Source organism: Marmota monax, unplaced genomic scaffold (genome assembly GCF_021218885.2).
Source record: "Marmota monax isolate L192 unplaced genomic scaffold, Marmota_monax_Labrador192_F-V1.1 WCK01_AAM20220418_F8-fsc00068, whole genome shotgun sequence".
Lineage (NCBI taxonomy): Eukaryota > Metazoa > Chordata > Mammalia > Rodentia > Sciuridae > Marmota > Marmota monax.
Genome location: NW_026692352.1, coordinates 938876 through 1002150, shown reverse-complemented (window position 1 = coordinate 1002150; position 63275 = coordinate 938876). Strand labels below are relative to the sequence as shown.

At 36.6% G+C, this 63275-nt stretch overlaps 5 protein-coding genes across 5 annotated transcripts; 1 reads left to right on the top strand and 4 right to left on the bottom strand.

The window, feature by feature from the left end:
* Positions 1-5270: 5270 nt before the first annotated feature.
* Positions 5271-13173, top strand: LOC124091134 (olfactory receptor 52A1-like). Its single transcript, XM_046442104.1, has 3 exons — positions 5271-6196; positions 12162-12264; positions 13141-13173. Exons 1-3 carry the CDS (start codon positions 5271-5273, stop codon positions 13171-13173), a joined length of 1062 nt encoding a protein of 353 aa, XP_046298060.1.
* Positions 13174-13242: 69 nt separating this feature from the next.
* Positions 13243-14196, bottom strand: LOC124091133 (olfactory receptor 51G2-like). The gene has a single exon (XM_046442103.1). The coding sequence runs from the start codon at positions 14194-14196 to the stop codon at positions 13243-13245; it is 954 nt and encodes a 317-aa protein (XP_046298059.1).
* A 26739-nt stretch (positions 14197-40935) lies between these two features.
* LOC124091132 (olfactory receptor 52A5-like) lies at positions 40936-41886 on the bottom strand. Its single transcript, XM_046442102.1, has one exon. It carries the CDS (start codon positions 41884-41886, stop codon positions 40936-40938), a length of 951 nt encoding a protein of 316 aa, XP_046298058.1.
* An 11604-nt stretch (positions 41887-53490) lies between these two features.
* Positions 53491-54429, bottom strand: LOC124091131 (olfactory receptor 52A1-like). The gene has a single exon (XM_046442100.1). The coding sequence runs from the start codon at positions 54427-54429 to the stop codon at positions 53491-53493; it is 939 nt and encodes a 312-aa protein (XP_046298056.1).
* A 6877-nt stretch (positions 54430-61306) lies between these two features.
* LOC124091228 (olfactory receptor 52Z1P-like) lies at positions 61307-62266 on the bottom strand. The gene has a single exon (XM_046442197.1). The coding sequence runs from the start codon at positions 62264-62266 to the stop codon at positions 61307-61309; it is 960 nt and encodes a 319-aa protein (XP_046298153.1).
* Between the last annotated feature and the right edge of the window lie 1009 nt (positions 62267-63275).

Below are 63275 nucleotides of genomic sequence, written 5' to 3'. Positions count from 1 at the left end.
GATCTGTTTTAAACAGATGACAGAGAAAGAAAATTCTAAAGATTGGTTCATGAATTTGTTAGCTTAATTTGTGCATGAAAACTTAAAAAAGCATGCTTTCTCTTTGATTAGTAATGACCTTGGATATTTAAAATCTTCCCAATGGCATAATGTCCAGCATTGCAACTGGTCATGAATTTAGTGAGAAATTAAGGGACCACTGGTTATAGTATGCAGTGGCTTGTGGGAAGCAGCAAATATTTGACAAGCAAGTTAGAGACTTAGAAAGAGAAAAATTGGACAATAAAGAAGGCATTTGATTGTATGGATATGAAAGGTTTATGGGAGTGAAAGCTAAGTGTGAATACTTTCTTATTGCTTTTTTGCCAACCAGAGGACATTCTATGAAAGAGAAGACAATGGGAAGAAGGATAAACCACTGTAGATAAACATAATTAAAATTTGACGGTCTCTGAATACTGATATTAAACACACTGATGTTTGTATAATATACCTATAAATGGTGTAGCCATGATGGCAAAGGTGGAGATCACAAATGGTCCTGGCAGCTCTACTTTGACATGCTGGTCCAGCTACACCTGTGTATGAATGCCAGCTTGACCCTGACCTGGTATAATTCCTTAGGGAGGCAAACAGGCTACTTAGTGGTAATTATTTGACTACACTGGGCTGCCTCTAGCTGAATGGGTCATTGATCCATTCTGACAGTTACAGATTGGGATGTTTACCTTTTCTGCTACAATGATGTATTCAGTGACTGTATGTGAGGTCATAAGACTTAGTCCCTTTGTCCCAACTTGGGATACATTGCATTCAACTTCAGAACACTCTAGTGGTTGCAAAACAACTCATCTCCCTAGGTTTTTTTTTTCCATTTGTTACTGATATTAATTCAAGCCTTGATTTTAAATTAATCTTCTCCACAAATCTTCCTATCAAAGTTTGGTTCCCATACAACCCAATCCATAAGGAGCACAAGTAACAACAACAAAAATAGCAAAATTACTACAAAATGCAAAATCGTAAAATGTTAATTAGTACAACAAACATATACATTTAGAGATGAGTAGAAAATTGAGTCAGGTAATAAGGAAAAAGCAAAGAATACGAAGAGCACATTCAGATCAATTTTTTCTTTAGATGAATTAGATGATCAAAGAGAAAAAGAAGATAATTAGCAAGGAAGCAAACATTTCTTGGTATTTAGATCTAAATAGTTCGTGTTAGATTGTATTTCATAAACATTGTATCTCTTAGCAAAATGAATGACTTAAGTAGAATTCATTATAATGTCACTGTTATTCTGTCAAGAACATGAAGTTCTGATGTTGAATCATGCTCTTCTATGTAACAAAACACTGTGGAATAAAGGAATATCTTTCTGATGTTCCACTTAAAAGAATAAATTATGGACATTCAACTTATCACCATTTTCACAATATTTTAAAATGAAATTTTCCTCATTTAATAAAAAGAGAGAAAACAGGCTTAATAGATTTTACTCTGCTAAAGACTTATGATGTCAGATTGGTCTGTGCTTCAAAATGAATACCTATGTATGTACTTGGGGGAAACAGATTAAGTTTGATGCCCCTTTATAAATGAGCAGTAGATTAGTTGAAATTATTGAAATATATAGGCATTGATCCATGTGTGAAGGTATTACCAAACTTTACATGTAAACTGATTTTTTTAACCCACTCTAAAGCTAAATGAAGTCCTAAATGACTTTTTTCAAAGAATACAGTCATGAACTGAGATTTAGATAAGACATGCTGAAACTTTGTACCTGGAATAAAGAAGGAGAAGATCTGAACTGGAAATAATGTCATAGGAATTATGATAATGGTAATAATTACATTATTTTTTACATATATATTTTCTAGTTATAGATGGACACAATACCTTTATTTTGTTTATCTATTTTTATGTGGTGCTGAGAATCAAACCCAGTGCCTCACACATGCAAGGCAAGCACTCTACTGCTGAACCACAACCCCAGCCCCTAATTACATTATTTTGAGCAGATGTAATCACTAGCAAATTCTAGAAGTTTTAGAGTGAAAGGACTCAGAATAGAATTTTGGGCTTACCAGACATTTAAATAAAATTAGTAGAAAAAAGAGAAAGGAACCAACTATTATAGATTATTTGTTGATTATTGAAGAAGTTGAGAATTAGCACAGATGCCAATATGCTTTTAGAGTCAATTCTGCTCAGCCTAACAAATATCATTCATTTCCATTTATTCACAGAGGAATTCTGGAAAGAGCAGAGCAGATGACTTATATCTTCATCCTTCTCTCTTATGCTCCCTGAAATCCATTGTAAATGTTATGCACCATTAACTTTCTTGTTCATTTGCCAATGTCTCCAATTAACTCAAGTACCTCTTAGTTGGCTACATACAGGAAAGTATAGAACCTAGTGAGAAATTGTCAAGGAGAATGATATATACCATTTGCATACATCTCTTAAATTTCTCAGTTTTCATGATAAATAGCATGCCAACTTGTAGTCCCTAAGACTAATGATTTGAAGATTGCACCATTTTTTTTGTTTGCATCCACAGCACTTTGCATGATTTCTTCACACATAGGAGGTATATCAAAACTGCTTTTTGAAAGAAGAGAAGGAAGGAAAGTAGCAAGTAAAAGGGAGAGAAGGGGAAGTACGAATAAAAAAATTAGTGACTTGTGCAATAACTTGCTCAGAGTTCTACATGGAAGAATGTCTATTATAATTAGTCATTATGGTAATGTCATTGAGTTAGCAAAAAAATGATTTCAATAACGTGAAATTGGAAAGAATGAGACTGCAGAAGGCCAACAGATAAATACATGATAAAGAGGTAATTAAATATGAACACACTTTTATTTCCAGAAAGAATGAGAAAAACTTTGCTTTAATAAAAGGAAATATCACAAGGATGTGTAAAGATAGAGTGGAATTGGCATAGGAATATTTCAGCATTTAAGAGGACTTTAGATGTTTTTTAAAGTAAGGACAGAAAGTAAGAAAAGGAAATTTGTATAAAGGAATAAAACTTTTAAATATCAATTTCTTTGCACTTATCCTATTGGGAATAAAATTTTTTAAAAAAGAAGAAAGTGAAGTGATTTCTGCAAGTGTAGAAATAATTGCAGGTATATTGAGTGTGCATGAACCCAAGAGGACTGACTTAAAATCCACTAGCTCTCTTAAGGTTTCAACTAGGGATGAGGAAATCCCTCAGGCCAAGATTATAACTCCACCATCTTCAACACACACTTGATAGAGAACATTATACTCAGTAGCCAGGAGCTTTATTCCACAATTCAATCTCAGGAAATTTATACCTCAGAATGCTAGAGAACTTGCTATAAGTTTTGTAGAAGGATGGACACACAGCATGGTCTCAGATAGATGTAGAGAAAGAGAAATGTATCTGTATTGCAGAGACAAAAGAAAAGTGTGAGAAACCATCCCAGAGATGTCCACAGTATCACATTGGCAGATAACAGTGGCATCAAATGGATTAGAATTCATGACATTAACTGTGTTCTGTTACACAGAGCACAAAACACAAAACTCAAGGACATGAGACTGGAATGCGGAGAAAAAAAAAAAAAGATGAGCAATGAGTGACAGTGACATGAAGAACTGACAGTACCTGCAGATACCTGGTAAGAGAACAGTCATCTCACAATAAGTAAGGAGCAAGGCTCACTATCCCCAAGCTACCCCACAATTTTTTCTTATCAGTGTTTGCAATTACAATAGCTCCATTTAACTAACTAGGTACTTACATGCTCCCTTCCCCACTATCTGTACTTGTCAGGAAGTGCTCACACATTGCCTCTTTATTTTTGAATAAGTCAGACACTGTGATTGCTCCAGGAGAATTCTTATTCCAATATATTATCTTTGCAGAAGAAAAAAGATGCTCAAATAGAAAAACTGACTTACAGAATGTTGTCATAGATTTAAGAATTGCAAACCTGTGCATATCACTGTATTGAGTTAACTGGCTAGTTTCTCCCAAATGCATGTTCTCTGATAACTCATTCTTTGACCAGAGAATCAGCACCATTAACCACACCTGCTTTCTGGCATATTTTGATATTGAGTATAGGAATAAGTGATTCGTGGGTCTGCTAGCATAATAAGCCCTTTTGGAAAGTCTAGGGGAAAAAGAAGAAAGAACCTAAGTCTATTTTTTTATGAAATCATAAATATTTTTCCAATATATAACTTGAGATTTTCTTGATTCAAAATGCATAATTTTTAAAGTGGTATTTTTGAGAATTTTTTTTTCTCAAGACAGGGTCTTGCTAAGTTGCCAAAGCTGGCTTTGTTTGCAATCCTCCTGTCTCACCCTCCAAAATTACTTGAATTATAGGCATGTGCCACAATGTAATGAGAACTTTCATATAAGATGTCAGAGGTCAAGTTTTGAGAAAATTCAGTCATCAGAATAAATAAGTCCTTAAATTCTCTTTAGTTATTCTATAGACCTCTTCTTAATCATTTCTGTTATCCTAAAGTCTGTCTTCCTTGTCTAGTACATTATTTGATTCCTTTTAAGAAATCTAGTTTTTTATCCCTTTAGTTTCTATTAATTTGTTATACCTGAGATCATGAGATGATACAAATTTTCCAGATGATGTGAAAACATTATAGATACATGAATATATTGTGCTTTTGAATTTTAAATATTTATATTTCTAGTATCTTCTACAGAGTTCTTTTTACATTAATATTCTGTCCAGAATCTTAGAATTTGCTAGACCAAAATTACTATTCCTCACCTGAAGGCAATGGGAATAGAGTACTAGAGGAATAGCTGAAAAGTGGGATAAGTAGGAACTCACCAAACTGTGATTAAATGCAAATTTACAATCAAAATAAGTAAATCTATATATTTTTCTTTTATTTCTTTTGTGTGTGTGTGTATTTGTGTGTCCAGAGATACGGCAAGGAAATAACAGGTCAGTAGTTTAAACCCATACAGAAGGGATTTTGCTGATCCTAGTGCAATGGACCTGCCACACATGTAACATCTCTTATCCTGGCACAGTACCCATGGATGTCCTTTCTGAAAACAGTGATCTGTCTGTATAGAGCTCTCTTTTCACTTCAATCATAGAAATGAGGTAGATAATATGATCTTAGAGTCCTATCAAAATTAAAGACTCAGTATGATGACTTTGGGTAAAAACAGTAATTTAGAGTGCAATAGCACTGACCGAGAAACTTCTTTTGTTTCCATCAGGAGGCTCAAGAGCACAATGTTCCTCTCCAACGTGACAGTCTTCATGCCCTCTGTCTTGACACTAATTGGGATCCCAGGCCTAGAGTCTGTGCAGAGCTGGATTGGGATCCCATTCTGTGCCATGTATATCCTGGCCATGATTGGAAATTCTTTGCTTCTGTTTATCATCAAATCAGAGCCCAGCCTCCATGAGCCCATGTACATTTTTATAGGCATGCTAGGAGTCACAGATATAGTACTTGTTAGCAGCATTATGCCCAAGATGCTTGGAATATTCTGGTTTCATGCAAAAGAAATCTATTTTGACTCCTGCTTGCTTCAAATGTGGTTCATCCATACATTTGAGTGTATCGAGTCAGGCATCCTTCTAGCCATGGCCCTGGACCGGTATGTGGCCATCTGTTATCCACTGAGATATGCCACCATCTTTACCCACAAGCTGGTTGCTCAACTAGGAACTGTTGTAGTACTCAGGGCTGCCATTCTTGCAGCACCTTGCCTACTATTGATAAAGTATCGGTTTCAGTTTTATCACACGACAGTCATCTCCCACACCTACTGTGAGCATATGGCCATTGTGAAACTAGCTGTAGAAAATATCAGGATCAACAAAATCTATGGTTTGTTTGTGGCCTTCACTGTTTCAGGGTTTGACCTCACATTCATCACTTTTTCCTACAGCCAGATATTTGTCACAGTTTTTCATTTGCCCCAGAAGGAGGCTAGGTTGAAAGCCTTCAATACCTGCATAGCTCACATCTGTGTCTTTCTCCAGCTGTACTTCCTGGCCTTCTTCTCTTTCTTCACACATAGGTTTGGTTCTCACATCCCCCCTTATATCCATATTCTCTTTTCTAGCATGTACCTGCTGGTCCCTCCATTTCTAAACCCACTGGTCTATGGTGTAAAGACTAAGCAGATCCGTGTTAGTGTGGTAAAAATGTGCTGTCCATAAATTCTACCTTGATTGACACCTGCATCCTTTCCTTTTTGTTCACTAGTAATAATCTCTCAAAACAAAACAACAAAATGCCATGTTATGGAGATACCTGAGTTTCCAAGTTAATTGGTTTATAAACAAATTGCTGTAATACAAGTCAATGGGATTGTGGATTCTACTTAACGAAAGAGAGTAAAATAAGTAAATAGAACCAAATAGAAATATTTTAAATATTTTTTTTAAATTTAGTTCCTCATTGAGTTCTTATAAGAATTATTCTCTGGAATGATTTATGAATTATGTATGTTGCCAAACTTAAATGCACCCATGGCTCATTTCCCTGGAGTGTACTGGCACAAATTAAAAGCAAGTTATTCACTCACTTTTTATTTAATGTCTAAATAATTTATAAATACAAAGGAAGTATATCTTAAATGTATCCTTTTTCAAAAACTGAACTTTTATAGATCTCATGTGATAAAGTATAAAATTTAAATATTTCCCTAAGGTTATTTGGACATTACAGGTGCAAAGACCACTAGTACTATGTGTTGCATTTTACTTTCTCCTTTCCACACATACACACACACATACATACATATGCATAATACATGCATATATATACATAATACATGCATATATATACATATGGTTTGTGTAATATATATATATATATATATATATATATATATATATATATAATATGTAATATAATATTAAATGTTCATCTGGAAAAGTCATTTTTAGTGGGCAATATATAAAAATAGGAAATAAAGTGGATATAGATGGTCCACAATACTTCTAAGCATATTTGGGGAAGTTTTGAAATAGAACTGGCTCTAACAATCATCCTGAAAACTGTGGAAATAGAAGACTGATATAAAAATACAATGTGAAACTACAATATATTTGATCTCTCACAATATATGCAGTCTAGATTCCAATTGCTGAAATAGTCCAAATTGTCTTAAAATTACCAGGAGTAATATCAAACTGAGACTTACAAATAAAAAAGAAAAAAAAAAGGTTATTGCAAGGATAAGAGGATAACCAGGACTTTCTATCAACTCATGAAATAGATCAAGACAATTATAAAATAAATTACTGGACATAAATTGAGAGGAAATAATCGTATTTTATAAACAATAATTGTCAAGAAAAATCCCAAAATTAATATCCAAAAATATTTGATCAGTTTCAAAACTGACTAAAACAACTTGCTTTTATTAATTTTCAATAATATTGATCACTATCAACATTTTTAATCTTCAACAATGTAATAGCTTAAATATGATTCTCCTATAATTGGCATTTAACAAAGACTAAGCTATTCATATTGTGGGATTTTTAAAAAATTTTTATGCCCTTTTAATGTAGTACTTTCTTGTTTCCTTTACTCATTTAAAAATTTGTGTCCCTTTTTTCTTCTTCATTTCTGAATCTGTTGCATAAAAATCTACTTATTGTTTTCAAGGGCCATTCCTCAAGATTGCACAATAAGCTTTCCATCAGGCTTCTGATCTTTCCTAGTAAGAGTGATTTCAAGAAAGGAAGATGGGTTAACACTGGTGGTTTTTTAACTAATAGAGACAAAAGTTGATTCTTTTAACTTTAATTATTGGTTTCCAGATGAGAGAGCAATACTCATTGACCCTCCTATGTGTCTGCTGCCTTTCACGTAAATTGTTCAATTTTGAAAGAATATCTTGCAACTTTGGTACATATCCACCCTTCTTTTATTTTTGTAATATTCTAAAACATACAAATCTAACCCAAAGTAGAAATTTTAAAAATTAGTCCTTCTTCTGCAGAGTGGGAAAGAGACATTTTGAGGGAATTCTGTTTAAGGAAAAGCTCTCTCTCTCCTGAAGGAATGGTGAAAAAAAATGTCAGAATATAAGTTTAAGAGACACATATTTTGCTGACATTGTATACTACAAAAGGTAGTATAGCTAAAAAAAACTAATAAAAAAATATATAATTCTAAAAAAACAAATGCTAACCATTTCTTATGTTTGCTTTTCACAGTGAAATTGACTAGAAATATGCAAGTTACTTGGAGGTTACTATAGGCTTGAAAAAGTGAGAAATATTGAAGATAATTAAAAATAATTTCCATACTATTGGAGAATTGCTTTTATAAAAAAACTTTGGGACCAAAATGAGCTTTAGGGATTTGGATTTTTCATTGAAGTTGTATGGATTCATGATTTTAATTGATGTGTAAACATAAGTCTAGTTCTATAGTTGCATATATGTGTTTATTTCTCTGTGTGTCTTTTAACTCTGTCCAATGATAGAAACCAAAAGTAGTGAGCAAACAGTGGCATGAGCAGCATTCCTTTCACATCTTAGGTTGTCAGTAAGTTTGTTTGCTAAAAGAGGTGAGGACTCCTTGGAAAAAGAACAGCTTCTGTGGCTTGGGCTAGGAAATACAAAGTAATTGGAAAATAAAGAAAGTAAGGAGGGGCTCAAAGTATGATTGAGATTTGTTGAAATATTAGGGGACAGACAGATAAAGATGGTGGGAATTAGTTTCTTGAAGAAACTAATTCTATAAAATGTGCTGACCCCCACATGCTTTTTTGCCAAAAAGCAATTTACCTGCAGCCCTGCCTGGCCTAAATGGACAGCATATGCCATATTCCTCAGGAAACTACCTGTTGTCTGCAAGGAAATGCAGGCAGGAAATAATGTTGGCAAGAGGAACCCAAGTTACTTTGAGGTGAGAGATTTTGTGACTCTTTTCATTAGATTCTGGAAGATAAGGAAAATTCCTCCTATCATAAAACCTGTAAAAATGCTTAAGAATCAAATTAGAACTGATATGCCTGGGTCAAGTGACATAGAGTTGCTATAGCAGTGGGGTTGGAAAATCTGATGTCACCCTGCTGTCAGTCAATGGTCAAGAGGTGGACCTTGGCGGGACTCTCTGGAAACTTCCCTGGAATCCCTCAAAAAACTGGAATGCCAGAGAGGCACATTGTCTCTCTCTTCTCTGAGAAGACCCACTTTCCTCCCTTGAGAGTGTCCCCTTTCCCTTTTCTTTCAATAAACATATTCTTGTTACTCTGAGCAATGTGTCTAAAATCTTCCTGACTTCATCACAAGAATCAGGGTTTTTTTAATGTTGACATTTTGTACATTTATTATTTGTAAGTGTTTAACAAATATTTTTCAGGCTGTTCCTTTAAAAAAAGCAACCAGTAGCAATACTCTGCACAAGTATAAGAAACATTAGAAAAATGCATGATTTCAAAATAGTTACAAGAAAATTTCAGTTTAGAGTCCACATCAAGATGTCCTGTTCATATGTGCCCCCAAGGGAAAAAAGCTACAGTATGTTAAACATACAACTGCTACACAATAGTCTGAAAACTCAGAAACTTGGACTATTGAGGCCAATCAACACCAGTCACCAAGACTTTGTTCACCTTAACAGGCACAATCAAGCATCACAAAAAAATAAAATAAAAACCAGGCTTTTTCATCCCAAATGAAATACAAATAAGAATCAGCGGCATAGTTGACCACCACTCCACCCCCACGCCCTGGCCCCTGGAGCCTCTGACTTTACAAAATACAAATCCAGTGGAATCAATTGTTCTGAAGTCTGGCTGGAGGTCACAATGTAGTCAAGGGGAACAGACACCAAATGTCACTTCACACTGGTGTTAGCAAAGACACATCCCATCCCCAATGCCTATCTTTTCCAGTCATTCCCTCCCTGCCATCAGTTACTACTCAGATAATTCCTATCAGGGTATTAATGCACTGATTAGGTTAGGACTCTCCTAACCCAATATTTAACCTCTAAGCATTTTTACATTGTCTCACACATGAGGTTTTTGGAGACATCACATATATAAACCATAACACTCTGCATTTTCACCTCTAATTTTCTATCTGAATGATTTGTCCACTCCTGAAAGTGGTATTTTAAGGTCTCTTATGGTTATTGTATTGAAGTTTCTCTCTCCCATTAGGTTTATTGGTTTGCTTCAAAATTGGGAGCATATAAGTGAAGAATTATTACATTATCTTGCTGAATTGATCTTTTTATCATTACATACTGACCTCCCTTGTCTCCTTTTTGAACTGCTTTTGATTGAAGTCTATTTTATCTGATGAACATAGAGCTTTTCTTGCTTTCTTTTGGATTCCAGTTGCATGGAATATTTTATTTCATGCCTTCACTTTCAATCTCTACATGACCTTAGAATTAAAGTGAGTTACTTTGAACAGTTTGCAATTTGGTCTTATTAATTTTTTGTTTCTTTGTATAGCCTCTTGGTCATTCTTTGTCTTTTAATTTGGAACATGAGTCCACTTATATTTAAGATAATTATCAATAGATATACTCATATAGCTGACATTTTGATAATTGTTTACTATTTTGTTGCAATTGCTTTCTTTTTTTCTCATTTTCTTAGTCTTTGTTATTAAATTATTTTATCAAGGCTATTTTGATTCCTTTATTATTTTTGGTCTGTTTCTGTAAGACTTTTGCGTTGTGGTTACCACGGGGCTTACAAAAATATCTTTTTATTATAATAAGTTATTCTGAAATGCTATTGACTTAACATGATCATAAAGACAAGAACAGAAACCAAAAAAACGAATGAGAGAAAATATACTAATACAAAAACTACACTTTTACTTCATTCTTCCCTATGTCTTGTATTTTTGATACCCCATTTTACATAACACAAACAAACACACAGTCTGATAGTTTAATTAATTGGACTGAGTTCATTTAAAAAAATATTGGCATTTTTCTCTTCACAGATAGATGTGGCTGTTTCTAGATTTGATGTATAATTGGATGTTTATACACAAATTTTTCCCCTTGTATCAGGAATTGTACCCAGCTGTGATTAACCACTGAGAAACATCTCCATTCTGTTAGTGGTGTTGTTTTAATTTTGAGACAAGTTCTCGCTAAGTTACTTAGGGCCAAGCTAGAGTTACTGATGCTGACTTTGAACTTGCAATCCTCCTGCCTCAACCTCCCAAGTTGCTGGGATTATAGGCATGTGCCACTATGCATGGCTCCACAGAGTTTTTTGAATACTTTTTACTGTTTAAATTCTTTAGTTGAATGACTGAGTGTCTAAGTGAAATAATGAAGTGTTCTTAACAATGCTTTCTACAAAAAAAAAAAAAAAATGCCAAGCATTTAGTTGGTGCTCTGTTGACACTACTATTGCATTTAGTGATCTTCTCTGCTATTATTATTATCATTATCATCATCATCATCATCAGGGCATAAAGATGATGAATTTATAATTAAAAGGATAACATTTGACATTGTGAAAAATAAAAAAAAATTGCATTGTATTTTTTATTAAAGGTAGGTGATTGGAATATAAAACTGAAGAATTTTAGGGGGTTACTGGATATCATACAGATTATACAGGAATGCAAAGAGTAAATTCAGAAGGCAAGAATGAATTCATGATATTATATTGCAAGGTAATATGATTAAGACTGTGTTCTAATTTATAAATTCGCATCCAAATGCAATAGAAGATTCTATCATACCATTAAAAATTCAAGGCAGAAACAGGAGGGCTTCTTGTATTAAAAGCATTAACTGTTTATCAGATAACTGGGCTCACATCTTGAGGATTGAAAAAGTGTATATGCAAATAAATTTATTATTTATTTCATATTAATTTATACATTCAGTAAATTTTGAACACCTCTTATACAATGAGTATAGTGCTAATTGATTTAGTTTCTCCTTGATAAAAAATATATATGAAAGCATATTACTTATTATTGAAACCTATACACAGATTAGGACCCATAAAGTGTACTTAAAGTTTTATTTTTCCTAGGTTTATTTTTTTCTTTGAATCATAGACACATGAACTAAGAAAATGCCATTCACATTGCAATTATTATTATATAACTCTATACAAAATCATATGCTAGATGATTTCAAAGATACAGGAAAGGTAGATTTTATGTATTAAAAAGGAATTCCAGACAAAACCCAGAAGACCTGCATTTTCTGTTTCCTGCTACCACAAACTTATTAGGCTTCAGTGAGCTACTTTTTTGGGTATCTAAATAAAGGGCTTACCCCATTTTTAAGATAAATTTTGTTTGATTTTTGGTTTTGTTTGTTTTGGTAATGAGGATTAAACTAAACGGATGCTAAGCCACATCCACAGCCTTTTGTTTGTTTGTTTTAAGACAAGGTGTTGCTAAGATGTTTAGGGCCTTGCTAAATTGATGAGAGTGACCTTGAATTTGCAGTTCTCCTGCCTCAGCCTCTTGAGTTCATGAGATTACAAGGGTGCACCACCATGCCCAGATTTAAGATACATTTTAAACAATGTGTTTTACTGGCTTTTCTTGATGCTACCTGTGAGTTTTCAACAATTACTACTTACAGGCTTTCTATAAGATTAAAATTATTTCCATGAATGAAATAAAAGTAAAAACATATGAAGCTTCTCTTTTATATTCCTGAAAAAAAACTAAACCTCATATCAGGAGAAACACATATGAACATCTGAAAGGTGATGCTGATGTACCACAAGGGCTGATAACTTCTACACAGATTATTATATCAAAGAAAGCTTTCACCCTCTTTCAGAAAGATAAAATAAGGACATTCACAAACACAATAATAATAAAACAAAAAGGTAGTATAGCACTCCATGGCAAATATTATAGAATATCAAGAACCAAAGATATTCGGGCTTGATATCATGAAGGAAAACTTCATGGATAAGCAGCCATGAATAAAGGTTAAAGACAGAGGAGGGAGAAAAGGCATGGAAATCTCTAACCTATTCCTCTGCACTGTATTCAATATAAAGGGGAATGGTGAAGCAGTGTTCAGTCAGGCTGTCTAGTCCCAGTGGGCACTGTCTTCTTCAGAGCCTCTTCATGATGCTTTGTTGTCTCTATTTCTATTTTTCTTTGGTAGAATTTGTTGACAACTGTGTTTACAAATTCTTAGAGCAGACCATTCACCACAGGTTTGTATTATTAGTACTGACACTGTCACTGCCTTGAGGACATGCCTACATCACAGTAGAACTGATTTTTGGGGGAGAATCAGGCGAAGGACTCCTTGGCGGATCTGTTTGGTCTTCACACTGTAGATGATTGGGTTGAGCACTGGCGGAACCATTAAGTAGATATGAGCCATGAAGATGTGGACAAGGGGAGAGGAATGTTTGGCAAAACGATGGACAATAGATAAGCCTATCATGGGCACATAGAGAATGAGCACAGCACAGATGTGGGATGCACACGTGTTAAGAGCCTTAAGCCTCCCCTCACGGGATGCAATCCTCAACACTGAATGAAGGATGAAGACATAAGAAACTAAAATACCCAGAGAGTCCATGCCCCACAGCATGGTAATCACAACCAACCCATATATGACATTAAACTTGGTGTCAGCACAGGCGAGGCGGATGATGTCCTGGTGCAGACAGTAGGAATGAGAAAGGACATGGGAGTGGCAGAAGGGAAAGAAGGCCAGACTGGCCAGGAGTGGAATTATTAGAATAGCACTTCTGAGCAGGGCTGCAATTCCAATCTTGGCAATAAGCTTTGGGGTGAGAATAGTAGCATATCGCAGGGGGTGACAGATAGCTACATACCGGTCAAGGGCCATGGCCAAGAGCACAGATGATTCAGTGAAGGAGAAAGTGTGAATCAAAAACATTTGGATGACACAGATATTGAACGGGATCTCCTTGGAAATGGACCACAACACCCGTAAGAGTGATATCATTGTAGGCAGGGACATGCCCAAGTCACTGAGGGAGAGCATGGCCAGGAAGTAATACATAGGCTCATGGAGCCTGGGGTCTGTCCGGACAATATGCAGGATGATGCAGTTGCCTGTTATTCCAACAAGGTAGAAGAGGCAGAAGGGGATGGAAATGCAGTGGTGGAATTCTTCATAGCCAGGGATCCCTGTGAGAAAGAATGTGGATGACAGTGTACTGGTGGAGTTTGAGGCTACCATAGGGCTGACTTTTAAACTAGAACCCAATTCCACAGACACTCCAATGGGTAAAGCATTGATAAGACCAGCATCTGCAACATGGAAAACTGAGGAAATAAAAAGAAAGAAAACAAAACCTCAGTGCTTACTTCTAATCACCCTTTAATCCATCCCTAAATTTCTGCTTCATTTCCTCCATTTCATTGCCAATATTCTTAGTTAAGTAAAATATTCATTTTATAAACACCAGGACTTTTACTTCTCCTTCCCAGATGCAAACTTCTTCAATATTCCCTTTAAACATAAGTGATCTCCTTCCAAAGACATTTTGCAGACATAGCAGCATACACACAAAATTCTACACCACATTTTTAATTTTATAATTTATTTAGGAGATTGCTTGGCCATGATGCTGGTCATACATTAGCCATATTTTAAAATGACTATTGCATTCATTCATATTAAATCCCTTTACCTTCCTAAACTTGGTATTTTCTTTCATAATGTTAGAACATCAGGCAAGGTACATTTAGAGAATTCAAGCTGTATTGTAATAGAATGATTCCTATTTTTATCTACCCACAATGATGAGATTGATGACATAGTCCTGCTCCCTCCAGACAACTGACAACAGTTTTGGTTTTGCCCTGTCATCCCCAAGAGTTAAGTAGGGCAATAAAGGCTTAATGTAAACAATATATGAATTTTAAAGAAAATTTTATAGTAAAGTGTACAATATCTAATTTAAATAAAGAACAGACTATCATGGTTTCCTATTGTTTCAGAGCTGGAACTTGTTTAGAAACTTATAATTAAAAGAAAAATCAACAGAAAAGAAAATAACAAAAAAATTTTATATATATCAGAAATAAATGAGACAATGAGTGTATCAACATCTGACTTCGATAATAAATCTTTTGTGAAGCCAAAGGATAAATATTTTCCCCACTTCTATGATAAGAAAAAAAATCTCTGAAATAAACAGAACTGCCTCTTAAGACTCTACTTGTGCATCATTTGCACACATCCATGCTCACCAAATACTGGCCTAAGAATTTACCTTCCAAGGGACACATTACTTCCAATTATAATCAATAAATCAACATCCTCCTGTCTTGTGAAGTATGTTTTGGCCCTTTGAGACTCTCAATTCCCTTTCAATCTCCTTAAGTCCCATGAAGATGAGCGCTAAATGCAGCAGATATTTGCCTGGAATGTTTAATAATGGCAGTTTTCTAGGAAATGAAAGATCCATAAACAAGAAATCAAACAAGTAAATTCCAGAAATGAATTCAGTCTTGCTGACTGTTCATATTGTAATCAAATTCTACCCACATATTGTATCCACTGGTACTTAGAGCCCTGCTATTCTCTTCTCTCTATCTGCCTTAAAACTTCCCCACATGCTGCTCTCATCTTGGGCTTGTGTGCCTGTCCCTCTTCCTATGCTCACACTCCTGATCCCCATCAGTGCCCTTCTTTCCAGATCTGATCCTTTCTTCTTGATTCCTTTCCAGTCTCTCAGCCAAAATCACATCTAAGAAATCTGTCTTTTCCATCTCTCTGCTCAGTCAGTTGAGGCCATTTTTCTGATCTTAAAACCTCTGTCTTTCACTGCCAAGAAGAAGGAAATATGAAGTTAAATTGAAGGCTGAAAGATATTTGAGTTGAAGACCAGTTTTATTCCTGCTTAGTTATCTCAGTGACTTTCTTGAGGCTTTAAGAACATAGGTCCCCAGTGTATCCCTCATTATCACTCAGCTGCTCTGGCTCTGCAGTCAACACCCACCTAGTTTATATTCTGGTTTCAATGCTTGCTTATTTTTTAATAGAGAACAAATAATTTTTATCTGCACAAAGTTGATTCCTGCTGGGCACAGTGATGCATGCCTGTAATCTCAGTGACTCAAGAGTCTGAGGCAGGAAGATTATGAATTCAAAGTTTGAGAAACTTAGCCAGGGTCTAAGCAAAACCTTAAGAAGACCCTGTCTCAAAATAAAATATAAAAAGAGCTGGGGATGTGGCCTAGTGGTTAAGTGTCCCTGGTTTCAAGCCTTGTTCCAAAAAAAAAAAAAAAATTGACTCCTTTGTAGATTCAAGATACAAGCAACCTAAGAAAGGAGATATTTCAGAATGATAAAATCAGGACACTTAGCATATCTGTTGCCTCCAACATTTATCATTTCTATTTGGTGAAACATTAAAACATATCAATTAAAACTATAATACAACATAAAAGGATGTATTTCTGGTAAAATACTTAGACTATATCCTTTACAGGGTAACCACAAAGTGCTGCTGCTGCTGCTGCTGACAACACTGGCAATGAGCAGCGGCAGCAGCAGCAGTCCTGTGGTACCTAATGGGAGGGTGGAAGAGATGCGTACATCTGCAGTGTCCTCTCACAGAGATGAGCAGCATGAATGAGCATCTTACAAAGTGATCAAGGTAGCCATGTGGTGAGAAGGTTAAGTTTCACCCAGTGAAGTCCCAACATAGCCAGAGATGTGAATCACTTCTTAATCTTTTTTCCCCTATTCCAAATTCCTGTAATAATTATCATGGGCCTACCTATGTGATTTTCATTCTAATCAATCAGTGCTAATTTTTTTGGGGGAGTGGGGGTGGGGGAGAAACAGTGTCCAGGTTAGAATAGCAATTTCCACCTAAATAAAGAATGAGTTTGTGGGCAATGAACGTCAACAGTTACATTCATATTCTGAAGTTCCCACAATTTATGTATTCACTGTACAACATCTATATTGAGCAATACTGGTCCTCCTGCTGTTCTACAACCCCTTACACTGTAGCACTGCTTCATTTCCACCATACGACTCCTACTGCTGCTGATGTTATATTTTCAAACTGATCCTCATGGCCTTGTGTTGTCTTCCTACCTTCCTCAGAAAAGGAGAATGAGTTTGGGGAGTTAGTTTATTAACTCAACAATCTAAAGGACTTATAAATTAGGGCTAACACTTCCAAGCTGTATTTAAAGTAAGATTAGAAAACACTGATACTTAAGACCAAAAGGGGCCTTGAAGATTATCTGGTGAAATTCCAGTTTCATTCTGAAATGCCTTCTCTGTTGTTTGAAAACAGAACTTCACCCTGTGTAAATAACACTTCCATGGACATTTAACATCTAGGATATTTTAAGGAAGCCCTTCTGAAAAGTCAGAGTCAGACTTGGACATTCCAGGCATGCATATGAACAATAAAGATATTTTGGTGACATGTCCTTCACGACGCTTATAATTGCTCCTTCCCTGACCTAGTTTCTGTGTCCTCACACTTTTGAAATCTGCCCTTCTCTTTCACTTCTCCTATTACCCTCTGAGTTTTCCTATTTCCTCCCACTTTTGTTTTCCCCAGGTCTCACATACTTGGTGGAGTAGTTCCTCTTGCTGTGAGTCAATATTCTATTTCTCAGAGCAAGCGGGATGAGTTAATAAAGCTTCCTTCTCTGGTCCTCAGAGACATGAGGCCCCAGGATAAACATAGGACGGTGGTTGCCACCTTGCCAGTAGTAAAAGTTTAGGACCTTCCCGAGATCCTCTCTCTACCATTTTCAGATTGCATCAGGACAGGACACTGCAATTTAGAAGTACAGAGAAAAGAATGTTTTGAAGATGATCAAATATCTTTAGCATCATTGTCTGAAACACATGATCTAATACACAAGAGATGAACTACTAGTTTACATACATAATATGAGAGGATAATAAAGAATTTTCAATATAGTACAGCTAATCAGAGGGACTATTAGGTATTTATACCATTAGGGGCATATGTACAGTTCTGTATAATAACAATACTGAGTAAAAATGAAGCTCAGATATTTGACTTGCCTTTCTCAAAATCATAAAATAATCAATAAAATCAATGTTATCACTCAATTTCCTGTTTCTCTAGTGTGCTACCTTTTTTCACTGTGCTATAGAGTTCTCAAGAAAATAGATTAAGCAAATTTAGCTGATTATAAATGGCAGGTTTGCCTAATGAATAAAATCTTCAGTTAATAATACTGACTTCCACATGCCTGTTGGCAGATTAAGTCATGTAGTAGAGTTGGCAGGTATACTACTGATAAAAATATCTAATCTAGAGTGGGAATTTAAATTATAATATCAGTTCCACTTAGTACAGGAACTAACTTAGTGTCTAAGCTTATTAATCTTCAGATGCTACTGTACTCAATGCATTAAACCAATAGTTGTTTTTTATTTTTATTTTTTTCCATGAACTCAGGACCTTAGGAGAAGTTACAGTTCTCATAAAGAAAATTTTGTTAATTATTAAGAAATTCAACATCCACTGATAGTCTATGAAAATGAGATATTAAACCTTATTAAACCTTAGAGAACCACGCACGCAGCGTTCTCTCGGGACACACTACACCAACAGGAAATCCCTCCTCCAGAATTTGCTAAGAGCCAAGTATATGATGCATGGCATTTTTGGTCGAAAGGTGACGCCAGCTAGCCATTGAGATGATATGATTATGTTAAGATTTGCATTCATATGGATATTGGATTCCTGCTGTTCACCTAGGCCAGCTACGGGACTCCTGGAGAGTTCCCATTGGTTGGGGAAGTACAGTAGGAGGGAGTTCCGGGGGAGGAGCGCTCGCTGTGGTTCCGAGAGGAGGCCGCGTGAGTGGATCGAAAATCTTCCCGAGCGCGTACCGGACATTGGCGGCAGTTTCAAAAAATAAAGTTTGTTCCTGCTTGAGTGGCTCGTGATTTTGTGCCCAGCCAGACTGCGGCAACTGGCGGCCCGTACGGGGAACACCTGAAGCTTGGAGGTGAGTAAAATTGCTCGCCCCTGAGGGAAGGCAACAAAATGGGTGACCATTTCAAAAAACAATGTGTTCTCGTTTTGATTTATCTTGTTTTTGTTTCAAGCTGCCTATCCCTAGAATTTTCTCAGGCAAACTGGGAAAAATGGTTGGCTCAAGGTTTGAAGTTGTTTGGCCCTGAGAAAGAGAAAATTGATACAACTATTCTTTGTTCGGTTTTTGTTTCATTCTGTTTCGGTTTTGTTTTATGCTATCTTATTGGGTTGCGTTACCTTTATAGTAGATTAGAAACTAGTAAAAAACAAACCGAAAGACTGTTAAGTAAATTGTTAGAGGTCCAGACTATGGTAGAAAACATGTTAGGTCAAGCGAAGGAGAAGGTCTCTCAAGCTAGTCAGACAGAGGAAGATTTGAAGAAAGAAAGCTTAGAGGAAAAACAACCATCAGGCGGGGAATTACAACAGGAGGCTGCTACTAACCCCGTTCTATCACCAGAGGGCGTAATTCAACCAACAGCTCCATCTACAGCTGAGCGGCCCTCAACTCCCGTAGTTGATGGACGGAATCCTGAGGCAGGACCCCAAAGATTAGCATGCCCTGTACTTGAGCAGGCAGGAGGGCAACGAATTCACCGTGCTTTAGATTTCAAAACAGTGAAGCAATTAAATGAGGCTGCAACAACCTATGGGCCGCAAGCACCCTTCACTGTGAGCATGGTCGAATCCATTACCAACTTAGACATGACGCCAGCAGATTGGGCTAACATGTGTCGATCTGTGCTAAATGGAGGACAATATTTGTTATGGAAGGTTGCCAATGAGGAATTTTGCATGGAGACAGCTAGGTGAAATGCAGCAGCCGGTTACCCTCAAAGAAATCTAGAGATGTTATTAGGAAAAGGACCTTATGAGGGTCAACGGCAACAAATTGAATATGATCCTGGCGTATACGCACAAATTGCTGCAGACGCAGTTAGGGCATGGAAAACTTTACAGGGGCATGGAAATTTACAAGGACAATTATCTAAGGTAATACAAGGAGCTAATGAACCTTACGCTGAATTTGTAGATAGGCTTATTCAGACAGCTTCTAGAGTATTTGGAGATACAGAACAGGCAATGCCATTTATAAAACAACTGGCTTATGACCAAGCAAATCGTTGCTGCAGAGAGGTCATCAGACCATGGAAACATGAAGATTTAAACACATATATTAAATTATGTAGAGACATTAATGAACAAGGGCAAGTCTTAGCAGCAGTACAACAGGCTTTAGATGCCAGGCCAAAAACATGCTATAATTGTGATCAAACAGGACATTTTAAAAGGAGTTGCCCCATAGGAGGAGGGTTTAACAAGGCTAGGTATCAAAGGAATAGAATACCGGGTATTTGCCCACGATGCCGTAGAGGGAAACATTGGGCTAATAAATGCCGTTCTCAAACCACCATGGAGGGTATTCCGTTATCAAAAACCAGACAAGGACCAAGTGTTTACCCACGATATCGTGGAGAAAGACATCAGGCTCCATTGCCAAAAAACGGACTGGAGGGCCCAATGCTCCGGGGCCCAAAACCACAAATATACGGGGCAATGGAGGAACCCAGCAGCACCATCAAGGTAGTGCCCAGGACGCATTATCCATTAAATCCCTCATCAGACAAACTAGAGGGAGCGCAGGGTTGGACATCTGCGCCTCTGCCAGAGCAGTACTAACTCCAGAGATGGGAGTTCAAATCATTCCCACAGGAGTAAAAGGACCTCTTCCCCAAAGAACAGTAGGCTTATTATTGGGACGCAGTTCTTCAACACTAAAAGGACTTATGATAAGTCCTGGGGTAATTGATCCCGATTATGAGGGTGAAATAAAAATTATAGCTAGTTCTCCAAGAGGTATATCAGTAATTTCACCAGGAGATAGAATAGCACAGTTATTAATAATACCCAGCCTACATGATAAATTTTCCAGTCGTACTGTAGAAAGAGGTTCCAAGGGATTAGGCTCCACAGGTGTAGATTGGGCTATGCTGTCTTTAAATCTAGATTCTCTCCCCATGCTAAAACTAAATATTCAAGGACATGACTTTAATGGGCTACTTGATACAGGTGCAGACCTTAGCATCATATCTCATCAAGAATGGCCGAAACATTGGCCATTACAACAAGCCACTCAAACGCTTCGAGGCCTAGGAGTGGCAACTAATCCCCATAGAAGTGCAATGGTATTAGATTGGAAGGATCCTGAAGGATGTGAAGGAACTATACAGCCCTATGTATTGGATCATCTTCCTATAAATTTATGGGGACGAGATGTCCTAGATCAATTAGGTTTGACATTAACAAATAACATCAATCCTAATGCGCCCACTACTAGGGCTAGACAAGGCTTTAGGAAAGAAGAAAGATTAAGAGAACAAGAACAAGGTATGACAGCACCAATTCAAATAGATCAAGAAACAAATAGACATGGATTGGGTTTTCAGAAAGGGCCACTGAGACAATCAAAATTATTTGGAAATCAGAAAGACCAGTGTGGGTTCCTCAGTGGCCCCTGACTAAACAAAAGATACAAATAGCCCATGACCTGGTCAAACAACAATTAGCGGAGGGACATATACAACCTTCCGTATCTCCCCATAATACTCCCATTTTTGTCATTAAAAAGAAATCTGGTAAATGGAGATTATTGCAAGATTTAAGAGCCATTAATAATGAGATGGTTATTATGGGACCTGCTCAATCAGGGATTCCCCAATTGTCTGCTTTACCAAAAACCTGGTATGTTTTAGCTATAGATATTAAAGATTGTTTTTTTTCAATTCCAATTCATCCCGAGGATAGTCCACATTTTGCATTTACTATCCCTGCACTAAATCATGAAGGTCCTGATCAGAGATATGAATGGAAAGTACTCCCTCAAGGGATGGCTAATAGTCCAACTATGTGTCAAATTTATGTTAACAAAGCAATCCAGCCACTTAGAAATCAAAATCCTGAATTACAAATATTTCACTATATGGATGATGTGTTATTGGCACATAAAGATAAAAACACATTGCTAGAATGTTATGCCACACTTACAAATTTATTAAAAAATTATAATCTAGTGATAGCAATAGATAAAGTACAATTAAATCTTCCAATTAATTATTTAGGGGTTTTATTATCCTCAACCATGGTCCATCCACCCAAAATTCAAATACGAGTAGATCAACTCAAATCACTTAACGACTTTCAAAAGTTATTAGGAGACATAAATTGGATAAGGCCTTATCTAGGCATACCAACAGGAGAGTTGGGACCTTTATTTGATATTCTAAAAGATCCATCAGATCCAAATTCACCCCGCATGTTGACGCCTGAAGCAAGAAAGGCATTAAAAATCATTGAAACATATATGGAAAATATGCATTTGGATAGAATTGATATAAGTTTGCCTTTATTATTTATTGTACTGCCAACAAAAAATATTCCTACAGGAGTATTCTGGCAAGAAGGTCCATTATTGTGGATACATTTATCTTATTCTCCTAACACTATTCTTACTAGATATCCTGAGGCTGTAGGACAATTAATACTCAAAGGAATAAAAGCAGCCAAGGGAGTGTTTGGGATTTCTCCCAATAAAATTATTACTCCATATACTATGGATCAAATTGATGAGTTAGCTAATGAGTTAAATACTTGGGCAATAATCATGTGTAAATCTAATGTTTCATTTGATAATCACTTACCATCTAATCCTTTGTTGTCTTTTTGGTCTAAACATCCTGTAGTTTTTCCAAAGATGACAAAAAAAAAACCCTATCATGAATGCTCCAAATATATTCACTGATGGGTCAAACAATAGTACAGCAGCAGTAGTTACCCCTGATAAAACTTTTACATTTTTAGTACCCAAACAATCAGCTCAAAAGGTAGAGCTTAATGCAGTATTACAAGCTTTTATGATGTTTAAAGATTCTGTATTTAATTTATTTTCTGATAGGCAGTATGTAGTTAATGCTATAGTATCCCTTGAAGATGCTGGTAGGATTTCCCCTTCTTCTACTGTTTTCTCTTTGTTTTCCACTATACAAAGTCTAATCTGGGACAGAAAAGATCCATTCTTTATAGGACATATCAGGGCACATACAGGATTGCCTGGAGCCCTTAGTTTGGGCAATGAGTTAGCAGATAAATCTACACATGACATACATAGTTTCTCCACAATAGAAGAAGCTATAAATTTTCATAAAAGGTTCCATGTCAATGCTAATACTTTACAAAAGCGTTTTAAAATAACTAAAGAACAAGCCCGACATATAATAAAACAATGTCAAAATTGTGTGACATTTTTACCACAAGTTAATCTTGGAGTCAATCCTAGAGGACTGATACCTAACCATATTTGGCAGATGGACGTCACACACTTGCCAGAATTTGGAAAATTAAAATATTTACATGTTACAGTTAATACTTCTTCCGGATTTCTGATGGGCTCCCTTCATGCCGGAGAAAAAACTAAAGATGTTATAGCTCATTGCTTACTGTGGACGTTCCAAAACAGTTAAAAACCGATAATGGTCCTGGTTATGCGTCCACCTCTTTTAAACAATTTTGCTCATCATTTGGCATTACTCACATAACAGGAATTCCATACAATCCACAAGGACAAGGCATAGTTGAAAGAGCTCATCAAACTATTAAAATGTACTTATTAAAACAAAAGGAGGGAATTGGAAAGGGGTATATATCCCCCAAAGATAAACTTAAAGTAACCCTTTTTACTCTAAACTTTTTAAATTTGGATTCATCAGGGCTTAGTGCTGCGGAAAGACATTTGTATCCAAAAAATGTACATAAGCCTAAGGTACTTTGGAAAGATATTCTAACAGGACAATGGAAAGGTCCTGACCCAGTGATAGTCTGGAGTCGGGGCTCTGTTTGTGTTTTTCCACAGGAAGAACAGCAGCCGATTTGGATTCCAGAGAGACTAACTAAAACAATTTCTACAGACCAAAAGGAAGATGATTCGACTCAAATCCATAACAGCTGATATCCAGATCTCCAGCTTGGCTATTCTTACATCTTGATTAACCAGGATGCTTTTTTCAATATCTATTTTATTATTGCTTTTTCCCACATCATAAAGTTCTATTTTATTTTTGAGCTCATACAGACCTAGGTTAATGTTTTTTCTGATCAGTTTTATTTTTTGACTGTGGAGTTTTTGAACATTGCAATGGAGATTTCACCTAGGTAAACCTACAAGGCCTTTACTATTGTCTTATGTGTTATATGTTACATGTGCACACTTCTGTTTTGTGTTGTATGTCTGTATGTGCGTATGTCCATATATCACATATGAGGAGCGCTCATGCACATGGATCCAAAAAATTTTTTTTATTATTCACGTGATTTTAATAGTTTAATTTAATTTGGGTAAACAGCTGTTGAGGATTGTTTTAATATATGAACAAATAGAAGGTTAACAGATCTGTTTGTTTACTTTCACCTTTTCTTTTCATTATATTTAATAATTCTGTTCAGGATAATGTAAATTGTTCTAAATATTGTTTTCTTAGTACCTGTTGAAATGTTACATATTTTTTTTAGCATCATTGTCAAAATTCCTATTTTCATCCCAGTGCCGGTGAAGACAAAGATAAAACCAAACTACAACTTCTTCGAGAGTTATCACAACAAACCGTGTAAACTGATACATCAATGATTTATAACTCAACAAGTAATGCTCAATCACTGATTCCATTTATTTTGTAAGGATATGGACATATTGATAGATTCCTCTGCTTTGAACTGCTTACAGAACTTGCCTGGACTATGTATCACTTGTATGCTCTGTGATCTATTTGTTGATGCAGCGAATTATGGTAGTGCTAGCGTATCTTTGCTGATGTGTCACCAGTGATGCAATTTTTCCTAGGAGCCGTTAATTGACTTGGTGTCATGACATTTCTGTATCCTCCTCCCTTCTACTAGTGATGGTCTAATTTTGGGGGCCAACAGAGGTGAGGTAAAGAACCTCACCCCCCCACCGGCACCAAGGGCCAAATTTGGGGGCCAACAGAGGTGAGGCAAAGAACCTCACCCCCCCACTGGTACATAGGCCTATCAACAAGTATGGCTATATGCTGGACCAGTAGTCAGTGACGGGTATGATCCAATTGCAGTGGTATCAACCTAAGACAGGAGGCTGACGCCTAAAAGTCAGTTTTCCGATGACGGGTAAGAACCATATGTTTAATTGGACAAACCTAACAGGCACGGTCCCTAGCCAGATTGCTTGTTACTTAAACAGAAAGGGGGAGATGCTAAGAGCCAAGTATATGATGCATGGCATTTTTGGTCGAAAGGTGACACCAGCTAGCCATTGAGATGATATGATTATGTTAAGATTTGCATTCATATGGATATTGGATTCCTGCTGTTCACCTAGGCCAGCTACGGACTCCTGGAGAGTTCCCATTGGTTGGGGAAGTACAGTAGGAGGGAGTTCCGGGGGAGGAGCGCTCGCTGCGGTTCCGAGAGGAGGCCGCGTGAGTGGATCGAAAATCTTCCCGAGCGCGTACCGGACATTGGCGGCAGTTTCAAAAAATAAAGTTTGTTCCTGCTTGAGTGGCTCGTTATTTTGTGCCCAGCCAGACTGCGGCAGGAATTCCCTCCTATCGCACTTCCCCAACCAATGGGAATCCTGTGAGTTCTGGGAGTCCCATGAGTCCCATGAGAGATCCAAAGTAGCAGGCCAAGGTGGACAGCAGGGGTCTAATCTCCAATTGAATGCAACTTAACATAATCATTATCATCTCAATGGCTTCCTGGGGTCACCTTTCAACCAAAAATGCAGTGTCTCATTCCTACTTGGCTATGGCTCTCAGCAAATAGAAGTGACCCAATATAAACCTCTAGACTAGCTAGCCTAGTTGGATGGGAAAAATTGCTCAGGGTCCCCTCTTGCAGTGCAGGAGTTCTGTTCCTGTTCCTTTTCTTCAATCTAAAGGACTTATAAATTGGGCTAACACTTCCAACCTGTATTTAAAGTAGGATTAGAAAGCAATGATACTTAGAACCTACTCTTACTTTCATTCATCCTGGTAATATCTTCTACTCTTACCTTCATTCATCCTAGTCTGTGAAATTCATTCTTTGAATTTGTGAGAGAAGAACCCTGACAGAAGAAATTGACAATGAGCTGCTAGAGTCTGCTGCAATACTGGAGGGCATGGGCCACCATTAAGAGCTGGGGTTGTGCTCACTGATAGAACGCTTGTCTAGCATGCGTGATGCACTGGGTTTGGTCCCCAGCACCACATAAAAAGAAACTAAATAAATAAAATAAAGGTATTGTGTCCACCTACAACTAAAAATATTTTTTTAAAAAATGCTGCAACACTTCTGGACTACAAAGGCCTGCGACTTTACATAGACTCCACCCACCAGCAGAAGCAGGTAATCAAGTTTCATCTCACAAATTCGGTTTCAGTAGTCATATTTGATATGACTTTGTTTTTCTAATTCCTTGAGATACAGTGATAACAAAATTTATATAAGTTCATATAATATGTAACATTATATTTATATGGGACATATATGTGACTATACACACACACACACACACACACACACACAGAGTGCCATCAACTTCCTTCTTGATACTACTTTTGCTTTGTCTCCATGCCTTTTAGTATGCTGTGTTTCCATTCTCATTTGTTTCAGGAATGTTTGTAATTCCTGTCTTAATTTCTTCCTTGATACACTGATACACTGGTTGTTCATGAGTAAGTTACTTCATTTTTATATATTTGTATAGTTTCCATTGTTTTTTTATTTCTTTCAATAGCTCCCCACCTTTCAAATTTTTGATGTCTCTATTTACATCTTTCTATATTGCCTATCTCATAATATATTATTGCAGTTTTAATTTTTTTTTACTCTTCATACTAAAAATATGAATGGTTTAAACATCATGTTTACTTTAGAGTATTTTGAATATGTTTGTGTAGTTACTCTTTTCAGTGAGTTTCCTATCATCTGATATATTATTTTTACTCTTCAACCTCCTTTTCTTCCAGTGTAAAGAACTCTATCATTTTTTAGAATAGGTCTGATGCTATTAAATTTTCTCAGCTTTGCTGGGTACAGTGTTTTTTCTTGGCAGGTATTATGCAAATCTCCCCCCACACACTACTGGCCTATAAGGTTTCTGCTAAGTGTGTTGTTAGGCTAATGGTGACACCCTCTGTGTTATTTCTTTACTTTTGCTGCCTTGAGAACTCTGTCTTTATTCCTAACTATGAAGAGATTGAATTTAATAGTAGGTCTTAGGTAGACTTGGTCTACTTTAATTTGATGGTCCTTTCGCTTTCCTGTGCCTGGATATACATATCCTGCTGCACCCCTCCCCTGACTCAGGCAATGACAAGGCCCTACAGAGGTGGATGGCGCAAGGTGTCCATCCTCTGGAGGAGCACAGTATGTTTCTGGGAATGGGCTGGTTTGTTTTTGTATTCCTTTAATAAGTATAGTTGCGACTTCTCATATGACCATTAAGTATGAAGGAAAAAACATGACTTTCCCAATTAATGCAACTACTTCTAAAGAATAGATCTGTTTGCTCTAAATGCAATGATTCAGCTGTGGAACGTAAATTGTTAATGTCTAATGAAAAACTCCCTGTATTCCTGTCAAGGAAGTTTTTGAGAAATTAAATTAAAATCTAGAGAAGAAGAATTAATGTTAAGAAGACAGATTAGTGCTTAGTACTGGGCAACTTGTTCATGTTCCTGTGCACAATGGTTTGTGCTCTTACTCTTGTTTGATTAAAATTAATAACAAGTTAACCACTTGCTGTAACCATGGCACCGGTTCCAGTCAGTAAGTCAAGAAAGAATAGTCAAGTAATAGGCAAATAGTCTGGGACATTTCTAACTATTATTAAAAGCTAACTAAGCAGAAACAGCTCAAAGCAAAATGCGAACTGAAAGTAAAAATGCTTGCTTATGCCTAAGCCAAGAGACATTCTTTTTATCTAATTGTAGCTAGGTAATATTTTGTTTCTTTGAATAATGATTTCTGTTTTGTAACCACAAAGTACTGTGAGCCTGCCAAAATGAAAAGTATATATGATCAGCTTCACAAGTAAAGATTGGGATTCAGCACCTTCACTTGGTGTCTGTGTTGTTTTTCCACCCACCTTTCGCCAACTCCTCGCTATTCGTTCCTGAGACCCCCTGTTGGAGCTGGACTCCTACAATATCCCCCTGTAGAAATGTAAATACCTCTGGTATTATATCTTTGAATAAACTTTCTACCCCTTTGGTATATGCCATACCCTCTTGAACCACCATTAACTTGAATATTTTCTTTTTCAGTGCTGTTCCAAAGTTCCTATAAGCTTTCTTTATTCTTATCATTTCTTTTTCCCCCAACTGTATATTTTCAAATAGTCCATCATTAAATTCATTGATTCTATTATCTGTTTGGTTTGCTCTGCTATTTGATGCCTTCTTTCACAATTTTAATTTCTCTGAGTATCCTTTTCAGCTAAGGATTTATGTTTTATTTATAAAATTCTTTCTCTGTCTCAGTATATTGGACTGTTTCTGTGTTTTCTTGAAGTCTGTTTAGTTCTTGTTAAAACTGTGGATTTTAATTTAACATCTGAGAGTTTCAGTCCTCTCTATATGTTGCTATAGAGTCAGATTCTGTCACCTTATTTTGTTTTTTAAGGAGGTCATGGTTCCTTGCAAGTTCTTGGTATTTGTTGGTGTACCATTTTGTCTTTTCATTAAGGATTAGGTCTTAATTCAAATCTTTAGAATCTGGCATTTCTGGGGTCCATCTTTTCAAAAACTGTAAGCAGACCACTTGTTTCCTCTCTGGACATGTCTATTATTTCAGCACTGTATGGTCCCCTAAGTCCAGGTTTGCTAAGTGTTACTGTTTTCAGCACTAGAGGGCGTCCCAAGCCCAGTCCTGTCCCAAAACCTCCTTGTGGTGTTCCAAAAGATCTGGGGGAGTTTCTAAATCTGATGCTTCATCCCCACATCCCCTACCTAGTAGGAGAATATGCCACATTCCTCCTCCTGTGGTCAAGTGCCACAGGATTCTTTTGGGTTCTGGTCCCTATTGTGAAGAGACCAGCACACAGCAAATAGGCAGTGGCTTCACAGCTACCTTCTTTTACTCCGCCTAAGAGACAATTGTTTTATCTGTGTGGTGCAACCTTGTTTGGGGGAAAGAAGGAGTGGGTAGTCCCATGGGCACGGGCTACAATCACAGACCTGAGCCCAGAACCTACCAGGAATAGTGCAGCACTGAATGGACCAGCATGCACTCTGCTATGGCCTGTCTACTACTGCAGGGGACTCATGGCCCAAGACTGCTACAACCAGCCACAGCTGGTGCTGGCTGGGATATTAGTCTGTGTACCTGGGTCTGTGAGTCACCAACAGGCACACAGATGGGTCCAGAGGCACTGTCCTGGGGAGGGTGACTATTTTGATTCACACAGTGCTGGGTTTTACCAGCCCCATATTGAGTTCTAAGACAAGGACTTATGCTCACTTTCCTGTCCTAATCAACAGGAACTGGAGCTTTGACCCTTATTATCTGTCCAAGGTTGTAGGAGGGGTGATGGGCATAGTACCTTGGCCACCTACTAAGAGGGACAAGAGGCTCAGCTGGGCGGTAGAGTCTACAAGCCCTGTCCAGCACTGAGTTTCCCTTGTTGGGGACCGCACTGGGTTTCAAGTCCAAAATCTGGACTTAATCTCTGCTTCCTGCAACTCTCTGCACACTGGGCTCCTTGAGGTTGGAGGAGGGGTGACCCTGATAGCTCTTTTCTTCCTACCTTCTTCAGTGTGTGTTTCCAGGCACTGCAGTGTTCCACCTGAATTCCGAGGTGATGTGAAGTTTTTTGGTTCATGAGGGGCTGTCTAAATTGGGCAGATGATCACTGAAGCCTCTCACACACCTATCTAATGACCTAGCCCTTTTACATCTAGGTTTGTACCCTGAATAAAACACTGATCGAAAAACATTTATAAATGAATGTGAACAGCAGCTTTATTTATCCCATCCCCAAATTGGAAAGAACCCAATGCCCATGGACAAATAAATTGTAATGTATCCATATAGTGGAATATTATTTAGCAAGGGAGAATGAACAATTGATGAAAAACTTAAAAGTAATCTATCATAATCAAAATAAACAAAAAACACAATTAAATATTTTATCATTACATTTGCATCAAAATCTACAATGTGCAAAATTTATCTTTACTAATAGCAAGCAAATGGTTGCCTGCAGATGGTGATAAATGGAGGGAAGAATCACAGATGCACTTGAAATCTGGGTGATTGATGGCCTGATTGAGGTAATGGCTTTATAGACCTATGTGTCTGTCAAAACTGATCATTATATACTTTATGTACAGTTAATCACATGTTATTTTTATAATAAAGTGGTAAAAATATACAGTATCTACTACTTCTATGATTAAAATGTGATTCTGAATTTATTTTATGTCTTAAAATGAAAGATGATAGAATGAATGCATTAATAGGAACATATGAGGCAGATTTTTTAAAATACAGCACAGAAAGTACTAGCCTTTAGTGTTTGATAATTTGGGCTACATTGAAACAAATATATCTGTTCTTTAAAAACTGCATCAACGGTGCATTTCAGAAAAGATGACAATATTTTCAATATGTATAACACAAAATTATTGCACACAATATATAAAGGCTTCTTAAATATAATAACTAATGCAGATAATTTGATAATTCAGGTAGAAAATGGAAAAAAATTATTAAATTTATACAAAAGAATATGCAAGCAGTCCATATATGTGAAAATATGATGCAGTTTCATTAGTTTTCAGACAAATGTCAATTAAAAATCAGAGTTTCTGTGCTGGGGTTGTGGCTCAGCAGTAGAGTGCTAGCCTAGCACAGGCAAAGCCCTGGGTTCGATCCCCAATGCCATATAAAAATAAATAAATAAAAATATTGTGTCCGACTACAACTAAAAGATAAGTATTAAAAAAATCTCGGGATCCAACATGGCGGCGAGAGGGGAGGCAGCGCTTTCAGTACCTCCTCAACAACGGGATCAGAGAGACGCATGGATACGCTTAGATTCGACCTGCTGAGAAACTCCTAGCAAAATTCCACTAAAGAGAGACCGGCCGGGAATTGGAAGGATTTTTGGAGGTGACAGTCTGCGCTAGACTAGTGAATCTCTGCCACGCAGCGCAAAGGTCCAGACCCGCCAGCCGCTGCCCACGCGACTCGGCGACTGTCAGCTGCCTGCACACGGCCCCCGCGTCAGGGCGGATTGCCTCCGAGGCGCAGCGCAGCAGGAGCAGTGCAGGGACTCTAGGAAGAGGTCTCTCGCCAAGCCTTCATGAAATAGCAAACCGGGAGCTGAAACCAACCAGAGACAGACCAGTCCCACCCCTCCCTTCGGACACTCCGGCAAGGAGCCTGGGGCTCGCCATAGCAGAGTGGTGACATCACCAGAGTTCCGAAGACAGAATTCCTTCCCAGCGGAATCCACATTAGCAGGTGTGTGACTCCCACCCCCTCCAGATACAAGCAGCCAGGAAACCACCGGGGGCGTGTCTGTAGGGAAGCAGAGGGGATTCCAGATCCCCACCTCCCCTTAACACCAGCGGCGACACCCAAGATCTTAGCCGCCAGTTTCTGGGGACGTGCCCACCAAAGGGGTCCGGAAAAATTAAACTGTTGGTTCCCAGATCACCCCACCACAGCACTGGGGCTTAATTGAATGACAGAGAGGGTGTTCATCGTTCGGGATATAGGACACGCGGTGGGGCTGCAAGTGTAATCAGATCCTTGGGGAACCGCCTCTGGTGAACAGGACCTGGCTGGCTGGCTGGGAGGAGGAACACGGGGAGGGGCCGGATAAGTGAAAGGGCTCTGGACTAACAGGATTGAGAGACTCCCAGGAGCCACCGTACAGGGATTTCTGTCAGCACATAGAGGGCAGAAGCTCGGCTCAGAGGGCACAGCTCCGCCTATTGGAAGAGAAGAAAATGGGATTCAGCCATAGAACAGGGGATGCCAGCATGGCAGAGATCTGATGTCATCGGAGAGCGGCCGAGGAGAAAACTTCATCGGTGCCAGCGGCGACGGAAACAGTTGGTCCCCTGGTAGGGAGGGTGAGTCACAGATACCCGAGTCTCTCTCGCTTTGTCGTCGAGCCAGAGGGGAGGAGCGGGACCACCACCCGCGCCCGCAAGGTAGGCAGACCTGCGACCAACCTGCAGATCAGGCCCAGCAGTCTGCAGGCATGGTAGGAGGGGCAGGGCAGAGCCACCGCCCGCGCTGGCAAGGTAAGCAGACCTGCGACAGACCGGTGGATCAGGCCCAGGGGCCTGCCAGCGTGGTACACACTTCACCCCAACTGGAGTAGGGGCAGAGCAGAGCCTTCACCCGCGCCCAGATCAGGCCCAGCGGCCCGCCTGTGTGGTGGTCAAGTGACCCCAATTGGAGTGGGGGTGGAGCGGAACTGACACCCGTGCCCGCAAGGTGGGCAGACCTGCGACCAACCTGCAGATCAGGCCTAGCGGTCCCCGGGCGTGGTAGGAGGGGCAGGGAAGAGCCTTCGCCCCCACCTGCAAGGTAGGCAGACCTGCGACAGAACGGCGGATCAGGCCCAGGGGTCCGCGGGCGTGGTAGACACCTCACACCAATTGGAGGAGGGGCAGAGCAGAGCCCCCACCCGCACCTGCAAGAGAGACTTTTCAACTATACAAGAGCAATATAAATATATAGGGGGGGAAAAATTTTCAAAAACACAACAGTTTCACCAAGAAGAAAGAAACGCAAGCAGTATGAAAAGACAAGGAAAGAAAGGACTACAAGCAATGCAGTTCAGCTCAACTTTAGAAGAGGTAACAGCTGCAGCAGATGGAATGTCAGATAAAGAATTCAGGATATATATGCTTCAGATGATCTGGAGTATCAAGGAAGAAATTAGACAGCAAAATCAGACAATGAAAGATCACTTCGACAAGGAATTACACAAACAAATCCAGGAAGCAAAGGATAAACTATACAGGGAGATAGAGGTTATAAAAAACAAACAAACAGAAATCCTAGAAATTCAGGAAGCAATAAACCAACTTAAAAACTCAATTGAGAGTACTACCAGCAGAGTAGAACACTTAGAAGATAGAATATCAGACAATGAAGACAAAGTATTTCAACTTGAAAAGAACATAGACAGCTCAGCAAGACTGTTAAGAAACCATGAGCAGAACATCCAAGAAATATGGGATAACATTAAGAGACCAAACTTAAGAGTCATTGGGATACAGGAAGGTATAGAACACCATACCAAAGGAATGAGCAATTTATTCAATGAAATAATACGAGAAAACTTCCCAGACTTGAAGAATGAGACAGAATCCCAAATTCTAGAAGCCTACAGGACGCCGAATGTGCAAAATTATAAGAGATCCACACCTAGACACATTATAATGAAGATTCCCAACATACAGAATAAGGAGAGAATTTTAAAAGCTACAAGAGAAAGGAAGCAGATTACATTTAGGGGCAAGCCAATCAGGATAACAGCTGATCTTTCAACACAGACTCTGAAAGCTAGAAGATCCTGGAATAACATATTTCAAACACTGAAAGAAAATGGGTTCCAACCAAGAATTGTGTATTCAGCGAAATTAAGCTTCAGGATGGAAGATGAAATTAAAACCTTCCACGACAAACAAAAGTTAAAAGAATATGCAGCTAGAAAACCATCTCTTCAAAACATCCTCGGCAAAACATTACAGGAAGAGGAAATGGAAAATAACAATGAAAACCAACAGTGGGAGGTAGGACAGTAAAGGGGGGGGAATAATCAAAGAGGAAAACAAACCATGTTTAATAACATAAATAAACAAATATGGCTGGAACAACAACCCATATCTCAATAATAACCCTAAATGTTAATGGCTTAAACTCACCAATTAAGAGTCACAGGCTAGTAGAATGGATCACAAAACAAGACCCAACAATATGCTGCCTACAGGAGACGCATTTGATAGGAAAAGACATACATAGGCTGAAGGTGAAAGGTTGGGAAAAATCATATCACTCATATGGACTTCGGAAACAAGCAGGAGTGTCCATACTCATATCAAATAAAAAAGATTTCAAGCCAAAGTTAATCAAAAGGGATAAAGAGGGACACTACATACTGCTTAAGGGAACCATACACCAACAAGACATAACAATCATAAATATATATGCCCCAAACAATGGTGCAGCTATGTTCATCAAACAAACTCTTCTCAAGTTCAAGAGTTTAATAGACCACCATACTATAATCATGGGAGACTTCAACACACCTCTCTCGCCACTGGACAGATCTTCCAAACAAAAGTTGAATAAGGAAACTATAGAACTCAATAACACAATTAATAACCTAGACCTAATTGACATATTTAGAATATACCACCCAACATCAAGCAGTTACACTTTTTTCTCAGCAACACATGGATCCTTCTCAAAAATAGATCATATATTATGTCACAGGGCAACTCTTAGACAATATAAAGGAGTAGAGATAATACCATGCATCCTATCTGATCATAATGGAATGAAACTGAAAATCAACGATAAAAGAAGGAAGGAAAAAGCATACATCACTTGGAGAATGAACAATAGGTTACTGAATGATCAATGGGTTATAGAAGACATCAAGGAGGAAATTAGAAAATTCTTAGAGATTAATGAAAACACAGACACAACAGATCGGAATCTGTGGGACACATTGAAAGCAGTTCTAAGAGGAAAATTCATTGCTTGGAGTTCATTCCTTAAAAAAAGAAAAAAACCAACAAATAAATGATCTCATGCTTCATCTCAAAATCCTAGTAAAAGAAGAGCAAAACAACAGCAAAAGAAGTAGAAGGCAAGAAATAATTAAAATCAGAGCTGAAATTAATGAAATCGAAACAAAAGAAACAATTGAAAAAATTGACAAAACTAAAAGTTGGTTCTTTGAAAAAATAAACAAAATCGACAGACCCTTAGCCATGCTAGTGAAGAGAAGAAGAGAGAGAACTCAAATTACTAGCATACGGGATGAAAAAGGCAATATCACAACAGACACTTCAGAAATACAGAAGATAATCAAAAATTATTTTGAATCCTTATACTCCAATAAATTAGAAGAGAGTGAAGGCATCGATAAATTTCTTAAGTCATATGATCTGCCCAGATTGGGTCAGGAGGATATAGACAACCTAAACAGACCAATATCAATCGAGGAAATAGAAGAAACCATCAAAAGGCTACCAACTAAGAAAAGCCCAGGACCGGATGGGTATACAGCAGAATTTTACAAAACCTTTAAAGAGGAACTAATACCAATACTTTTCAAGCTACTTCAGGAAATAGAAAAAGAGGGAGAACTTCCAAATTCATTCTACGAGGCCAACATCACCCTGATACCTAAACCAGACAAAGACACTTCAAAGAAAGAAAACTACAGACCAATATCTCTAATGAACCTAGATGCAAAAATCCTCAATAAAATTCTGGCGAATCGGATACAAAAACATATCAAAAAAATTGTGCACCATGATCAAGTAGGATTCATCCCTGGGATGCAAGGCTGGTTCAATATACGGAAATCAATAAATGTTATTCACCACATCAATAGACTTAAAAATAAGAACCATATGATCATCTCGATAGATGCGGAAAAAGCATTCGACAAAGTACAGAATCCCTTTATGTTCAAAACTCTAGAAAAACTAGAGATAACAGCAACATACCTCAATATTGTAAAAGCAATCTATGCTAAGCCTCAGGCTAGCATCATTCTGAATGGAGAAATATTGAAGGCATTCCCTCTAAAATCTGGAACAAGACAGGGATGCCCTCTCTCACCACTTCTGTTCAACATAGTTCTCGAAACACTGGCCACAGCAATTAGACAGACGAAAGAAATTAAAGGCATAAAAATAGGAAAAGAAGAACTTAAATTATCACTATTTGCAGATGATATGATTCTATAACTAGCAGACCCAAAAGGCTCTACAAAGAAACTATTAGAGCTAATAAATGAATTCAGCAAAGTGGCAGGATATAAAATCAACACGCATAAATCAAAGGCATTCCTGTATATCAGCGACAAATCCTCTGAAATGGAAATGAGGACAACCACTCCATTCACAATATCTTCAAAAAAAATAAAATACTTGGGAATCAACCTAACAAAAGAGGTGAAAGACTTATACAATGAAAACTACAGAACCCTAAAGAGAGAAATAGAAGAAGATCTTAGAAGATGGAAAAATATACCCTGTTCATGGATAGGCAGAACTAACATCATCAAAATGGCGATATTACCAAAAGTTCTCTATAGGTTTAATGCAATGCCAATCAAAATCCCAAAGGCATTTCTTGTAGAAATAGAGAAAGCAATCATGAAATTCATATGGAAAAATAAAAGACCTAGAATAGCAAAAACAATGCTAAGCAAGAAGTGTGAATCAGGCGGTATAGCGATACCAGACTTCAAACTATACTACAGAGCAATAGTAACAAAAACAGCATGGTACTGGTACCAAAACAGGCGGGTGGACCAATGGTACAGAATAGAGGACACAGAAACCAATCCACAAAACTACAACTATCTTATATTTGATAAAGGGGCTAAAAGCATGCAATGGAGGAAGGATAGCATCTTCAACAAATGGTGCTGGGAAAACTGGAAATCCATATGCAACAAAATGAAACTGAATCCCTTTCTCTCGCCATGCACAAAAGTGAATTCAAAATGGATCAAGGAGGTTGACATCAAATCAGAGACACGCCGTCTGATAGAAGAAAAAGTTGGCTACGATCTACATACTGTGGGGTCGGGCTCCAAATTCCTCAATAGGACACCCATAGCACAAAAGTTAATAACTAGAATCAACAAATGGGACTTACTCAAACTAAAAAGTTTTTTCTCAGCTAAAGATACAATAAGAGAGGTAAATAGAGAGCCTACATCCTGGGAACAAATCTTTACTCCTCACACTTCAGATAGAGCCCTAATATCCAGAGTATACAAACAACTCCAAAAATTAGACAATAAGATAACAAACAACCCAATCAACAAATGGGCCAAGGACATGAACAGACACTTCTCAGAGGAGGACATACAATCAATCAACAAGTACATGAAAAAATGCTCACCATCTCTAGCAGTCAGAGAAATGCAAATCAAAACCACCCTAAGATACCATCTCACTCCAGTAAGATTGGCAGCCATTATGAAGTCAAACAACAACAAGTGCTGGAGAGGATGTGGGGAAAAGGGTACACTTGTAGATTGCTGGTGGGACTGCAAATTGGTGCAGCCAATTTGGAAAGCAGTATGGAGATTTCTTGGAAAGCTGGGAATGGAGCCACCATTTGACCCAGCTATTCCCCTTCTTGGTCTATTCCCTAAAGACCTAAAAAGAGCATGCTACAGGGACACTGCTACTTCGATGTTCATAGCAGCTCAATTTACAATAGCAAGACTGTGGAACCAACCCAGATGCCCTTCAATAGACAAATGGATTAAAAAATGTGGCATTTATACACAATGGAGTATTACTCTGCATTAAAAAATGACAAAATCATAGAATTTGCAGGGAAATGGATGGCACTAGAGCAGATTATGCTAAGTGAAGCTAGCCAATCCCTAAAAAACAAATGCCAAATGTCTTCTTTGATATAAGGAGAGTAACTAAGAACAGAGTAGGGACGAAGAGCATGAGAAGAAGATTAACATTAAACAGAGATGAGAGGTGGGAGGGAAAGGGAGAGAAAAGGGAAATTGCATGGAAATGGAAGGAGACCCTCAGGGTTATACAAAAGAACATACAAGAGGAAATGAGGGGAAAGGGAGAAATAATACAAGGGGGAGAAATGAAGGTCAGTAGAGGGGGTAGAGAGAGAAGAGGGGTGGGGAGGGGAGGGGAGGGGGGATAGTAGAGTATAGGAAAGGTAGCAGAACATGACAGTCACTAGTACGGCAATATGTAAATCAATGGATGTGTAATTGATGTGATTCTGCAATCTGTATATGGGCTAAAAATGGGAGTTCATAACCCACTTGAAGCAAAGTGTGAAAGATGATATATCAAGAACTATGTAATGTTTTGAACAACCAACAATAAAAAAAAAATCTGAGTTTCTACTATTTGTATAACACATGCCTAAAATCACAGGTCCATTCTCAAGCTTCGGGAAAGATGTTAAGCAACACAAAATTCTTAAACTTTGCAAGTGATTTTAGTTCATAGACACATCTCAGAAATGTTTAAAAACATCTACCAATGTTGATATTATGAATTGGTTATTTGATTCTTAGATGCATCAATCAGCATTCAAAGTGCACAAAGACACATAGATATGAATATATTACTCATAATTGACCTTTCTTAATGCACATCAACAGAGGAAAGGTCAACAAATTATGGTATTTTTCCCATGGCATATTATTCAGGAGGAAAGATGAGCAAAATAGAGTACAACCAACAACTTGGACAAAGTTTACAAGAAGACACACAAAATATATATTGTCCATTCATACAAAATTTAAACACAAGCAAAACTAAAATATAAGACATTGGAGTGTCTGCATAGGCTGTAAAGTATATAGAATAAAAGAAAAAAAAGGAAATAATTATATTAGACATAACAATGAAGTTTATCCCTTTTAGGGGAAGTGAGAGTTTGTGATAATAAGGGACAACTAAAGGACATGTTGATAGTGAATAATGATTTATTTCTTCACCTAGATTGTAATATCATGGTCATTTCCTTATGATACGTTTTCCCCTTTTATGTTTGTGAACTAAAATAAAAAAGAAAACAAAAACCACTTCCACCAGTGGTTTTATTTACCTACTTTTTTCTAATCACATAAATGCATATTGCAACTACTTATTCATAGTTAAAGTAGGGCTTTTACCACACTTGTATTTCCTTCTGTACTATCTTCTCTTACAAATTTACCTAAATCTAATCTATTTTATATAGAGAAAATAGTTGCTAAATTATTACAACCTAAAATATTTTCCCATAGTTAATTCTGATGTTATAAGAGTTTCATTTTTAAAATTATTTTTCCAATTTATACGTGTATTTTAAGATTTTTGTTGTCTTCCTTCATATTCCATACAAAACATTAAAACATGAATTCCTAGGGGTACATGACGGGTTTCATTTTTTCTGATGCAACAAGGTTGGATTATTACATTTTCTGTTGATTTCTTCCAAAAAGGCATTTTTTTCTAATTTGATTTATTTACTTTGATATATTTTATATTTGATATATTGAATTTCACTTTTTCATTTGTTCATGATTAACTGGTAGTTATCTTTATATTCTATTTGTTTTTGTTTCTTATTTGGAAATACTATATATGTACTCTCTCTATTCTTTAATTTTCATGTATAATAAGGTTTATGAAAGAATTTGTATATTTGGCACATATTTTTCTAGGAGAATGATTCCTCATCAATTATTCACTCTGTTATTGATCCCACAAATACTGTAATATCTAACTCTCCAATGCAGAATTAAAATGAATTATTTAGTTGTTAGTCTTTATTATCTCACTTAACATTTTTTCATCTTGTCTGCCTATAGACCAACATGATTCTTTTTAATTTTCAAAATGTTTCTATTAGTGTATTATAGTTGTGCATACTATTATAGTTCATTTGACATAATCATACATGCATGGAATATAATTTGCTCTACTTCAGTCCCTAGTACTTCCTCTTTTCCTCTCTTTCTCCCTCCCCCACTGCCCTTCTTCTACTCCACTAGTGTTCCTTTATTTACATTTTTAAATTGCTGCTTTACATTTATACATAAATGTAAGGTTTACTGTGATACATTCATATGTGTACATAGTATAATTTGCTCTGTTTCATTCCACCATACATTCTTTTTCTTTTCCCTCCTCCCTTTCCCTCAGCCTTCTTCCTCTACTCCACTGATCTCTTCCACTGATCTCCACCCCTCTCCTTTAATGTAACCTTCACATATAAGTGAAAACATTCAGCCCTTGACTTACAGAATCTGGATTATTTCACTTACCATGATGTTCCCCTGTTCCAACCATTTACCAGCAAATGCCATAAGTCCATTTTTTTTTTGTTACAGCTGAATAAAACCCATTTGTGTATGTATGCCACATTCTCTTTATCCATTCATCTGTTGATGGGTACCTGGGCTGGTTCTATAACTTGGCTACTGTGAATTATGATGCCATAAATATAATTGATTCCAAATTTGTTAAAACATAGATTCAAAAATAGGAAAGACAGTGGAATGAATCTGACATAAATTTCTTATGTACATGGATGAATACTCCACAATGAATCTTCACCTCATTTCCAACCACAAGACTGGTATCCTAATTAGATAACATGTATTCTATGTGTCTACAAATATGTCAAAATATATTCTACTGTTAATGTAGAACTGAAAAGAACAAATTTTTGAAATGTAAAAAAAAATAAAAACAAATACTAGGAAATGGAATATGGTCAGAATTATTAAGTGTGTTTTTGGTTACCAGTTGAAGAATGTTCATATGTCCTTCAAATTTATTTAGAATCAAGTGCTGTTTTCTGAAATCTTATTTTCTGTATAGCTCTAGATGGTGCCAAAGAGGAAGCTTTGAATTTAAATGGACAGGATAAAAACAGAAGAATGACTTTAAAAAATTGAAATATCAACACAACAGAGATTTTGTTCCTTATGTATTAGACAATCAACTGAATACCTGCTTAAATTATGAGCATCTGAGATATAAACCTTTTTTTTAGATATACTTATTTGAAGAAGACATGAATTTTTACTTCACTGAAGTTGTTACTAATAACCAAGCTAAAACTTCTATGCAGGGAGTAGTTAACAATCAAGACTTTTGGAAGGAGACAAACATTTTCCAGGCATGCCTACGGATTTCTTTGGTCTTAACTCCATAGACAATAGGGTTGAGAAAAGGTGGGACTAACAGGTAAAGATCTGACAAAAGGATATGAACATAGGGTGGTATGTGAGAACCAAACCTGTGTGTAAAGAAAGAGAAGAAGGCCAGGAGGTAAAACTGTAGGAAGACACAGATGTGAGCTATGCAGGTATTGAAGGCCTTGACTCGGGCCTCCTTCTGGGGCAACTGGAAGACAGTGACAAATATTCGAACATAGGACATGGTAATAAAGATTATGTCAAATCCTAGGATGGCAAAGGCAACAAATAGGCCATATATCTTGTTGACTCTGATGTCTTCAGCAGCCAGTTTCACGACGGCCATGTGCTCGCAATAAGAGTGGGAAATAACTGTAGTTTGGTAGAGTTTAAGTCTGCATTTGATAAGCAGCAGGGATGGTAATATAAGAAAAGTTGCCCTCAGTGTTACCCCAACTCCAAGATGAGTCAAGAGTTTTTGGGAGAAGACAGTAGCATGTCTCAAGGGGTTACAGATGGCCACATAGCGATCCAGGGCCATTGCCAGCAGGACGCCTGATTCAGTTCCCTGGAATGAGTGAATAAGACCCATTTGCAGCAGGCAGGCATCAAAAGAAATCTCTGGCCAATGAAACCAGAAGATGCCTAACATTTTGGGAAGAATACAGGTGCTAAGTGCCATGTCTGTGGCTGCCAACATGGCCAAAAATATGTACATGGGTATGTGGAGGCTGTTTTCTTTTTTGATGATAACCAAAATGAGGGAATTCCCAATCACCGCGATGACGTACATGGTGCAGAATGGAATCCCAATCCAGCACTGCACTGGCTCCAGGCCAGGAATCCCAACTAGTGTAAAAACAGAAGGCATGAAGAAGGAGCCATTGAATGTGAGCATGGTGACTTCTTGGTCAGAAGAGCCACGTGGTGCTGCTGCTGTTTCATCTTCTAATCCATCTCAAGACTGGATGAATGGAAAATGAGGAGGAAATAATTTATGTTAGAAAAATATACTGCCATTAGATTAGGATTAACCCTTTCATTCCAACAACTCCTCTCTAATTATTTTTCTATCTTCTTTTCCAAAGTCATTTAGAAATCAACCATCAGGATTCATGTTTCTGCATACCATGATCATATTGAATGAGAAAAATTAAATTTACTAGATTCTTCTAGTTAAATTAAATTTACTAAATTTCTGATCCATGACTACTGAACCAAGAGGATTCCCTTTATCTGTGTTTGCTACTAATCATGTATGGTTTTATTGTGACCTGCGAATTGGAATGTGCACAGAAATTATTTAATTATAAAGATACTTCAAGAACTAAGCTCTACCTTCACCTGATAAAGAATTCAGAGGTGACAAAATAGTACACAGTTTTCTCAAATTTAGAAGACAAATTTTCCAGGAACATTCTCCAGTTTTGCAGCTCTTTAGCTGGATTTCTCAGGTGAGTCTATTTATACTCTCTTCTGTCATAAATTCCCTCAGAATACATTCAAACTCATTTCTCAAAGTTCCAATATTCCCAAACCCAATCATTCATTTTGCACTTTGTTCTGTTTGTCCTCTGAGAAAGTCAACCCAACACTTTCAGAACTTCTTCTCACCTTCCATGACCTGCTATGAGCACATCAATTGTATTTAACATCAGTGCAAACCCATGTTCTCTGCTTCTCTTGCTCTCTTTCAGCAATAATCTTAGTTTTCTAAGAATTAACAGCTATTTCTCTTTAACCATTTGAAATAACTTGGAATGACTTATAAGAAAGTATTTTGTTTTCTTTACAACCTTGTAGATCTTCTATCCAACCAAACTACAATTTCCAAAAAGGTGGAAATTTTCGTCTCCACAGTGTTTTCCATAGGACTCTCTCCATCCTGTGCTGTCTCTGCCCTTCACTGGTCACCCCTATCCATGACACTGAAGACATCCAGAGCCTCCATCTTGGTTACCAAGGGATTTGCTTCAGCACAGAGGGGCTTTGTCCTACATCTTCTTAAGTTTAAGGACATTTTCCTCTCTGATGTTTGCTTGCAATCTGTGTTTATCTCTCCTTTAAAAATAATTTCACCTCAAAATACATTAAATGTTAAATAATTCACACAATGAATTTTTTTTCTTTTAGGAATTGCAACAGCCATTTTCTGAAACCATTTAAGTGAAACATAAAATTGATAGAGATAGTGAGGGTGGCCTGAAAACACACCTTCTCCATCATTTCACAGAGGTGTTTGTTGTCACTTTTTCCATTCCCCTGATAAACTGAAAGGGCCACTATAATCCACATGAGGTCAACTGGAGGAGCATTTGCTGCTTCCTTTTCTTTAAGGTTATCACGCTATGATTAAAGTTTCTATCTGCCTATCTGATATATGACCACACATCCCATAGAATATCATCATGTAGAAACCAAAAAACAAAAAAATTTGTGATTTATGTAAAAATTATACTTTCGATTTTTATCATGTTAGTTTGGGAAATTTAATATTGCCATATGACGGATAATTGACCTGGAGAATAACTGGAATTAAGATAGAAGCTGACTCTGACAAAGTGTATATAAAGCAATCAAAGGAAGGAGAGAAAAAGTATAAGAATGAAGCAAGATGTTGTGTCCGCGGAAACTAAAAAATAAATATTAAAAAAAAGAAATGAAGCAAGTAAACAAAATAGCAAGTAATTAAAACAGAAAAAAATATATGTTCAGTCTAAAGGACCATAGATTATGTTGAGAAAATAATTAACTTGCTTCTTGATAATGTTCCTTTTCCGAGTCTCATGGCATCTAACTGATAATCTTCAAGGGCAGATTTTCTCAATGTCAGCCTAACTACATTTTAGGCCAAATCATGTTCAGTTGTTGTGGGAATAGTCTTTGTAATTTTAATATTTAGCAGCATCCCTTTCTCCTGCCCATTGGATATCAGAATCAACAATCAAAACTACCTCAGGCATTGCCAAATGTCCCCTGGACTTTTGGGGAGGGATTTGCTAAAGAGGGGTGCTAACCTTTGTTCAAGAGTCTTAAACAAGGGAAGGGGAGGAGCCTTTTGTTGAATAAGGATTGATGAACTTATATAACTTAAATTGAGCAAAATAAAACTGGCTATCCAGAGGAGTAATTTTTCAGTAGATATTAACTAGGAAAATTAAAGAAGAGAATTCCAAGGAAAGAAAATAGGTGGTTCAAAATTGCAGACGTGATATATGCTAGCATTAGCATAAGCAGAACATTGTCTTATAAGCAGGAACTATAAGAATTGTGGCTAATGAGTAGGGAAGAAGACCAAGTGAGGTGACCAGTTTAAGCTAAATAAATCTTGCAGGTGGTAGGACGAATTTTTTGCCCATTAAAAGTCCAATGTGTTAGCAGCTTAATGAATAAACTGAAGAGCTTGAAAATACTGGATAGGAATAACTTAGTGAAAAGCTACCCCATCATGAAATTATGTAAAAATAGTGAAAGAATAACAAGGCAGAAAAATCTATGGGACTCACTGATATGATGCAGGAGAAATTTAGAAAGAAGAGACTGAGAATTACTCTCAGGCTGAAAATTACTGGACTGGATGGCAAAAGGCAACCGGGAGAAGCACTTTTTGTCCATAAATATGTATGTGCTTAAAAGAAGGAGGAAAGATTTCTTTAACCATTGAAAACTCTGACCCAAACAATACAGAAATTTAGATTTTCTCTGTATAACTACACCTTGAACCATTATTGTTACCTACAATTCCTGTTCTGACTCATGGTAATTAGCAACACATAGAAGTTTAAAGAAATTTAATGACCTAAGAACAAGCTTCCTAAAAGGGCTGTGATATCAAGGAACTCTTCCTTTTATCTCATGTGTGATGTTCGCCATTTGATCTCTGCCTCAAGATGTTCAGTGACAGAAAATCCCTTTATTTTTTCTGAGGTAGTCTCACATTACAGAACCTCAATTAATTAGCTCCAAACTGCTTCCCTTCTAATTAACAATAAAATTCCTAAATATATATTCCCATAATAGACATTTTCCATGGAACATAGCAGTGAATTGTACAAAATCTGAAGCCAATCTAGACAGTTCAAATTCTGAATCTTCCAGCGAATAGCTTTCATTTTCTTGAGCCAGTCTTGAAAGTAAGTTCCTCAATGTCACCATTGGTAAGATAAGACTAACGGACAGAAATGCATTAGAGGATGACTGTGGAAAGGGGATAATTTCAACCATTTAGAAAGAATTATGAAATGTACTGTTCTCTTTTATAATGCCAGATATTAACCCACAGAAATCTACTCTCTCCTCCCCATGAAACAATTCAGATGTTTGAAGATACAGTGAGAATTTCCTTTGAATCTCCTCCAGTCTAAGCATGAATGGTCTCTAGACCTTTTTAGCAGACAAGCTTTACATTCATATATTAATCTAGTTCTGGAGAGGTCCTACAACTTGTCAGACTTTATAGTTTGCCCCCCTATTTTTTATTAACTGCTTGAGAAATATTCTGGAAAGCATGAATTACTATGAGACGAAACCGTTCTAGAGTTGAAACCCTCCAAAACAAGACAGTGTTGCTTTTTTATCCTCCTGCCCTCATATGGGGTCATATGGGGTTTGTATTCTTTTAGAAACAAATCTGTCAGTTCCCCACTCACCTTACAGAATATCCAGCCCCCAGATTTACCAGGGACTATCCACGGAAGAATAAGCAGAACCCACAGAGCAGAATTTTTCGATGTTTCAGGCAGTGAAGAATCAGTGTTTTACACCATAGTGTGCCCCTGTGGGATTGGGTTTTTCTAATCCCTTGTGATCTGTAAATGAAAGAATAACATGGTTATGAACTTAGAAAATTCCTTGTCTCACAGGGGTTGTGTGTCTGTTTTGTTTTCCTCTCAAACTCAGGTATCACTTTGAAACTTGGAACCAAAATGACTGACCTTTTAAAACTTTATAAGGAAAGTCAGCTTTCAATGACACAAAATAAAACAAGGCACTTATTTACAAAAATAACGAGCTGTAAAGGAAAAGAGAAACAACATCTGACATTCAGATTAATCTGGGCAGACTTTTGCTGACTGAGAAACAAAAGGAATCTTTTAAATTCCAGTGTGACAAAGAGTGATTTTTCTTATAAGGCCCATGAAAGGGTCTGGCTTTAGAAAGTACACCACAGGGCCCCCAAAATTCTTTCAGATTCCAATTTTTTTTTACTTGAACATGGGTAACATAAATGTTTCCTGTATTCAACCAGCCCTTACCAAGTTGTTCTTGCTATGTCCATAATTTTGACCTAAAAAATGTATCTTCAATAATGTTATTGTCAATTATTATATCTATAATCTCAGACCTAATCTTGAAGCCTCTATTTACTTAGTTGAAAGAAGAATATGTACCTTAGAAAAAGAACTTTGGGAGTTGAACTCATAGAATCAAAGAGGAAAATGGCAGTTACCAGAGAGGCTGGATGGGTGGCCCCCACCCAGCCGAATCTTTTGGATGTAGGTTCAAAGAAAATTTCAGGTAAGCACAAAATTTCCAAGAGGTCTGTGGTACATCATTGTGAGTACAGTCAATAACAATATATTATACACTTGAAAAGTGCTAAGACTAGATTGTAAGTAATATTACTACAAAACAGTTGAGGTAATACACATGCTAGAAATCTCAGTGTAGCCATTACACATTGTATGCATAGATTAAAATACCACACTGTACACCATAAATTTACACACATTTTATGTGTCAATTAAGAAAAAAATAAAAGAATTTAAACCTTTAGCTTGAGGAAAAAGGGGAAGGAAAATTCCCATTCTCTGCATAGGACAGGAAATGGGCTACCAAGACTGGATTGCACGCAAATCTTTGAGAGACACAATGATGACATATGACAGACACAGCTTTCGTCTTGTGTCATTGCATCTGGTCTGATTCAACAGACCTTCTCTTTTGCATTTAAAGACATTTGACTATACCTTTTGAATACTCATCTGTATTTATTTATTTATTTATTTTGGTACTGGGGATTGAAACTAGGAGAACTTTACCACTGTGCTACATGCTCAGTGTATTTTTATTTTTTGAGACAGGATCTCACTAAGTTACCCATGCTGGACTAAAATAACAACCCTCCTGTATCAGCCTCATGAGCTGCTGAAATTACAAAATGCTCCACAATACTTAACTATTTTTCTTTCTTGATGGTGAAGTTTTTGAATAACGTATCATTTATTATATAGCCTGTCCATCATTTGTAATTCTTTAATGTTTCCTCATGAATATGGCTTAGGTTATATGAGATTTATTTTTAATTGAATACCACAGAATAATATATCATTTCTCTGTTCACTGAATCATTAATCATGTAATATTTACATGTTCTAAATTTAATGAACTTAGTTTCAATCACTTGGTTAATGAGTGTCATCTATTACTTTATTGTAATGCCATTATTCTTCCCTTTGTAATTCATGAAAATCTGTGAGGAGATACTTTGAAACTATTTAAATAGTTACTCCTCCTAAAATCTTTTTATTCTATCAATGAAATTCTCAATTCATCATACTTTATATTTTTATTTGTTGTCGTTAGAGTATAAGAAAAGATTTGTTCTTCAGTCATTTGATTATGTATTGCTTTATTCATCTGAGTGACATTTAGAATATGACTTTATATGATGGGCTATAATCAGTTACCATTATTATTCATTTTTGTAGCTCCAAATTTCCTAAATTTAATTTAGAGGAGCCTTCTCACAGAAGATAATGGATGCTTTTGTTACAGAGCTGAGGGCTTCTGGGAAACAGAGGAGTCTTGAAAGTCTCCTCTTCAAACACTGATTCTTAAAGAGATCTGGAGTTCCAAATGAGCTGGAAACATGAATGTCATGCTGCTGCTCTGCATCCTGGAGAAGACTGGGGACAGAGCCACTGGGGGTGGCCATGGTATTTACAGCATAGTCATTGGAAAGGAAAGACTAATGTGTAAATAGAAAGGACAGGCTGGGGGTGAGTCCAAGGCAAGAGGAAAGTGCTTCTGAGCTTCTGCCCCAAGCCCTCCCAGGAACAATGAACTAAAATTTGGAGAGTTCCTTGGAACCATGGAGATGGGTTGAGCTTTCTGCTCAATATTTGACAGGTGTACATAAGAAAGCAACTAACTTGGGGTTTACTGTGCATGAAAGGGTTGACAATTGTGATCAGCTGGTTCAGGGGATTTAGGCCATTGATATCTTCTCCCAAGAGCAAAAACTTTATGCCTCCAAAGTTGAATCTAGTGACAACTGGCACCTGTGAAAAGAGACCTCCATCCACACTTCAGCACAATCAATTCCATTGGATAATGTTTTGTAAAATCAGAGGTTTCAGAGGAGATGGTGTGGGTGTGGAGTGGGGGTCAACTATGCGGCTGATTTTTATTTGTATTTCATTTGGGATGAAAAAGGCTTGTTTTTATTTTATTTTTTTGCGAAGCTTGATTGCACTTTTTAAGGTAAACAAAGTCTTGGTGATTGATGTTGATTTGCCTCAACAGTCCAAATTTCTGAGTTTTCAGACTACTACACAGTAGTGTAGCAGTTGTGTGTTTAACAAACTATAGTTTTTTTTTTTTTTCTTTTGTTTTGTTTTGTTTTATTTCTTCCCCCTTGGGGGCACATATGAACAGGACATCTTGATGCAGACTCTAAACTGAAATTTTCTTGTAACTATTTTAAAATGATGTGTATTTCTAATGTTTCTTATACTTGTACAGAGTATTGCTGTTGGTTGCTTTTTATTAAGAAGGAAAAAAGTAGCCTGAAAAATATTTTTTAAAAGACTTACAAATAAGAAATATCCGAAATATCAACATAAAAAAATTCCTGATTCTTGTGATGAAGTCAGAAAGATTTTAGACACATTGCTCAGAGTAACAAGACTATGTTTATTGAAAGAAAAGGGACAAGGGACACTCTCAATGGAGGAAAGTGGATTTTCTCAGAGAGGAGAGAGACAATGTGCCTCTCTGGCACTCCAGGTTTTGGGGGGATCCCAGGGAAGTTTCCAGAGAGTCCCACCCAGGTCCACCTCTTGACTGTTGACTGACAGCAGGGTGACATCAGATTTTCCAACCCCCACTGCCATGGCAACTCTGTCACTTGGCCCAGGCAGATCAGGTCTAATTTGATTCTTAAGCATTTTTTGCAGGTTTTAAAAAGTAGAAGGAGTTCCTTATCTTCCAGAATCTGGTATGTGAAAAGGGTCAAATAAGTCTCTCACTTCAAAGTAACTTGGGTTCCTCTTGCCAACATTATTTCTAGCCTAAATTTCCTTGCAGAAAAAAGGTAGTTTTCTGAGAAATGTGACATATGCTGTCCAGGCAGGGCCATAAATAAATTGCTTTTTGGCAAAAAAAAAAGCAAAAAAGCATGTGGGGGTCAGCACAGTGAGCCCATTTTATAAAATTAATCTCTTGACCTCATGTTCCTACCATCCTTATCTGTCTGTCCCCTAATATTTAAACAGGTCCCCATCATACTTTGGGCACCCCTTACTTTCTGGCCAACTGCTTTATTTTCAAATTACTTTTTATTTTTCTAGCCCAAGCCAGAGAAGTAGTTCTTTTTCCAAGGAGTCCTCATCTCTTTTAGCAAACAAACTTACTGACAACCCAAGATGTGAAAGGAATGCTGCTCATGCCACTGTTTGTCACTACTTTTGGTTTCTATCATTGGAGAGAGTTAAATAACACACACAGAAATAAACACATACATGCAACTATAGAACTAGATCTATGTTTACACATCAATTAAAATAATTAGTCCTCCTCTCTTAGCAAACAAACTTACTAACAACCCAAGGTTGTGAAAGGAATGTTGTTCATCACCATTGTTTGTTCACTACTTTTGGTTCCTATCAGTGGACAGAAGTAGGAAACACATGCAGAAATAAACACATACATACAGCTATAGAACTAGATTTATGTTTTTATATCTATACAACTCCATTGAAAAAATTCAAATCCCTAAAGTTCGTTTTGGTCCCAAAGTTTTTTATAAAAGCAATTCTTCAATAGTATGGAAATTATTTTTAATTATCCTCAATATTTCTCATTTCTTTAAGCCTATAATAATCACCAAATAATTTGCATATTTCCAGTCAATATCCTGATGAAAAGCAAACATAACAAATGTTTAGCTTTTTTTAGAATTATATATTTTTATTGATTTTTTTTAGTTGTACTACCTTTTATAACTGTGTAATGTCATAAAAATATGCAGATCTTAAGCTTATATTCTGACATATTCTTTTCATTATTCCTTCAGGAGAAAGAGATTTTCCTTAAACAAAATGTCCCTTCAAAATGTCCCTTCCCTCCTCTGCAGAAAAAAGCAATAATTTTAAAAATTTCTACATTGGATTAGTTTTGTATGTCTTAGAACATTATATAAGTAAAGAAAGGTGGGGATACACGAAACTTACAAGGTATTCTTTCAAAACTGTCAATTTAGATGAAAGGCAGCAGAAACATAGGAGTGTCAAAGCTTTATTGCTCCCTCACCTGAAAGCCAACAATACAAGGGAAAAGAATCAATTCTGCTCCTACTAGTTAGAAAACCACCATGCGAATCCTTACTAGGAAACACCATTAGCCTGATGGAAGGCCTGTTGTGCAGTCTTGAAGAATGACTCTTGAAAATAATAAATAGAGTTTTATTCATCAGATTTATAAATGAAGAAGAAAAAAAGGGACACAGATTTTAAAATGAGTGAAGGGAAAGAAGACAGTATTGAATGAAAGAGGCATAAAAAGAAAAGAAAAAAAACCCCACAGTATGAATAGCTTGTTCTTTGTTAAATGCCAATTATATGAGAATCGTATTTCAGCTATTAGATTGTTGAAGGTTAGAAATATTGATAGTCATCAGCATTATTGAAAATCCATGCAAACACTTTTTTAAGTCAGTTTTGAAACTGATGAAATAAATTTGGGCTTCAATTTTAGGATTCCTATTGAAAAATATTGTTTATAAAATACATTCTTCCCTCTCAGTTTATGTCTAATAATTTATTTTATAATTGTCTTGATTCATTTCATGAATTGATATAAAAGTCGTGGTTACCCTCTTTTCCTTGCAGTAACCCTTTTTTCACTCTTGTTTTAAAAATTTTAAGTCAGTTTGAAACTAGTCCTGGCAATTTTAAGTCATTCTGAAACATTTCAATAATCGGAATCTAGACTAGATATTTTTTTGACAAACAAATGTTTTGTAGTTTCACTTGTACTTTTTATATAACTCTTATATTTCCTCATTTTTAAGGATGATTGTTAGAGCTAGTTCAATTTCAAAACTTCTCCAAATATGCTTAGAACTGGGGCTGGGGCTATAGTTATGTGGCAAAGCACTGTCTATCACGTGTGAGGCACTGTGTTCGATACTCAGCACCATATAAAAATAAAGAAAATAAAGATATACTGTCCATTTACAACTACAAAAAATAATTTTTTTGAGTATGCTTAGAACTATTGTGGACTATCCAAATCTGCTCTACTTCCTCTTTTTATGTATCACCCATTAGCTAAAATGGGTTTTCCAGATGAATATTTGAATCACTGATATAGTATAACTTCTAGCTGCATTTAAGCTAGCGAATGCACTGAATAAAAAGTGATTTGCATTCTTCTATTTAATAGATCTATATTACAGTAAATGCTCCATAATTATTTTTTAATTTCATGAAGAAAATTTTTTCTTTCTTGTTTTATAGATATTGAATAATATTCTCAAATTTGACTCTATGCCTACAAATCCTCAGCTACTTTTTACTTGAACTTTTACTTAAAAATTCTCTGAATCCTCATGACAACATTAATCCTAATGCTATATTAGTTCTATTTTTAAGAAATTATACTATCTAAAAAAAACTGCCCCTGTTGATAATCCAATCCAAGGAGCTCCAATAAATTTCAATTTTTATTCTCACAGATTTCCCAAAGATAGTTTTTGTATTTTGGAATGTAATCCTCAATAGCAACATATGTCCAATAAAATAGTCAAATGCATAAAACCAGCCACAGTGTCCATGAGCTCTATGACATACAGTACAATATTTCTTACACATACAATGATTTCAAACTGGCAGATCAATTTATGGACATCAGTATTTTCCATAATCTTTTCAACATAAAAGCATAATATTTTACATCTGCTGAGAGGGTATGCTGTCACATATGCAGTAGATACATACATGTATGAGTGTTATAGAGATAAAACTTCCACTGACACATTATGTCTGAAAAAAGACCAACAACTTTGCACAACATAAGTGGCTATTTTTTCTTAATCATATTTTCCAAGTCTCCCCACATTGTATCTTGCAAAGAAAAATTTGAAATGTCTGAAAAGTCTGTGCAGTTAACTTAAACTACAGTCTGTATTTGAAATCTTCAGTTATCTACCTGATTTAGTATACCTTCATTTTCTTGGCCATTAATTTGTCATTTCCTAAGAATCACAATACTTAACTAAAAACCACAACTCTATCTCCTCCCCTTCCTATCTTTCCCTCATTCCATCCCTTCCTACCCTTCTTTTCCTTCTTTCTCCCATAAATACCCAATTATAAACTCGGAAAATTTTAGCAATAAAATTAGAGAAATTAATTAAGTCAATAGCAGAGAAAATATTGATGTATATCCAGGTGCAGTGGTGCACACCTGTAATCCCAGAATTCTGGAGGATGAGGCAGGAGGATCACAAGTTTGAGGCCAGCCCCAGAGAGTTAGTAAGCAAGCAAATTAAGAAGATCTGTCAAAAAATAAAACATGACAAAGGCTCTATGGTAAAGCTTCCCTGGGTTAAATTTCCAGTACACCTCCAAATGTGTGTATACACACACACACACACACACAAACACAAACACAAACCACAAACATATATACATATATATCTATGGAGAGAAATAGAAAGAGAGAGGTGTAAAATGCAACACATCATTCCCATGGTCTTTGTGCCTGTAACGTCCATATGACCCTGGGAAAATATTTGAATTTTATACTTTATCTCATGAGATCTATAATTTTTTTTAAAAAAGTAAACATTTAAAATATACTTCCTCAATTTTTACATATTACTTGGAGAGTAAATAGAAGTGAATGAATAACTTGTTATTAATGAGTGCCTGCACACTCTAGAACAATAAGCCTTGTGTGCATTTAAATTTGGTGACAGATACATAATTCATTTCAATCATTCCAGAGAATAACTTTTAGGAGAAGAACTCAACCAGGGACAAAATTTTTAAAATATTTCAAATATCAACTATTTTGTTCTTTTTGCTTGTCTCACTCTCATTCCTTAAGTAGGATTCACAACCCAGGTTGACTTAGAGTACAGCAATCTTTTTAAATACCACCTAACTGGGAAAAACTCAAGTATCTCAATAACATGGCATTTTGTTGTTTTGTTTTGAGAGATTTTTACTAGTGAACAAAAAGGAAAGGATGCAGGTGTCAATCAAGGTAGATTTTATGGAAAGCACATTTTTACCACACTAACACGGATCTGCTTGGTCTTTACACCATAGACCAGTGGGTTTAGAAATGGAGGGACCAGCAGGTACATGCTAGAAAAGAGAATATGGATATAAGGGGGGATGTGAGAACCAAACCTATGTGTGAAGAAAGAGAAGAAGGCCAGGAAGTACAGCTGGAGAAAGACACAGATGTGAGCTATGCAGGTATTGAAGGCCTTCAACCTAGCCTCCTTCTGGGGCAAATGAAAAACTGTGACAAATATCTGGCTGTAGGAAAAAGTGATGAATGTGAGGTCAAACCCTGAAACAGTGAAGGCCACAAACAAACCATAGATTTTGTTGATCTTGATATTTCCTGCAGCTAGTTTCACAATGGCCATATGCTCACAGTAGGTGTGGGAGATGACTCTCGTGTGATAAAATTGAAACCGATACTTTATCAATACTAGGCATGGGGCTACAAGAATGGCAGCCCTGAGTACTACAACAATTCCTAGTTGAGCAACCAGCTTGTGAGTAAAGATGGTGGTATGTCTCAGTGGATAACAGATGGCCACATACCGGTCCAAGGCCATGGCTAGAAGGATGCCTGACTCGATACACTCAAATGTATGGATGAGCCACATTTGAAGCAAGCAGGAGTCAAAATAGATTTCTTGTGCATGAAACCAGAAGATTCCAAGCATCTTGGGCATAATGCTGCTAGCAAGTACAATATCTGTGACTCCTAGCATGCCTATAAAAATGTACATGGGCTCATGGAGGCTGGGCTCTGATTTGATGATAAACAGAAGCAAAGAATTTCCAATCATGGCCAGGATATACATGGCACAGAATGGTATCCCAATCCAGCTCTGCACAGTCTCTAGGCCTGGGATCCCAATTAGTGTCAAGACAGAGGGCATGAAGACTGTCACGTTGGAGAGGAACATTGTGCTCTTGAGCCTCCTGATGGAAACAAAAGAAGTTTCTTGGTCAGTGCTATTGCACTCTACTTTCTGCTTTTATCAAAATTCATCATTTTGATTCTCTCTGCTTATGATAGGACTCTAAGATCATATCATCCACCTATTACTGAAGAGAACTGACCTCTATAGAGACATATCACTGTTTTCAGTAAGGGCATTTATGGGTACTGTGCCAGAATAAGAGGTTAGAAGCCTGGCAGGACTATTGCTTTAGGATCAGCAAAATCACCTGGTTATGGGATTAAACTACTGAACTGTCTGTTATTTCCCTGACAGAACTCTGGACACCCCCCACCCAACATGCACGCACAAAGGAAAGAAAAAGAAAGAAAAAAATATAGATTTATTTATTTTGATTGGAAATGTACATTTAATCAGAGTTTGGTGAGTCCCTACTTATCCCAGTTTTCAGCTACTCCTCCAGAGCTCTATTCTCAATTGCCTTCAGGTGAGGAATAGTCATTTTGGTCTAGTAAATTCTAAGATTCTGGCCAGAATATTAGTGTAAAAGGAAGTCTGCAGAAGAGACTAGAAATAGAAATATTTAAAATTCAAAAGCACAATATATTAATATACTATAATGATTTTACATCATCTGGAAAATTTGTATTATCTCGTGATCTCAGTTAAAAGAAATTAATTGAAAATAAAGGGATAAAAAGTAGATTTCTTAAAAAAGGAATCAAATAATATCCTAGACAAGGAAGACAGACTTTGAGATAACAGAAATGATTCAGAAGAGGTCTATAGAATAACTGAAGAAAATTTAAGGACTTATTTAGTCTGATTACTGAATTTTCTCCAAACTTGACCCCTGACATCTTATATGAAAGTTCTCATTACATTGCGGCACATGCTTATAAGTCCAGCAATTTTGGAAGGTGATACAGGAGGATTGTAAGTTCAAAGCCAGCTTTGTCAACTTAGCAAGACCCTATCTCGAGAAAAAAAAAATTCTCAAAAATGCCACTTTAAAAATTATGCATGAATCAAGAAAATCTCAAGTTATATATTGAAAAAATACTTAGGATTTCATGAAAATAGATTTAGGTTCTTTCTTCTTTTTCCCCTAGACTTTCCAAAATGACTCACTATGCTAGCAGACCCATGAATCATCACTTATTCCTATGCTAAATATCACAATATGCCAGAAATTCATAAAGCATATGTGGTTAATGGTGCTGATTCTCTGGTCAAAAGTGAGTTCATCAGAGAACATGCATTTGGGAGAAACTAGACAGTTCAGTCAATACAGTGATTTCCACAGTTTTGCAATTCTTAAATCTATGACAACATTCTGTACAGTCAGCTTTTCAATTTGAACAACCTTTTTCTTCTCCAAGGATAATCATTTGGAATAGGAATTCTCCTGGAGCAATCACAGTGTCTCTGACTTATTCAAAAATAAAGAGGCAATGTGTGAGCATTTCCTGACAAGTACAGATAGGGGGGTGGTGGGCAAGGGAGCATGTAAGTACCTATTTGTTAAATGGAGCTATTGAAATTGGAAACACTGGTAACAAAATAGTATGAGATAGCTTGAGGATAGTGAGGCTTCCTCTCTACTTGTTGTGAGATGGCTGTACTCTTACCAGGTACCTGCAGAGTATTGTCAGTTCTTCATATTACTGTTACTCATTGCTCCTCATTTTTTCTCCTCCATGGATTCATCTCATTCCCTTGAGTTTTGTGTTTTGTGCTCTGCGTGACAGAAAACAGTTATTGTCATGAACTCTAAACCATTCGATGCCAGGGTCATCTGCCAGTATCATATTGTAGACATGTCTGGGATGGTTTCTCACATTTTTCTTTTGTCTCTGCAATACAGATACATTTCTCTCTCTCTACATCTGTCTGAGACCATGGCTGTGTGTCCATCCTCCTACAAAACTCATAGCAAGTTCTCTAGCATTCTGAGGCACAGTATAAATTTCTTGAGATTGAATTGTAGAAGAAAGCTCCTGGCTACTGAGTATACTGTTCTCTACCAAGTGTATGTTGAAGATGGTGGAGGTATAAACATGGCCTGAGGGATTTCCTCATCCCTAGTTGAAGCCTTGAGAGAGCTAGTGAATTTTAAGTCAGTCCTCTTGGGTTCATGCACACTCAGTATACCTGCAATTATTTCTACACTTGCAGAAATCACCTCAATTTCTTCTTTTATCATTTCATTCCCAATAGGATAAGTGCAAAGAAATTGACATGTAAAAGTTTTATTCCTTTAAACAAAGTTCCTTTTCAGCTGTCCTTACTTTTAAAAAAAATCCAAATTCCTCTTAAATGCTTACATATTCCTATGCCAATTCCATTCTATCTTTACAAATCCTTGTGATATTTCCTTTCATTAAAGCAAAGTTATTCTCATTCTTTCTAGAAAGAAAAGTATATTTATACTTAACTACCTTTTATCATGTATTTCTCTCTTGGTCTTAAGTCTTATTCTTTTCAATTTTATTTTATTGAAACTTTTTTTGTAAATTCAATAACATTACCAGAACAGACATTTCTAAGTTCTACCATGCAGAACTCTAAGCAAATTATTACATGTCACTACTTTTTTATTCATCCCTCCCTTTTACCCCTTTTTCCTTGCTACTTTTCTTTCTTCTCTTCTTTCAAAAAGCAGTTGTGATATACCTCCTAATTGTGAGGAAATCATGTCATGTTCTGTGGATGCAAACAAACAAATGGCACAATCTTCACATTATTATTTCTGTGGGGCTACAAGTTGGCATGTCATTTATCATGAAAGCTTCTGTGAAATTTAAGAGATGAATGCACATGGTATCTTTCTCCTTGACAATTTCTAAGTTTCTACATTATCCTACATTTAGCTAACTAAGGAGCGCTTGAGGTAATGTGGTGACATTTGTAAATTTAGTAAGAATGGTCTTGTGGATGACATTCACAGTGGATTTCAGCAAGTGTAAGAGAGAAGGATGACAATATAAAGTTCTTTCCAGAATTTCCTCTGTGAAGAAAGAATAAGAATGGTATTGGTTTAGATTGAATGGAATTGATCATAAAAACAGGTTGGCATCTGTGCCAATCCTGAACTTCTTAAATCATCAACAAATAATTTAGGCTAGTTTGGCTCCTGCCTCTTCTTCTGTTCTTTTTACTTTAGTTAAAATTTGGAACCCTAAAAGTTCTATCCTGAGTCTTTTCCCTCTAAAACTTCACAAACTTGCTAGTAATTCCACCTGCTCAAAATAATTTAGTTATTACTTTCATTTTACTAATCCCCTTAACATTATATCCAGCTCAGATTTTTTTCCTTCTTTTGGGTAGGCCAGCATGTCCTACCCAAATATCAGTTCATGACTTCATTGTTTGAAAAACTGTCACTGACCATTTAGCTCCAGAGTAGGCAAAAATCAATCAATCAATTAATTCCAGTTTATATGTAAAATTTCAAAACACCTTCACTCATGGACCAATACCTATCCATTTTAATAATGTTTTCATTAATCTACTGCTCATTTTTTATTAGTTGCTCAAGACAATACAATGATCTTGCTTATTCTTTAAAGGAGTATCAATCTTAATCTGTTTCCCTAGAATTCATGGGTATGCATTCATTCTGAAGCCTAGACCCATATGACATCCTAAATCTTTAGCAGAGTAAAATCCATTAAACTTATTTCTCTCCTCTTTAAAAAGAGAAAATGTCATTCAAAAATATTGTAAAAATGGGGACTGGAGCTGTAGCTCAATGGCAGAGCGCTTGCCTAGCATGTATGAGGCACTGGGTTCAATCCTTATCATGGCATAAAAATAAGCAAATAAAATAAAAATATTGTAAAAATTATTAATAAATTGGATGTCTATGATTTATTCTCTTAAGTAGGACATCAGAAATATATTCATTTATTCCACAGTGTTTTATTACATAGAAGAGCATGACTCAACACCAGGACCTTATGTTCCTGAAAAGATTATAGTAATGATGAATTCTACTTCACTGATAAATTTTGCTAAGAGATTCAACATGTTTATGAAATATCATCTTACACTACTATTTATATCTAAAAAACAAGAAATGTTTGCTTCCTTTGTTATCTAATTATCTCCTTTTTCTCTTTCACCTATAATTTATGCAAAGACAAATTTGAGCTAAATGCGCTTTCCTTATTCTTTGTTTTTCCTAACTATCCCCCCACCTAATTTTGTATTCATTCCTAAATGTATGTTTGTTTTCCTAATTTACATTTTACAATTTTGCATTTTGTTGTAATTCTGATATTTTTGTTAGTTTTGTGCTCCTTATAGATTGAGTTGTCTCGGAAGCAAACTTTGATGGGGAGATTTGTGGAGAAGATCAATTAAAAACCAAGACTTGTATTAATATCAGATATAAAAAATGGAAAGAAACTTAGGGAGATGAGTTGTTTTGAAGCCTTTGTGGTCTTTGTCACAGAGTTTTATCATTTTTAGGTCACTGAGAGCAGAGCAAAAGTCACAGAAGTAAACTTTATTCTTGAGACTATATAGTTCTTGAATCTGCCTCCAGGGAGAAGGCAGATTGCTATTCTCTCATCTAGACAATATATCCTGACTCTCTGATTCTCAGATTTTGACAATACTGTCCAGCTTCTCATTCATGTGTGTTTCTGTTCTCACTTTATCAATCTCAGGATCTTAGAATATTTTGTTTTTGCTTTTGTTAATTCTATGTGGGAGAGCATGTTCATTTTCTTAAATCTCCCCAAGTTTTATGGTGTTCTAATTTTGGGGGGTGGTGTCTAGCTGAAAGAGGTTTAGTCGTCAAAGAGACAAAAGAAAATAAAAAATTCTCTTCATATTTTCTAAAGTTATAACTCAGTGATGCTTTAAATACCAAAATATTAATATTTAAAATATATAGACCTTAGTTTCTATTGACACTTGCTCTAAGAACTTGAGGAATTTACCTGTAGATTCAATGCCTATGAAATTCAGGTACAGTTACTCACATTTAAATATAAATAACTTTTAAAAATTGTTGTGAAGGAGTATAAGTTTCATGGCAGAATGCCTAAAGCATAGTAGAAGAAAAAATCAACTACTTTGAATTTAAATGTGGTGTGAAACCCAAATATTTTGATATTAAAAATATATCTGAGCATGGTGCAAAGGTTGAGGAAAGTATGAGTGGTAAAAATTAATAGTCTTTCTGTTTTAGTCTGCTCTAGCAATGGAAATAATATAGAAAAGTCCATTTACAGCTTTTCTTCATTTTTTTGTTGTATGTTTGTGTGTTTGTAAATAAAATAAGTGTGCCTATAGGGAGAGAGTGTGTGGAGATATATAGATAGATAGATAGATAGATAGATAGATAGATAGATATGTCTATATCTATATATATATGTAACTCTGAGAGAATGTCTTGGGCCTTAGAGAAGAGTTTGTAAAAATATGTATTGAAGAAAAGATATTCAGTAGATTAGACACAAGGGAATGAAGGAAAGGGAAGAGGATAGAAAAAGGAAAAACAGAGAATGAATCCAAAATATTTTTTCTATGTACTTATATGAATATACCATAATGAATCCACCTTCATGTACATCAATAAGAAGGGGGTCCTAACTAGAATAAGATGTATGCCATGCTTGTACAATTGTATCAAAATGATTTCTACTGTCGTGTATAACTAAAAAGAACCAATAAATGTTTTTTTAAAAATGTAAATTGTTCTGAAGGAATTGGGTATAGTCTGGAGACAAGCTAATAGAATATAAGTGTTTTAGAATGATAGCTGCATAAGTCAGGTATATCTCTACCCAAACAGTGTCCAATGGCATTAGGCAATTATAAAATAACTATTATTATGATAAAAAATTACTTTAAACAAGTTTAACCTTTCTGGTGTGATTATATCCTCTTTAAATGCAATTTTCTTTTCAACATTCTAGAGAGTATTCTATTGGATTTTATTTTTAGTTTTTCTAAATATTTTTTGTTGTTGCTAGGTATGGAAACCATTTACTTGTTTAATAAACCATCTGTTAGATACCAGGATGTTCCTTTGATGATTTTGGCCTAACATCCCCAATGAGTAGGAGAAAATAGCTTTTAAATCATTCATGTGTTCCCATGTGGGTTAATTTAATGTTATTCATTATTTTATATTCAACATTATGCATTCATTCAATGTATATATTTTATGTTTATGCCATAGAATAAACTGAAATATCCATGAATCAGACAATGTCTCATTTAGACATAATATTTTAATTCAAGAAATATGTCATAGCAAAATAATTATAATATGGTGCTTTCCTGTCTTTGGTCGATGTATTTGTTTCTAGCAGTAGAAGTGGTTTACATTTCAGCAAAAATTCATATTAACTTTAACAATATTCAATGACTTTCCACTTCCATTTCCTAGATCTACATAGGAATAGTCAAGTCAGGACATACCACACATCTTGGGGGCTGGTGTGATTGTAAAGGGAAGAATCCATCTGTGCTGCTCAGTTTCCCTTGAATGAAGGAGAGTGCAAGGTTAAGGATTCAGGAGCACCACCTTAGGCTGAATGTCATCTGATCTAACTTTTCCCAGTATTTTCATCTGTATTTGCTCCACCCCAAACATTTCCACTTTAACAGTTTCTCTTTGTGTCCTTAGGATAAGTTGAAATGCATGATGATAAGATTTCTAGAAATGTTGAAAAAGTAGTTTTCAAAATATTTGACTACCTTCAGTAACTTAGTGTAAACTTTTGACAGATACTATCCTTTTTAAGATTTTGTGGTGTTTTCATAGATTTGTTTTATTTCTGTTCCTCACAGAAAGAGAATTTTTAAGAAAGAAAACATTCTATTTGGAAATATACAGTATTGCACGCTATTTATCATTTTAACAACATGTACTCATAGAGGAGAAAAGCAAAACCACTCGCTCTTGAATTTGTTTGGTCTTCACCCCATAGATGATAGGATTGAGCATAGGGGGCACCACCACATAGAGGTTGGCCACTAGGATGTGGATGTGGTGAGGGATGGTTTTGCCTCCAAAGCGATGGGCAAAAAATGAAAAGAATGCTGGTGTATAGAACATAAGGATGACGCAGATGTGGGAACCACATGTGTTAAGGGCCTTAAATCTGGCAGCCCAGGAAGGGATCTGAAACACTGTGCAAAGTATCATTATGTAGGACATAATGATGAAAACTATATCCATCCCTGTAGAGAGTAGGGCCACAGTCAGGCCATATATTATGTTGACATTGATATTGTCACATGCCAATCTGGCAATGCCCATGTGCTCACAGTAGGAATGAGGAATGATGTTTTTCCCACAATATAAAAGTCGGTATACCAGGAAGATGAATGGACAGCAGATGAAAAAGCTCCTGACCATAGCCGCAATGCCAATCTTGCCAATGACTGAGGAGGTAAGGACTGTGGTATATCTCAGTGGGTAACAGATGGCCACATAACGATCAAAAGCCATAGCCAGGAGGATAGCAGATTCTGCCACAAAGATGAAGTGTATGAAGAACATCTGGGCCACACAGCTACCAAAGGATATATCTGTGGAATGGAACCAGAAGATAGCCAGCATTTTGGGAGCTGTGGCTGTGGAGAGAAGGATGTCTGCTAAGGCCAGCATAGAGAGGAAGAGATACATGGGCTCATGGAGACTGCGCTCAGTTATAATCAGGAAGAGCAGGAAGAGGTTCCCTACTACAGCCACAGTGTACATGGAACAGATAGGGATGGAGATCCAGGTATGCAAATCTTCCAGTCCTGGGATTCCACTCAGAACATACCACACATCCTGGGGGCTGGTGTGGTTGTAAAGGGAAGAATCCATCTGTGCTGCTCAGTTTCCCTTGAATGAAGGAGAATGCAAGGTTAAGGATTCAGGAGTACCACCTTAGGCTGAATGTCATCTGATCTAACTTTTCCCAGTATTTTCATCTGCATGAAATGACAGTAAGATGGATTGCCTATCATAAAATTCTATTTCTCCTCTAACCTAATTAATTCTTGCATCTCAGAAAATAATTATCATTTAATAACTGCCCAACATGACATAGTATTACACATTCATAAACTTAAGTCTTTATAATGGCCTTTTGAAAACACCTCTGCAATAATCCATAACACAGATACATATGAAAAAGGTGCTGCACATTCTTTTATCCTTTTACCATAGCTCCTACTGGATTCTGTCAGATCAGGTAAATCTAAAAGCTTTAATTTTAACCACTATTGTCTACTGCCTTTAAAAATAAAACAAAATACAAAAATATAGAATCAATTTTTTCATATCCCTGAGAAAAATAGATATGAAATGGAGTTTGCTGCTTGTGAAAAAGTAAATTAAGTTGACAACACAGATTTCAAGCAATATAGCATATATGCCCTCTTTTACATTGATTGACCACTGTCTTGATGATAAACACTTTGCCAGTCATTGATAACACACAGTGAATTACACTAATCCCTGTCTGCTAATCAATCCATTCCTCAAAACTGAATGAGACATTAAAAATCTAAAAGATTTGCAATACCAAGCTGAGTTAGGTTCTTACATGTAGGTGCCTAGTATGTGATAAAGAAAAAGCATTAAATTCTATTACACTTAGGTCACTGATTAAAAATTAGACAATGTTCTTTATATGACTAAGTGCACCATCGCAGCAAATAATTCAGTATTTTCACATTAGAAAGCAAATGCAGTCCTTAAACAAAAGAAGAAAGAAAATTGGCTGATTATTAGCTCCAAATAAATGTAGAAGACAGAAAGAAAAATGTTTGGTATAAAGGCAGGGTAGCAGATACAACAGTAGGGCAGGATATACATGTGTGTGTGTGCA

Coding starts and splice junctions, on each gene's coding strand:
- LOC124091228 (XM_046442197.1), bottom strand. CDS start 62,266: ATGGATTCTTCCCTTTACAACCACACCAGCCCCCAGGATGTGTGGTAT.
- LOC124091134 (XM_046442104.1), top strand. CDS start 5,271: ATGTTCCTCTCCAACGTGACAGTCTTCATGCCCTCTGTCTTGACACTA. Junction 6,197..12,161: donor CGTGTTAGTGTGGTAAAAAT/GTGCTGTCCATA, acceptor CAGGAAAGGTAG/ATTTTATGTATTAAAAAGGA. Junction 12,265..13,140: donor TCAGTGAGCTACTTTTTTGG/GTATCTAAATAA, acceptor TTTCTTTGGTAG/AATTTGTTGACAACTGTGTT.
- LOC124091131 (XM_046442100.1), bottom strand. CDS start 54,429: ATGTTCCTCTCCAACGTGACAGTCTTCATGCCCTCTGTCTTGACACTA.
- LOC124091132 (XM_046442102.1), bottom strand. CDS start 41,886: ATGCTCACATTCAATGGCTCCTTCTTCATGCCTTCTGTTTTTACACTA.
- LOC124091133 (XM_046442103.1), bottom strand. CDS start 14,196: ATGGTAGCCTCAAACTCCACCAGTACACTGTCATCCACATTCTTTCTC.